This window comes from Lates calcarifer, linkage group LG15, assembly GCF_001640805.2.
Source record: "Lates calcarifer isolate ASB-BC8 linkage group LG15, TLL_Latcal_v3, whole genome shotgun sequence".
Classification (NCBI taxonomy): domain Eukaryota; kingdom Metazoa; phylum Chordata; class Actinopteri; family Centropomidae; genus Lates; species Lates calcarifer.
In genome coordinates, this window is record NC_066847.1 from 21212778 (window position 1) to 21269160 (window position 56383).

Here is a 56383-nt window from a genome sequence, read left to right on the forward strand (position 1 = left end):
GTGCTGGTTTCCCAGAAGAAGGCCAATCTTGAAACACTGCCACAAAATTTCCATGCCCAACATGAACACAAACGGACACAGGCACAGACAGACACAGTGTTTGCACAAGCAAAACATACTCACTGACACTCATGCCGAACAGACACACACTCCACCTTTTGCCACGGAGTTTCCAAGTTTAGAAACCTCACACTGAGCCCATCCTGGGAGGGGATGGGCCAATACAAAAATTGCCTCAACACTGAAAAATCTGTCAGTCTAGAGAGTGAGGAGTTAGAAGAAACACATGGGCTTGAGAGGCAGACACTTTTTCCAGAGGTACCCAGAAGGACAGTTACTTTGATGACTATTATTTGGTTCCATCTGCCTTGAATCTGGACATATTACTCAGTTATATTTTACTGCAGCTGTCTTGCACTGACAGAAAACCTGGTGGAGTGTTTTGTTCTGTCAAAACCACAGGAGATATCCTCACTGTTTGTGTCAGACAGTGGTCACGTCAGCTGAAAGACTGAGCGACATGTCAAAGGAGGTGAAGCCAGAGAGCGTGTCGCTGTGTCCTCTAGACACAGCAGCTGCCCCCGTGCCAGAGCTGCTGTGTATCTTTGGGACAGGGGACTTAGGGCGCTCTCTGGGCCAGCGTCTGCTCCAGAGTGGCTACAGGGTGGTATATGGCAGCCGCAGACCTCACAGCTGTGGCCCCTTGCCTCAGGGAACTCAGGTACAACACATTGCATGACATCTTCTCAAACTCTGGAATTCAACTTGTTTTTATTTGGCCAATTGTTGCCTTTGTAATCAACAGAATGCGTGTTGCCTCATGGCTCTGAACCAATTAAATTGTCTGTATTGATAGAAGTTAAAAGTGCATAGTTAATGCTGGGAAAAAAGAAACAGTTCTTATCAGACTTTGAAAGTTGACTGAGCTAAACAAGGTCAGAGATAATGTGTGTGTGCATGTGTGTCTGCAGATGTTGCCGCGCTTTGTTTGTGTGCTACATTCTGGCGCGTTTTGTTTTCATCTTTCATGCAATATGTGCTTAACTAGTGAACTAGTGTCTCTGAACATGCTGAGCCAGTTATTATTGAGTGTGTTGCTGTGTGTAATGGCCAGGCATGATAGTAGTTGTTGTGTTTGTGTGTGTTGTGCAGGTGATGAGCCATGCGGCAGCAGCCCAGTCTGCCAGTCTGGTCTTCATTTGTATTCACAGAGAACACTATGACGTCCTCGAGACACTGGCACCGGAACTCAAGGGGAAGGTACCTTGTTGCACAGTCAGATGCCTTTGTGTAACATACCAGTTGGTTCATTTCTAACCTTTCATCCACTTCGCTGATTTCATTGATTGGAAGGTGCTGGTGGACGTCAGCAACAATCTCAAGAAGAATCTATACCCAGAGGCCAACGCCGAGTATCTGCAGAGGTAAGAGGAAATTAGGCAATAATTTGATTACCTAAAACATGTTATGGACCATGTGGTTTGAATCATCAACTACTGGTGGGACATGAAGCAAAGGTTGGTTGTTTGTTGTCCAGGCTGGTCCCAGGAGCTCATGTGGTGAAAGCTTTCAACACTTTATCAGCCTGGGCCCTGCAGAATGGACCATCGGATGCCAATAGACAGGTACTGAAAGATTCTGTTTCTGATGTTTCGTTTCCAAACTGTTTACACATTAAGAATCAGATTTGTCTATTTTTAAAATGTATTTGACACTACTAAAATTTCAGATGTACCAAATTGGGTCTGCTTTTGCTATTCATGAATGCATCTTTTTTGTTCTGATGGTGACATATCTCATTTTGAAATTAAACCAGCCACTACTATTTGTCAGATTCTTCCTCCACTGCAGAACTACAAACATCTGACAGTTCTCCAATGTGTTCACACAGTGGGGTGTTGACCAACAAGTTAAAAATAATAGACTCTTTTGGAAAGGGAAACATTTCAGTCCAAATGATATTATTAACTCATTTTGAAGTTTTGATCAAACCAAATCCAAGTAAAAGAAGCCAAGTCTGAGGAGCCTTATGTCTTTTATGGATGCCACCTCTGATGTATCCTTGAATCAATTAACTCCACAATCTCCCTCTCTGAAGCTTCCCTTCACATGCTTTGCTCTCCCACTCTGCACTGCAAAGCTGCAGCATGTGTGGGTTTTTTCCTGTTTCATTTTGATCTGGTTGTACAATCCCAGAGGACAGTAAAACCACACAGAAGAGTGTGTTTGTGTGTTGTGGAGGGACTATGTTTACGTATGTATTGGGGTGTGTTAGTGTATTTGGAGCACCATCAGCGACATCACATAGGTGTTGACTGCGTGTTGTTGTTAGTTTTTACCTGCTTCCTTTGACTAAATTTAGTATTTCATACAGGAAGCCACAGTATCTCTAGGTACTTTTATGTTCAATCCTCTAGAGTCAAAACCATCCTTTCATCATAGTGTGTTCAAATGCATAAACATAAATACATAAATATAAACGAATGAAGACATATACTCCTCATGCATTTTGCTATGGATGTTGTCATGCTCCAGGTGTACCTGTGTGGTAACAGTGCTGATGCAAAGCAGACAGTGACAGAGATAGCCACCAAACTGGGCTTCACTGCTCTGGACAGAGGGTCTCTGTCTGCAGCCAGAGAACTGGAGGACTTCCCCCTGCAGCTGTTCCCAGAGTGGAGGCTGCCACTGCGCCTGGCCCTCGGTCTTACCATCACCTTCTATGTCTATGAGGTTGTTAGAGATGTCGTCTACGGGTATGTTCACCAGGGGAAAGACATCTCCTTCAGAATGATGGTGTCCCTGCCTAACAAGGTAAAGACTGTTTAGTGTCTTGCACATCATCAGTCTGTTCCTCTATGAAAGGCAGCCTCCAGATGTGTTCTCTAGAGATCATTTAACTCTGCACGTTATCCTCACTATAATCTCTTCTGTGTTTGTTCTTGCTCTTTCAGGTGTTTCCCACTGTGTCGCTCATCATGTTGACTCTGTGTTACCTGCCTGGTGTCATAGCTGCCTTCCTCCAGCTCTACAGAGGAACCAAATACAAGTCAGACATCAAAACAGGATGAGTTGATATTTAGCGCCTGCACACAGGTGCACAGCTTACTAATATAATTTAAATATCATAGAAGTCAATCAAAGTATATGTTTGTTGCAGGCGTTTCCCTGACTGGCTAGATCGCTGGATGCTGTGCAGGAAACAGCTGGGACTGCTAGCACTTGGCTTTGCCTCTCTACATGTGCTCTACACCCTCATTATCCCCATAAGGTTTGTAACAGGTGCACACATCCTCATACTTCATTCAGTTTATCTCGAATGTCTTGTTAAAGTTTTGTTGTTAATTTTGTTGTTAACTACTGTCATTTGCCACTTTATCAGGTCCTAGCTAAAACTTATATTGTCTAACACTATCCCTGTAATAAATCCTATCTTAATTAAGGTTTTAATGTTTCATTGGTGTTACTAGGGTTGCAGGGCTGTTGTAGTAGACTGCATTATGGCTCGGGAGGTCGCTTCATCTTTTATTTTCTATTCTCCTCTGTTTTTATGTGTATTTTATATGTCTGTAAAAAAGCACTATACAAATAAATTTTACTTACATTAGTTCAGCTTAAGTATTCAGCATAATTATAAAGCAAACTAGGTAGGGTTTTTTTTTATTTCAGAGCTTTTAACTGCATCTCACAGTCCTCCTCAGCAGATAGAGGTTATTCAGTTGTCATTGAGATAACTCAGTTGTCACGTGACCAAAGTGAGAACAGTCACATGCTAACAGGATGTTCACAGTGGTTGCAAGCTGCTAGGACATTACTTGGTGGTTACTGTGATGTTGGGAGGAACCACTGAGGTGGTTGCTATGGTGATTCAGAGTGGAAACTAGATATTGCAGGGTTGGTAGGGTGATATGAGTGTTTGAAGCTGTCTCAAAGGTAGGGCTATCAGAATTTTCCTGATGATTCTTCTCTAAATAATGTTGTCATTTTCATCCCCAGATATTATGTGAAATTCAGGATTGCTGATAGTACTGTCTCACAGGTAAGGCAGCCACTCAGCTAGAAATTAAGTCTGTTTGATAAATTCAAAGCTTTGTTTTTGCATTAAAATATGTGTTTAGTCAAATGTAATCATTAAGTCATCAAGATAATTTTGTAAATAGTTATCTGTTTCTATGAATGCAAAAACTGTTAATTAACATCTTTCTGCTTTGTTTACTGTCACTTTAGGGCAAGCTGAACAAAACGTTAGAGTTTGACACCACAATGGCTTGGCGTACTGACTCTTATTATGCAATGGGGATTCTGGGATATGCCGTGTATCTCCTGTTGGGAATAACCTCTCTCCCCTCCGTCAGCAACGCTCTCAGTTGGAGAGAGTTCAGCTTCATACAGGTAGATATTGGCATGTGTGTCTGAATCATATGATTTGTGGGTATCTGGATGTGTGAGCTTCAGTGTATCAGCACATTGTGACCAAGAGACACATTATGGACACAGTATTTGGCTGAATCCCTGCATCCTGTTTACTTGTACGTGGTGAAAAACTGGCGCTCGCAACTGTACGAACAAGTGTGGAATTTTTTTTATTACAGTTTCCAGTGGTGTGGGCCTTATGTTGTTCCAAGCAATCTGTCCAACAGATTTTCCCTTAAGCACATGTTGCTGTCTGTGCTTGTGTGCGTTTTTACAGGAACGATTAAATGACAGATTGTGTAGTTATTACATTTCAGTTGGCTTTCCAAGAAACCAAAAATGACAAAGGTTCATTTGAACGCTTATCAGATCAGACCACAAATTAAGAGGGTACATGTGTTTTTACACTATTTAGATTTGCACTTAAATGTTACACTCACTTTACAAAATGACAGACAGAAAAGGCTTCATGCCTTTTGTGGCCAACAGATTTGGCACTCTCAGCCACAAAAAGGAAAGTGAGTGGCAGACAAGCACATCGCTGGTTATTTGAGTGCCATTTATATGATATTTCATGAGCTAGCTTCTGATGAAATTAATACAAACAAGCTCACTGGGAAATTTAATTTGGGGCAGCTGATTATCTCACCTCTTCATTGCGGCCTTGAAAAGCTGCAAATGACAACCAGAAATTTTCTGTGTACTTCCACTGTTACTCCTGTTTATGCTCCAGGCTGAAGTTCAGGTAGTGTGGAAACTTACAGAGAGGCTACTGGACCTTTACGGATGTGGATACTGGCAGAAAAGCTGTTTGCTACGATCCTCACATCATGTCCATTGGCCAGGCTTCAAGCTATGACTGATGAGAATGAGCCTGTGCTTCAGCCCAGATGGAAAATAGTCACATGGGCCAAACAGCAGTTTACAGCTTCCTGTTGGAAGTAATCTGTTGATTTCTACCATTCCCTTGCTAAACTGTCCACTGTGATTGTTTTAACTTGGGCAGACACAAATGTTTACTTTTTTCCTACTTAAACCAATCAAAAATGGAATCAGATTTACTATGGGGAACAAACTCATTCATAAATGTAACTGGGTCATGTCAAGCTCATTTTCTCATTCCACACCCCTCCCCTTTACTCCAGCCCAAATTAGAGCTGTGCTTTAAATGTTAAGTTATTCATCAAATGTAATTTGGGGTGCATACATTATCCTTAGCCACAGTCTTTAGGTTCTGTTCATTTGTATGGAATAGATCTATGGGCCTGTAAATGCATAAGTCTCTATGTGTACATGCACATTCCCTATCTACAGTAGTTGAATTACCTCTGTGCACAGAAGGTAGATGAATGTGTTGGAATATGTGTGTGCATGTGAAGGTCAAAAACTTTTCTCTGTAAAGGCCAGTCTATCACATTTCAGCTTACTGAGCCTTTCACACAGTTATTAGATCTGTGCTTTCAGTGGAAGTATGGAAATCTGTGAATGCACACATACTCAATGAGTGAATAGTTACGTATCTTACTTTATTTTTCTCTCTTCCAGTCCAAGCTTGGCTACCTCACACTGTTCCTCTGTACCTTTCACACCTACCTATACGGCTGGAACAAATTCCTTATTCCCTACTACTACAAATGGTACACTCTTCCGACCTACATGCTCAGTCTGGTGTTGCCTTCTGTAGTGATGGTGCTCAGGCTCCTGCTCCTCTTGCCCTGCGTGGACCGCACCCTTACTCGCATTCGACAGGGCTGGGAGAGGACAGATCCAGAAGATGACAGCAAGAAGTCACTGCTAACATAGGGTTACTACAATTACAGACATTTACAACATTGGTATGCACAGAAAAGTAATCACAAAGACACCACAGAAATTTATCTTCCAAGCATCCCATCTTGTTGTATTATGTCATAGATCGAAGACTGTACAATTACACCAATTGTTCTGCTCTATATTATTAATAAAGTCAACAGAGAAAACAGTCAGTCTTTCTTTATGTAATCACTTTGGAATTTGTAAATATTACGATAGTATATGATACAGTAGCACTGTATAGGTTTTCATGAGTTATACAGAATCACAGGCATATGTTAAAACAGCCATGCTGCATTTTAAGCACAGCCACTCCTTGCTCTTATAAGCTCATGACTTTTTCTCAACTAGAGTTTAATGACTGCAATGTACCCATTCACATTCAATATCGTTACTGATTCAAACTCACAGACATCTCTTCTCCTTAGTATTAGCAGCAACAGTTTGACCACTGCTCATTTTTATATCTTTGAGTATTTATCAAAAACCCTCAGCTACAGTATATGGTGGTTCATGTTTATTAAATTAACTTCATATTTAGATATGGTGCTCGCGACAGTATTACCACTGTGAAGTGCTCTTCAAAATAAACTTCAGTGTGACTGAACAGCATTGTCTTGCCTCTTTTTCTCCCTGCCATATATATCTCATCCTGTCTGGAAGCTCAGTCAAACTCACAGAGTTTTTCCCTGCTGAGTTGAGTGTGCTCTGTCTAGTCGTCTCGGTCTGATCCCTCTCCAGGGTTCATCCCTCCGGCTGATCTGATGCCGTTCTCCAGGAAACATTCGCTCTGAGCTGCAGGCTTCTCCCCAGTCACTACTGGATCTCATCACATCAGTAGAGAGAGGAGCGTGTAGACTCTTTTATCACAGAAGTCCTCAGCAGAGAGGATATAATATTTGGTTGTGACAGCACAGATAGGCCTCTGATGTTGTGCGGCAGCAAGTCATTTTTGCCTGTCGTGAAGAGAATGAAGAAAGCATAGAGCTTAGATAACTGGGAGTCGTTAGTGACACATGACCAAGCAGTAATCTGTAAACACTGACATGGAGGCACACACACACATGTACGGTACGTTGCCACATGCATGGATACATTCAAAACACAGGTCATGCAGACACAAACACAAACCTGTAAGCAAGGAAGAAGGAAGGAGGAAAAGAAGGAGAAAAAGGAAAGGAAAAATGAGTAATACAGTGATCTGAAATATTAATAATGATTGTGCTACATTTGATAAATCAGAGAACAGAGAACCAGCTGCTTAAGTGTGAAATGTTAAACTGGAAAGGCTTATGAATAAACAAACAATAATATAAAGTATACTATGGGATTGATGACAAGTCTTAGATTTGTTGGCTAGGGTTAGATATAGGAAGGGATTCGTGGTCAGATGGTCGTGATGTGAGGATAACAGGTATGACTTATAACACACAATAATACACTGATATGCATACATAGGCACAAAGAAAAAGTTGAAAAACTCAAAATTTCAAGGCAACAAAAATTTTGAATTGGGTTTAGGCTTTTAGCAAATACAACTTAGAATTTTTACCTCTTATTCCAAGTCAATTAAAGTCAATTAAAAGCATTATTTTATATCATAATGACTCATATTTTTACTTGACTTTACTAATTCACACGATTTTTTTCATGACAGCGATATATGTAACAGCAACAACATTCCAACAACTCAAAGATTCAAGTGTTTCACACAATAATGGTGCAGGAGGTGCATCTTCATGTTTTGTATTGTTTTCATTCATCAGAGAGAAGACCCCCTGACTCCTCTGAAACACACAACAGCCCCAAACTTTCTTTATATGAGGAAAAAGAAGGTTTCAGGAGAATTTGAACCTTAACACACGGCAAGTTGGGAAGTGTATGCAAAATAGACAACAATTCTTTTTTAAATAACTTAAGTAAACGATCCATTGGACATTTTGGCAAATGAACTTTAGATTATTAGCTCTGAAAATGATAACTAAGCAATTTGAACTTGAAACTGACAAATGCATTAAATTACACTGAGTTGAGAATAACAATTAAAGTTCAACATAATTTATTGCGATTTATTGCATGCGTGGATTGAAAAATGGTTTTCCTGCAACCCCAAACTAAAGAACTGGCGCTATATATACTAAATCACATATTAAAATAATTAGCACTCATTTGATTTTTTTTAAAGTTACAATGTCTTACTTCAAATGCTGATAATTTAGGTTTAAGACAATTTATAATTGTTGTTTATGCCAAAGAATATCAGTAAACGTTTTTACAGTCTTTGTCATAATTTCATGTCCAGTGTAAAGGATATCTTTTACTCATGTCAACATTATGGTCTAAATTATTTCTTATAAAGCTGGTAAAGTGGTAAACCCTCTGTTCTGTTTTACATTTGAGCTTCTTTCTAGCATCTTTTCTAACTCTAATAATAGTTGTTGGAGCATTTAGGGGGAAATCCACTGGTACTTTTTGCTGACCACTGAGAGATGAAGTTCTCATTTGGATGATGTGTATGTTCAGCACACCCTGACATTATTGTTACAGTTGGTGTGGTAACACATGCAACACAGCATACTTAGGACAGTTTTCAATCAGCAATTTTAGGCCAAAATGAGTGCTAATACTGCATTCCGCTGGTGCTTATCTGAATAAATACAATCTCAGCTGCACCAAGTTTGCCAGGAAAACACCAACCAAGCTCAAGTGCAAAGACTACCATCCAAATTAAAATGTATCGTGACTGCATTTTTTCTACACCACTGACTTTGCACACACACACACACAAAAGATCCATAATGTCTTAAAGTGGGAGAACAGGTACGAAAAAATGGCTTGCCTGATAGGAGTGTTGAGAGCCTGCTTGATGACTGATGTCTTTGGCTGTAATTGGATATAATGTAGCTGTATGACAAAAACAAGAAGTGCAGAACTCACATGGATAAGAGTGTGAGATCCTGCAGTTAACCACATACATTTGCGACACAGGACAAGGACTATTTCAACATGACAATGGATCTGTTGATTCAACAGAAAGCACTGTGATGTAAAAAGGCATAAGACCGTTTTTAAGTTACAAGGATCTAAAGAAAGGAAGAAAACGCAGAGCTACAGACAGAAATAAGGAAGCAGTGAGAATACAAAGCTCAGTCCTATTCACTGCCACACACAAAATCCCAGCACAGATTTTAAGGTAAGATCTACACATGCAAAACTGCAACATATAAGAATTTAAAGTAATTGGATTTACTGGATTAAATGTTTTCCTTGGTGTCTTTCTTTAAATCAGATGATGTTTTTGCTTGTGCTGATAATGCTGACAGCATGTGCTGCAAGTCCTCAAGGTAAAAAAAGATATTCTTCAATCAACAGAGAGAAAACCAAAAGAAAACAGCACATGTTAAGCTGCATATGAGCCAGTTTCTTGAGAATTTGTCAGTTTTTGGTATTTACATTCAAATGTACTTTACTCATATGTCGTGCAATACTCTTCTAAGTTTTCTCATAAATCTTGAATGATGTTGTGGCCACATGGTGAGCAGTGCTTACATGTGTGCCAACAAAAAATCAGTGGTTCATAGATTTGACTGGGAATTACCTTCATTTGAAATATATAGGAAATTCATCACGTGTCAAGGTGGCTACTATAGTGTAATATCACTGCTACTGGTACTCCTATTATTACTACTAAGAATAATATCAACTTGGGCAAAAATAATAATTTATGATTTAAAAAAATCTGCATCAGTCATCAATCAAATCAAATGTTAATATAAAATGTTTTTCTCCCTCTCTCTTTTCAGATCTGTCAGGTAAAATGTTCACCTTCCCACAAGAAACCAACAGAGCTCATGTGAGGCTGAATACAACAATGCAGGATTTCAGTGCTGTAACCGTCTGTCACAGGTAGCACTGACTGTGCAAAAGAATCCAATGTATTCCTGACTGTGAAAAATATGATACATAATAATGTCTTTGTGATACCTACAGGTCCTTTACAGACCTCCGTAGAAGCCATGGCCTTTTCTCTTTGGCCACACCCTCTAGTAACAATGAGTTCCTGATTTTCTGGAGTGAAGCAAATAAGGAAATGCAGCCACATATCAAGGAGGGAAAGGTAGGATATGGAGGGTGGGACTACAAGCCAAACATGTGGCACTCTATTTGTACCACATGGGACTCTGCTTCTGGACTGGTGCAGCTGTGGTTTGATGGACAACCTTCGATTAGGAAATTCATCACCTCTGGATCAAACATCAGAGGATCGCTGATAATTATTTTAGGACAGGTACCATTTTATTTATAAGCATCAGAGTTAATGGTCTTTCAACAATGATTTATTTGCTAATGTGCAATTTATTGTGTGTTTATGCTTTAATTTATGTATTTCAAACTTTTGTGATCTCTACAGGAGCAGGATTCCCATGGCGGTGGGTTTGACATTAAGCAGTCTTTCGTTGGCATGATGACTGATGTCCATATGTGGGACTACATCTTCTCCCCCTGTGAGATCCACAACTATGTGGATGAACTAAACTTCACTCCAGGGAATGTGCTCAACTGGAGGGCACTGGACTTCCAGATTGTAGACAGGGTGCTAATAGAGGATAAATTCAAGACATGTCACTGAAAATTTAAAACAAGACCATCACAAACCTCAGAAAATTATTTCATATTTTCTATGCTATGTACAATTCCTGTAGTACAAATTACCCATTCTATATTAAATCACTGTTTAGTAAAGAATAGGTTCTGATTTTTTCAACTCTATCTTAATAAAATAATCCCATGAAAGTTATTTTGGTCACTTTGATTATTTTACCTGTCCTTACTATGAAGAAATCACTTCCTAATATGACTGTGCTGTAAAAGATGTTAAGAAGTTAAAGCTATAATAAGGGTTCAGTAGTCTTGAGTTAACCAAAGTTGTTCTGAGAAGGTGCCAGTCACAGGCAAGCAAAAGTCTAAATGGCAGGAGGTAGTTGACAGACCAGCAACAGCACTATGAAAGTAAAAAAAAAAAAAAGTTATGATAAGCTACCTTGTTTGTATTAAGACTATTTAAAAAAAATACAGATATTTTAACCTATTACAAGGAATGTTTCCCTTAAGTGGTTATCTTAGATGATTCATGGCTTTGGCTGTATTGTAGCTTTACAATAAAAATAAGAAGTGTGGAACTGATGTGGATAAGAGAGTTGAGATCCTGCAGTTAACCACATACATTTGCGACACAGGACAAGGACTATTTCAACATGAGGATGATTCTGTTGATTCAACAGAAAGCACTGTGTATGGAAAAAACACCTTTTCACATTACATAGATCTGAAGCTGAAAAAATATGGAAGTAGATAAAGGAAGGAAATGCACAGAGGCAGACAGAAATAGGGAAGCAATGAGAATACAAAGCTCAGTCCTATTCGCTGCCACGCACAAAATCCCAGCGCAGATTTTAAGGTAAGATCTACACATGCAAAACTGCAACATATAGGAATTTAAAGTAATTGTATTATATCCGAACATTCCAGCTGTATTGTGGAAGTCCAAATCAAAAGTATTGAATTCACTGAATCAAATGTAAATATTTTCCTTGTTGTCTTTTTTTATATACCAGATGATGTTTTTGCTTGTGCTGATAATGCTGACAGCATGTGCTGCAAGTCCTCAAGGTAAAAAAAGAGATACTCTTCATTTAACAGAAAACCAAAAGAAAATGGTACATGTTAAGCTGCATATGAGCCAGTTTCTAGAGAATTTGTTGCCTTTTGGTATTTACATTTAAATGTTCTTTACTCATATGTCGTACAATACTCTTATAAATCTTGAATGATGCTGTGCCACATGGTGAGCAGTGCTTACATGTGTGCCAACAAAAAGTCAGTGGTTTATGTGATACTGTTTGTACCATATTTTGACTGAGAATGACTGTCATTCAAAATATATAGTAAATTCATCATGTGTCAAGGTGGCTACTATAGCGTAATATCACTGCTACTGGTACTCCTATTACTACTACTAGTGATAATAAGTATAGTAAAAATAATAATAATAATCTATGGTAAGACATTCAAATACACCGTCAAATATTTTTTCTCCCTCTCTCTTTTCAGATCTGTCAAATAAAATGTTCACCTTTCCACAGCAAACCAACAGAGCTCATGTGAGGCTGAATACAACAATGCAGGATTTCAGTGCTGTAACCGTCTGTCACAGGTAGCACTGACTGTGCAAAAGAATCCAATATATTCCTGACTGTGAAAAGTATGATGCATAATAATGTCTTATAATGTAATACCTACAGGTCCTTTACAGACCTCAAAAGAGACCACGGCCTTTTCTCTTTGGCCACACCCTCTAATCAAAATGAATTCCTGATTTTCTGGGATGATACACATAAGGAGATGGAGCCCCATATTAGGAACGGAAAGGCAGAATATGGTGGATGGGACTACAAGCCAAACATGTGGCACTCTATTTGTACCACATGGGACTCTGCTTCTGGACTGGTGCAGCTGTGGTTTGATGGACAACCTTCGATTAGGAAATTCATCACCTCTGGATCAAACATCAGAGGATCGCTGATAATTATTTTAGGACAGGTACCATTTTATTTATAAGCATCAGAGTTAATGGTCTTTCAACAATGATTTATTTGCTAATGTGCAATTTATTGTGTGTTTATGCTTTAATTTATGTATTTCAAACTTTTGTGATCTCCATAGGAGCAGGATTCCCATGGCGGTGGGTTTGACATTAAGCAGTCTTTTGTTGGCATGATGACTGATGTCCATATGTGGGACTACGTCCTCTCCCCCTGTGAGATCCACAACTATGTGGATGAACTAAACTTCACTCCAGGGAATGTGCTCAACTGGAGGGCACTGGACTTCCAGATTGTAGACAGGGTGCTAATAGAGGATAAATTCAAGACATGTCACTGAAAATTTAAAACAAGACCATCACAAACCTCAGAAAATTATTTCATATTTTCTATGCTGTTACGTAAAATTTATATAGTATAAATTACCAATTCTATGTTAATCATTGTTTAGTAAAGAATAGGTTTAGATTTTTTCAACTCTATCATAATAAAATAATCACAGTTAGAGAGTTATTTTTCATCACTTTGATTATTTTACCTGTTCTTTCTGTAAAGAGATCACTTCCTAATATGACTGTGCTGTAAAAGATGGGGATGTCTCAAAGGTATTGGGATACATCATTTCAGTTAAAGCTATAATAGGGGTTCAGTAGTCCTGAGTTAGCCAAATTAAATAGATTTTTACAATAAAGTTGTTCTGAGAAGGTGCCACTTGACAGCTAGTATGGAGAGGAGGAATGATTATGATGACTCTCAACATACGTGCAAGTTGTAATGGCTCAAATGCAGAACTTACAGGCAGTGAAAGTAGACTGAAAGCTTAGTTTACTATGTTGTTGATCACAAAAATGTTAAGTCACAGACAGGCAAAAGTCTAAATGGCCGGAAGCTGGTTGACAGACTGGCAACAGCACTAAAAGTGTAGAAAAGTTATAATTAGCTGACTTGCTTGTAAAAAAAATCCATATTTTTCAGTTCATTGCAAGACAAAATTTCTTTACGTGTTATGCAATTGTTTATGATCACTAACATTACGTCCTGATCTGGTTTCATTTTTTAGTCAATCAATAAAAAGGTGAAGAAAAAAATAAAAACACTGAATTGAAGGACCACATGTGATGTGAAAAGGAGTTGTCTGTTGTTATTATCCTTCAGAGAGCTATCACTCTGCATGTCTAACAAGATATCAAACCGTGCCTAACACACACTTTGTTTTGTCCACAGTATATTTTCTATATGGATGAGTCTCACTTCCCTTTTTCCAGACTTAAGCAAAAAAAACTGGTAATGTTGCTCCACACCTACTGAATGTGTGTTAGCCAACTCCTCTATGGAGCAATAATATCAGAGCTGTGAATCTATTTTGAAGGTCCTTTGCCCCCTACTGGTGTAGTATAATTTCTCAACAGATGTTTACATTGTATATTTGCAAATCGATGGAACTCAAAGCCTAAACAAACAGGGACAATGACCACAAGGTACAAAATTCACAGTCTTATTCACCATCACAAACATTATCCTGCCACAGGACTCAAGGTAAGATTAACTTAAGTAACCCCAAATTGTTTTCCAATTTTTTTGTAGTCAGTCACACACTGGTAAAACTATTAGCAAGACCAAAGTATTCGATTTATTTCATTGTGCATGGTGTGTATTTGTCTTTGTATTAGATGGCGCCATTTCTCCTACTGGTGATGGTGACAGTATGTGCTGCTGTTCCTCAAGGTAAAAAATAATTCTTTACTTAACAGAGGGAAAATCAAACTGACATCAAAATAACGATGCATACAAATGCACTGGGCTCACAAGAGTTTATCTTTTGATGTTTGTTACCTTTGTGCTCACTCTTTTAAATATGCACATTTTCTTGCTAATTCAACAGTATGAGCTTTATATTAATAGTAACAATTAGGAAAATCTGTCAAACGTATGACTAAGTTACAGATCTATTAAATTTTTGTAATTCATTTTTTTAATTAAAAAATTACAGTATAATCTTGAATATTAATTCAAACAAATAAATCAATTCAATTTGTTGTCTTACACTCAGCTACGAGAGGCGGTCAAAAGTAAACAAGTCCAAGGTGCAAATGAAGGGGTAAAGTCCATAAACCAACAAAGAAGCAACCAAACTATGGCAGATACCTGAGCTGGATGGCTTTTTCAGCTTCAGTTCATTTCTATGGGAGGTGGCAAACACCCTGCAAGAAACACAACAGGGCAGTAAGCAGTTATGGGCAGGTAGGGCAAAGTTCAGCTGTAAACTGGAGGCGTGGAAAACAATGACATGGTAACTGATAAAATTTGACAAACATCATAAATTTATTGTGAACATATGTATTTTACAGTTGAATATTAACTGCGCTAGTGGTGCGTCTTGGCAGGTATACAGAAAGTTCACCATGTTTCAAGGTTGTTACCACAACTGATCCTTCACAAAGTCCTGCCCCTCAAAAACAGACTGGCCAATCACAGCATAGCAATGCCCAGCTCCCACCAGTGTCTGACAACTATGCTTCATAGACTCTCCAGCAATTGTTTCAGAGTTTTGTTATTTTCAGGCTGAATTTGTGGATTTTGAGCTAGTCATGATTAAACATTGTGCCTGGTTACAGACACAGGGATGGATCAGATGGCCCCAAACACCTGTGGAGCCAACATGAGTAGAGTACAGCACATCATTAACCAGCACTGTGTTCTGTGTTACACTATCTAATGATGTTATACTGAATGTATACACAGTCTTCTATCATTTTTTAATGATGTTAACAGTGAATAATACTCCTGTGAACTGTAGGCTTTAGCTCCTACCTTGACATTTTTTGCCATTGAGTCTAGATATATATGCCTCAAACACATAAACAGCTTCTATCTCAAACAGCTTTTTCACTTTCACTTTCCAAAAGTTGAATGCTTCTTCAGTAAGTGCAGTTTGTGACAGTGTTGTCATTACAGGTGTACTCAAAAAATAAGAATATCACAAGTGAGTTCATTTATGCGCATAAATTAAATCAAAAAGGTAAACTGTCATATATCTTATATTCATCACACATAAAGTGACTTATTTCAAGCATTTTTTTGTTTGTTTTAATTCATCAGTATGGCTAAAAGGTCATGAAAATCAGAAATCCAATCCTCAAATTATAAGAATACTTCATAAGATCAAACAGAAAAGGATGTACAATGTAGAAATGTCCAGCTTCTGACAAGTATGTTCATTTATACACTCAGTACTTGTGTGGCATGGAAGCTATCAGCTTGTTGCACTGATGAGATATTATCGAAGCCAAGTTTGGTTTGATAGTGGCCTTCAGCTCGTCTGTATTGCTGGGTTGAGTGTTTCTCATCTGTTTCTCTATGGGGTTCAGGTCCAGAGAGGTGGCTGGTCAATCAAGAATAGTAATATCATGGTCAGCAAACCATTTGGTAGTAGTTTTGGCACCGTGGGCAGGTGCTAAGTCCTCCTGGAAAAGAAAATTAAGATCTCCATAAAACTTGACCTTCTGTGGCTTACCCCTGGAGGGTGTCAACTGTCAAATCAATCTTACTCATGGTTGTGGTTGTGTGTGATGAACTAGACCAAGCGATATTTATACCGTATTATTACTGTTTGAATAGAAATTTACTCAGACTTGAAATGAAATTCTAATAATTTAAAATACTGGATTTCTGATTTTCATGAGCTACAAGCCATAATGATCAGATTTTTTTTAAAGGCTTGACATGTCACATTATGTTTAACAAATATAAAATATATGACAGTTTACCTTTTTGAATTCAATTATGAACAAAAATGAACTTTTTCATAACATTCTAATTTTTTGAGATGCACCTGTATGTTAGCTCAACAGCTTGACAGCTTAAAATGGGAGCTAAGCAAGGGGTCAATGGATTCATTTAGTGATTTGACTTTTAGCTTCGGCTTATGTCTTCTCAAAAACATCATTTTATAAACATATTTTCTGGATCCAGACTAAGTGAATATATTTTCCTGCTATTATATATTAAATGTGTCTATGACATAATTTTAATCAGATACTGACTGTACTTTTTTCCCCAGATCTGTCAGGTAAAGTGTTCACCTTCCCACAAGAAACCAACACAGCTTATGTGAGGCTGACTACATCAAGACAGGATTTCAGTGCTGTAACCGTCTGTCACAGGTAGTACTGAAAGTGCAAAATGCATTAAAAAATCCACCATATTCCTGACTGTGAAAAGTATCATGTTTAATAATGCCTTTGTAATACCTACAGGTCCTTTACAGACCTCAAAAGAGACCATGCCCTTTTCTCTTTGGCCACACCCTCTCATCAAAACGACATTATGATATACTGGGAAGAAACTAATAAGCAAATGCAGCCACATATCAGGAATGCAAAGGTAGGATATGGTGGATGGGACTACAAGCCATACACATGGCACTCTGTTTGTACCACATGGGACTCTGCATCTGGACTGGTGCAGCTGTGGTTTGATGGACAACCTTCAACTCGGAGATTCATCAGCTCTGGATCAAACATTGGAGGATCTCCTATAATTATTTTAGGACAGGTACAGTTTTGTTGACAAGCGTCATAGTTAATGGTCTTACAACAAATGATTTGTGTAATAGTTATTGTGCGTCTCTGGTGTATAGATGTCAGAGCAATGGTTGTAAAATAATGCTATACTGTATTTAAAACCTCTGTAATCTCTACAGGACCAAGATACCCATGGAGGTGGATTTGACAGCAAACAGTCTTTCATTGGCATGATGACTGATGTCCACATGTGGGACTATGTCCTTTCTCCCTGTGAGATCCACAACTATGTGGATGAACTAAACTTCAGTCCAGGGAATGTGCTCAACTGGAGAGCACTGGACTTCCAGATTACAGAAAGAGTGCTGGTAGAAGAGAAACAAAAAATCTGTTATTAAAATCTAGAAAAAAGAAGATCAATGTCCTGTAAATTCAAAATAGAAAAATTAAAAGCTGAATAAAAATAGAGTTAAATTTGATAATTTGACAAATTTTTGATTTGTCTACGCTTTTCTTTTTACTTTTGTTGTTTATGAGATCATTGCAATTATTTTTTTCTTAAAACTTTTCCAGCGAGTGTTATACTCTCTAACCTTATGGCCACATGTTGCCCAGAATTAGCTTATTATCCTCACTTGTATTCATAATGTTAACAGACATTAATCCAGTCAAAGCAAATGTTGCTAAGTGAATTCATCATTTGTCATTGCAAAGAAGTTTGTGAAACTGAAACAGGCTGAAGATGAAAAAAAAGTTAAGAATTATTACACCAGTGTTGTTTGTAACGTTTCCAAAGATATTACTTTATAGATATCACAAATTCTGTAATCTTTATAACTTTCTACTTAAAGCCTCCTTTGGGAATTATATAATTGTTAAATTCCTGTTTCCAGCGATGTAAGCTCAGGTGTGTCTTTGCTCCCATCTGTAGCAGAGAGGCTGTGACTGTGGGATGCAATTTGGGGAGGAGCGTGTTGCTCACTGCTTTTACTTTTGCTTGTTACCCCGCTGCTTACTTAATTTCCCTGAGGGAGTCATCCCAAGGGATCAATAAAGTCTAGTCTAAGTCTAAGTCTAAGTCTGCAAAGCAATGTCCTTTCTAACCTCCACTGCACCCACAAGAACTTCGACTTCTGTGTCAGAAATTTTTTTTAAAAATATATTTTTTTAGTTATTCTCAGTAGTGGCTGTGATTTACCATGAAAAACCATGAAAAACCATTAATCAGTGGCTCATTTATATGCATCAACATTCATGAGGTGCTTTGCATTGACCATTTATGGTTAAATGTGGGTGTGTAGAGGGCAGGACAGGAGGCTGATCCATGTGCACACATTTAATTTATAAAGAAAATACTGCCTGCAGAATTGCATGCGCACAGTTTTATAAATCAGATTTTTTTGTGGTGTACACCATTTTCAGCTTTTTAGCGTACATACACTTTTAGTGTGGTTGCTACACACTGTTTTATAAATGAGACCCCAGATGATTAGAACTGGTAAAATCACAGAAAAAAGCAATTTTGCGTTACAAAAAAATGTGTTTTTCCGATGCAGTTAAGCAGACACAGGATGTCTCAGAGGGGCTGCAAGCCAAGCTGCCAGTAAGGTCTGCCCAGCTTGCTTCTCTGATAACTGAAATTCCAGACATCTGATAACTAAAATCTTTAATCCGTTGAAAATATAGTTAAAAACCAAGATCTAAAAGTCCACAGTCATGCACTTATTATATCTGTTAATATTATTACTTGGTCAATTTGAAGCTTTACATTTAGCAACAAGTAGACAGTCAGGATAAGTAAACAAGTCCAAGGTGCAAATCACACACACTCCCACATGGACTTTTGATTGTTTGATTGTGCTGACAGATGCTGCCAATCAGTAAAACTAGTAGGTCAATGCGAAGGAAAACACTGGTCTCTAAGGCTGCTGATAAACAAATGCCCAATAGCTGAATGGCCCCAGTGCCTTGAGCAGTGGGTCCCCAGCTCAACCCCCAATCTGGCTGGACTTTGGCCAGCTGGATCTTCACTATCCTATCTAATAAAATACATATACTACATATTACACATTCAGTGTGATTTGTCCAGAAGCTCTTCAATATCTGAATCCTAAGAGTAGTAGCTTGTAAGTTTGCTTTTTATGACTACTGTACACTTTCTGTATTAGTCCTCTCAGTTAATCGCCAATGGTCTCATTTTTGACTGCTTTTAGTAGGTATAAGGCAACTTTAAACTTTCTTTTTTCTGCCCAACATTTAAGTTGTGTTGTGTTTAATAATGTATGTACCTCAACAATGAAATTCTGTAAGGAAATTGTAAATAACAAATTGGATACTGTGTAAATTCTTCTCTTGATCCTCTTTGAAGGTCATCTGCCCCCTACTAGCCAGAAATGGATAAATGCAGCTTTAACTTAGTTTTGACATTTACATGTAGAGGTCTGATCTCAGCCTGTTATTTTTTTAGACACTGAAATAAACAATATCTTCATTCAATGTAGCTACTCCCCTATATGTGACCGGGTCTGTACTTAAGAATATTGGCAGAGGGCTTAAGTTTCTCCATGTTTCATCACTTCTCCCAGTTCTTTCATAATAAATCATAAACACTCCAACATGGATTTTTGATTGTTCATGTAATTCATTCTGTGCTGACAAATGCTGCCAGTATAGTCAACCAATTTTGTCCATTGGCATGCACTTATTATGTCTGTTAAAATTATTACTTGGTCAGTTTGAAGCCTTAGGTTTAGCAATAAGTAGACAGTCAATATAAGTAAACAAGTCCAAGGTGCAAAGGCAGAGGCAAACCAGTGTTTTGATAGTAAATCACACACACGCCCACATGGACTTTTGATTTGATTGTGCTGACAGATGCTGCCAATCTCTCAATCAGCTCGTAATGAGAAGGACAACACTGGTCTCTATGGCTGCTGATAAACAAACCCACCTTTGTGGTACATGTCACTGAATATAAAAATGACCTTGCATTTTGTCTTTGAAGAAGCTACCAGTTCATGAAGGTCCAACTGTAGAAACCCATTGTGTGTTGGAAGTATGGCTGTCATGAGAAGACAACAACCAACAGTGACTAAGTCTCTTTGAATATCTCCAAACCGCAGAAAAAAAATCAGGTGGAACAACAAGAACTTAAGTCACTCTTCTCTCAAGGAATAGGGTAACATTTCCTCAGACTGTGGCACTAGTGATGCTGCAGACAACTTACAAACCTGCTGGAACTTCCACAATAAATAAGCTGCAAAATAGCAGCTGTAGCAGCAACACATCTCTTTTGATATTTCTGTTGAGAACTAAAAAGAGCCTCTTGTGTTAAGCTAGCAGATTCCTGATGTAATGCAGGGCAGCATGAGTTTGCAGCCTTAAGTGGAAGAGTTTCTCTAAAACGTTATCAATAATCTAGCCATCTAATTTGGCAGATACATACAGTCCTTATATCATTGCACAGCAGTATATCATGGCAGTGCGTCCTATATTGGTTGATATATTTCAGTCTGGGCCAAAGTAGAGGACAAAACAACTGATATTACATCCTTACAGACATGGCACCAGCATGGTTAAAAATATACCTATGCTAAATTGTTATGCAGGAGATTTTTGTCTTTTTTCATATTTATTTTACCTACTTTATTCATTGTAACTGTTTAATTAACTGACTAAGTAGCTTCAAGTGTATGTTTTTAAACACAGACTTGTTGACAGAGTCGTAAAAGCCCTCAGGTAACAGTGTATATAGATCACTGAAATTCAAAGCCATAAATTGCATATAAATAGATATATGGGGAGGAAACAAATAGAAGTAATGACCCCAATAAGGAAGCAGGCAAGGTACAAAACTCTCAGTCTTTTGCTGTCACACACAACATCCTGACACAGGATTTAAGGTAAGATCAAGGTGTGAGATACTCTGGGAAATAGAGGAATTTAACATGACTGTATTATATGCAAACATTTGTCATCTTTTCTTCCTGTATTGTATATTGCAGCCAGCCAATATGAGGAACACCAAATTTTTTTGTAGTCAATTATGCACTGGTAAAACCAATAGCAACACCAAAGTATTTGATTTATCCCAATTGTGCATGGTGTGTATTTGTCTTTGTATTAGATGGCGTTCTTGCTTCTACTGGGGATGCTGACAGCATGTGCTGCTGTTCCACAAGGTAAAAAACTCATTTATTTAACAGAGGGAAAATCAAAATGATATCACAATAAGGATGTGTACAAGTGCACCAGGCTCAGACCAGTTTGTCATCTTTTAATGTCAGTTACCTTTGCGGTCACTCTTTTTTTAACTATGCACATTTTTCCACTGATCTGTTTCATTCATTTTTGGAATTTTGAAATTACAATATAAGATAATCTTAAATATTAATTCAGACAATCAACTCAATTTGCTAGCTGACGCTCAGCAACAAGAAGCAGAAGTAAACATGTCCAAGGTGCAAAGGAAGGGGTAAAGTCCATAAACAGAGGTAACCAAACTATGGCAGACATCTAAACAAAAAACAAAGGCTAAAACGCACTAAATGCAGTGAGTTGGGTGGAGTTTTCAGCTTCAGTTAATTTCTATGGGAGGTGGCAAATCTCTCGTAAGGAACACAGTGGGACAGGAAGCATCTATGAGCACGTAGATCAAAGTTCAACTGATACACTCTTTTGCATGGGAGGTCAACTAATGAGAGCTGCCAAAATGTACAATTAAGATGTGTACACAGTTATAAACTTCAGTAGTAGTGCAGAGAGATCAAGTTAGCCTTTTGGATAGCTTTGCTGTTATTGTGAACTTTAACTCCCATGTGTCACACTTAGCCTATAGCCTTAACTGTAGCCCTTTTTAACCACCACATTAATTACACCACTGTTAAACATGAATAAATGTAAGAACACAAAGATTCAATGCAATAATAGAAACGGGAAATACTGTATGTACTCACTGTTCCATGGAGACGGCAGAAAGCTGCTAGTAACAATCAGTTCAAATCCTGTCCACCGGTTAGCTCAGCAATGGGAAAAAAAAAAAACGTCCAGAGGCTAGGTCCACGTGCTAAAAACAGATTTCTCTGGCAACGGCATGCCCTGAGCACCTGCACCTGCAGCAGCATGTGTGCCAGTGTCCGATATTCTTCCTGTTTGTTAACCACAAATGTCCATATTATTACAGTTTTCAGGATCCACACTTGTCTTCCGGTCGAGCGAAGGCGACGGCTGGTTAGCTAGAAACAGTCGATGTTTGTGCTAATTTAGCAACATGTCTGACCGCTCAAATTCAGTTAATTTTCCCGTTTTGGTAGGGTACACACTCTTATAAAACTATAGACTCTGAACTTGAAATATAGTGATTTAACAGAGTTAAATGAACTTCCAAACAGCAGCTCACATCGTTTCCTTTTCACCCATGTCGTTTTGGTAGGGTATGTTACTCGAGCTGAGTTCCACCATTTTGAGAACTCGGAAGGGTCCAATATTCGTCCCAAATTGGCACTGATTGGCTGATAATGACTGATAGACACCTGGCTGCCCAATACGCAAACAGAAAACGGGCCTGAGAAGTTCAAGATCGACTTAAATCAGAGGAAATTTCAACATCTTACCGAAAATATACATTTCTCCATACTAATGCCAAAAATTACTTCAGACTAGCAATAACTCATATTTCAAGATACACAGTATAAGAGCTCAACTGAAATACATATGAAAGACAATATGTTAACAAAATAAGTAGGATACTGCAGATTAATTTGGTGAGGTTTAGGTTCAGCTCTCAACTTTTTTGTTTCAGACAACTTGTCAATACATATTTTGAATTAAATACTTAATTTGTTTTTTTACATAATTTACATTTCATTGTCTGATTTTGATTTTCTTTCCTTTTCTTAGATCTGTCAGGTAAAACGTTCACCTTCCCACAGCAAACCAGCACAGCTCACGTGAGGCTGACTACATCAAAACAGGATTTCAGTGCTGTTACCGTCTGTCTCAGGTGGTGCTGACTATGCAAAATGAATGAAATAACACACTGTATCTCTGACAATAAAAATCATCATGCATGATGACGTTTTTTTAATGTCTACAGGTTCTTTACAGACCTCCGAAGAGACCACTCCCTTTTCTCTTTGGCCACACCTTCTAATGACAATGACTTCCTCATTTTCAAGAGTGGTGCAAATGATGAGATTGATCTCTATATCAGGGGCAATCATGCAAGATTTGGGGGGCAAGAGTACAAGCTGAATATGTGGCAGTCTATTTGTTCTACATGGAACTCTGCATCTGGAGTGGCACAGCTGTGGCTGGATGGAAAACCCTCAAGTAGGAAATTCTTCAGCTCTGGATCAAACATCAGAGGACCCATCATAATGGTTTTAGGACAGGTACAGTTTTTAATGATCACACATGAAAGAATGGTTTGACATTATGGGAAGTACACTGATTTACTTTTTCACTGAGGTAAATATGTTGCTTGACTCGGACACAAGTTAGTTGAGTTTAGCTATCCTTGCCACATGATATAGTTTTTTACTCCAACTCTTAGCAGGACTATCCCTTGAATAGTCTTAGTGCGTAATAGTGCTGTCATTGCTACTTTATTTTTTTTATGTCTTCAGAAAATGTATTTCATTTTTTTAAAAAAAACGCACAATACAATATGGCTATTAACTAATATTTCTGCGAATTCTCAGGAGCAAGATTCCCATGGTGGGGCATTTGACATCAACCAGTCCTTGGTTGGCATGACGTCTGATGTCCACATGTGGGACTACATTCTTTCTCCCTGTGAGATCCACAACTATGTGGATGAACTAAACTTCACTCCAGGGAATGTGCTCAACTGGAGGATGCTGGACTTCCAGATTGTAGGAAGAGTGCTGATAGAAGATAAACAAAAAATCTGTTACTAATAGCCTGGAAAAAAAATCAATGCCTTGCAAAATCAATGTTGCTAATGTTGCTAAGTAAGTTCATGATTTGCTGTTGCACTAAAGTTTGTGAAACTGAAATTGGCTGAAGATGAAAATAAAGTTGAGATTGCACTGAGAGTACCAGTGCTATATGTGACTTTGCCAATGATATTACTTTATAGTTTTTACACATTCAGTATGATTTGTTCAGACTCTTCAATGCCTGGATCCTAAGCGTAGTAGCTTGTGAGCTTACTTTTTGTGACAGCTACAAACTTTCTATATTCTATATTGCAAGACTGTTTCTTGGCACAGTCATTTCTCTTCATATAACTCTTGGCAAGAAGGCAAAATAAGTGCGTTTCCCAAAATGTCTGACTATTCCTTTAAAGTGAAAGCAAAGTGCAGAACTGACATGAAACTATCGTACATGAGCAGTTGATAGGCTTTTCTATACACAGCCCAATTTATAATCAGTCTGCAGTCTGTATGCAGAAAAAAGAAACACTGAATCAAATTACATGAATTTCATGTTTCTTTCCTGCTTGTGTTTGTTGATTTGCATATATTTGTATTGTAAGCTGCTGTGCATTGAGCTTTCTCGCCACCATAGAATTTAAACGTTTGCTCCCTAGGGATAAAAGCTACTTGCAAACCTGCACAGGGACATCCACAATAAATTAGGTTATAAGAATCAGTAACACATCGTGTGCTGCATAAGAACTCAAGCCTCTTGCGTTAAGCTAGCTGGTTCCAGGTGTAATGCAGGGCAACTAGGAGTTTACAATTGACTTGATTTCTCTGCAGTAGTTGTTTGAATCTGTTCAGTCTCCATGTCATTGGCAGTTAGCTGCACGTGTTTCTGATAAAGTTGGACTTTGTGTTGTTGGATGGATATAGTAGATTATGTATTATTATTATTATTGTTTACATGCCTGCCTGTTTGGTCAGTCAGTGATAGTTCTTCTCATTTGACCCAGAAAAAAGTGTATTAATATTATTATTATTATTATTAATATTATTAATAGTAATATTTTTGGATGCTGTCTTTTTTCAGAATAACAACCTAAACATGTACCTGAGCTTCACATGAATATCTCCATCACTCAATAATTCATAAACTTCAGTATATCTGTTATATCAAACATTTTTGTATTCTTGTCAAGATTGTGTACACAACCTTTGATTTTTCTGAACTAACTTTAGTTCCCAGAGATAAAAGCAAAGGATTATTGATAATTATGCAAACATGTTAGTGCATATTTCTATACTACACTTCTCTTGGCACTATTCAACTTCCAAGTGTATATTTCACACATGGATCCTGGGAGAGCTCTTCATTAAATGTTGTCTATGATCTGTGTTCTTACCCACAATTTCAGCTGCTTATTTATGCTCATATTGAGTCAACCTTCACGGCTGGACACATATAATCTTATTATGGGTTTCAAGGTTGCCTAGGTGTGTGAAATTAAACATAAGTGGAAATGATCAATGTAAGCTAGCTTGTTTCACAGTTTTTCTGTATGTTGAAATTCTTACCCTGGGCAATATTGGGATACTCTATCTCATTTATACATCAGTGCACACATAGACACACACATGCACTAAAAATCAAGCCACTAAAATCAACAGCGGCTCTTTAGTAATGGGAGAATAACACAGTGGGAGAGATTGTGTGTGCAGATAATGTTGTTAGTTGCTAGATAAGAGGATGTCTCTGACTAAATGTTGTGCTCTAGGCAAAAAAAGGTGCTGCATATTTCTCTTGAAGCACCAGCCTCTCCAAAATCTGCATGCACACTTTGTGTGCTATGTAAAATATGTAGGCTTGTGTGTAGCTCAACAACACATTAATTATATCTGTGCTTTTCCTGGAGTTCGAGTTAATCACATGTGTGTGAATGCACTGTGTCTTATTTTTCTCTTTTCTTGTCTATGGTCCTCTACCTACCCTACCTAGGTAGCTCACTGGCTAAGCTGCTGCCCCACCTGTGAGAATAACAGCACCCTTACACGTGTAAACACACATTCACAGAAACAAAGATGCTGTGTAAAAATGCAGAAATTGTTATGTAAGTATACTGTAGAACAGCATTTTTTAAAATCAGACATAAAAACCTATTTAAATCTTTAAGTGTAACAACTTGTTAATGATCTTTAAAATAAACTTTAGTGTGATTGAAGATTTTTCTCTTTTTTCTCTTCCTGTCTTGCCCACCAACTACATCTCATCCTGTCTGGAAGCTCAGTCAAACTCACAGAGTTTTTCCCTGCTGAGTTGAGTGTGCTCTGTCTAGTCGTCTCGGTCTGATCCCTCTCCAGGGTTCATCCCTTCGGCTGATCTGATGCCGTTCTCCAGGAAACATTCGCTCTGAGCTGCAGGCTTCTCCCCAGTCACTACTGGATCTCATCACATCAGTAGAGAGAGGAGCGTGCAGACTCTTCCATCACTAAGTCCTCTGCAGAGAGGACATAATATTTGGTCACATCACATATAGGTCACTGATGTTGTGCTGCAGCAAATTATTTTAGATATTCAAGAGCACAGAACATCTCCGTAAACTGAGTTCTTAATGACACGTGATCAGCATACATACACACACAAAATTTGGAGAAGAGGCAAGAAAGAAAGAAAGAAATACAGTGTATCAAATTTTTAATAGTAACCAATCAAAATATTAATAATCAACCAAAAACAATGGTGTCTGTCCATACTATACATGACATGATTATTTATATTTTTCTTTTTCAAAAAATGCTCAATGCATCAAACTAAATAAAAAAATACACTTTCTACAGTGCAAAGGTTTGATAATGTCTGATGCTTGTTGTTGTCCTGAAAGCTCAACTGGATGATCCACTGCTGCCCTTCACTATTCTGCCTTGAGTGCACTGTACTAATCTTTAAAAGGCCAGGCAAGTGGTAACACAATGTACTGTTTGTTGTTTCAGTATACAGCAGGCTCATCAGTTTCGTACTGTGAAATACTATGACCTTTTTGGCTGTTAACAGGTATTATGTTGCAAATATGCGGTGTACACCCCAGACAGTTCACCAGTCTATCACAGGGCATATGGAGACAAACAACTATTCACATTCTCGTTTGTCACCACCACAGCAAAAGGAATGAGGAAACAACAAGGATATAAAACTCACACTCCTATTCTCTGTTGTGCACAACTTCTTCACACAGACTTAAAGGTAAGACCATGAATGATATCCAATGGAAAATAGAGCAAATTAAGTTGACAGCTATTTTGTTTCCATCTGTATTTTACATTCATTTGATTTGATTACACTGATAGTTAGTTAACAGCATTTGATTTGTTGTTTATTTGTCTTTGTATCAGATGGCATTTTTGCTGCTTATGGTGATGTTGACAGCATGTGCTGCAAGTCCTCGAGGTAAAAAGAAGTATATTCTTTATTTAACAAAGGGAATACAAAAGGGAATTACACAATTAAGATACAAGCTGCAAGTGTACATACTTTGAAATGAATGACCCTTTTGCAATAGATTATTCACACACCCCAACATTATAAGTGAATTTCATTCAACTCCTTTTTTGAACAAATAATTTAAAAGAGAAGACCCAGTTGAATCACTTATAAAAACAAGTTTGTTTCATGCTCAGGGTACATAGATTTGTGTGTGTGTGTGAGAGAGAGAGTGTGTGTTTGTTAGAGGCTGGGGCAATATCTCTGCTAAATATTGGGGCATTGTAAAAATGTGTTTGTTCACTGTGCAACTTACATGAACATCTAGCATTTTGATTTATTTTTCTGTCTTTGTCTTTTTTTCTTAATTGTAGATCTGTCAGGTAAAATGTTCACCTTCCCACAGCAAACCAACACAGCTCACGTGAGGCTGACTACATCAAGACAGGATTTCAGTGCTGTAACTGTCTGTCACAGGTAGCACTGAAAATGCAAAATACATAAAAGAATCCACTGTATTCCTGACTGTGAAAAATAACATGCTTAATAATGTCTTTGTGATACCTACAGGTCCTTCACAGACCTCAAAAGAGACCATGCCCTTTTCTCTTTGGCCACACCCTCTAATCAAAATGAGTTCCTGATTTTCTGGAGTGAAACAAATAAGGAGATTCATCCTCATATCAGACAGGGAAAGACAGAATATGGAGGGTGGGACTACAAGCCAAACACGTGGCACTCTATTTGTACCACATGGGACTCTGCATCTGGACTGGTGCAGCTGTGGTTTGATGGACAACCTTCAACTCGGAGATTCATCAGCTCTGGATCCAACATCACAGGATCTCCTGTAATTGTTTTAGGACAGGTACAGTTTCTTGCGTGTGTCTCTGGTGTATAGATTTCAGAACAATGATAATGAATAATGCTTTTATTTACTGTATTTCAAACCTCTGTAATCTCTATAGGAGCAGGATTCCCTTGGAGGTGGGTTTGACATTAAGCAGTCTTTCGTTGGCATGATGACTGATGTCCACATGTGGAACTATGTCCTTTCTTCCTGTGAGATCCACAACTATGTGGATGAACTAAACTTCACCCCAGGGAATGTGCTCAACTGGAGAGCACTGGACTTCAAAATCACAGGAAAAGTGCTGGTAGAAGATCAACTAATAGTTTGTCACTCTTGAACAAGATTTTAAGTGATAGTCCACACAAGGTCTTTTCTTTTGAGTATAAAACAGTCACACCATTTAACCGTACACAGTGACATCAATAAAAGTTTATCGCACAGTCTTTGGGATGGGAAAGGGGCTTTAATCAGCTTGAATTAAAAAAAAACATTTTGCAGAATTTTATTTGTTTTATTAGATAGATATCATAGGATAGCCACATTTGTTGCTTTTTATGTAATGTTCTTCTTGACAAATAGTTAAAAATGACAAATTTTCTGCTGTAATTCAGTCTCATGCTCTTTGTTCATGTTCCTGATCTTTTATGGCCATTATTCTGACTTTAAACACTAGAAATTTAGTGCCTCCTGATTACAAGGGAAACATACAGAATTTACATTATCCTTCATCAAAACATCATTGCATCATGTTACAGGAAATAGTCACTACATACCACATCTGCAGGTCGGTAAACATAAACTGGATACTTCCTTCTCAGAAATGAAAAAGTGAAAAAACCAGTCTTTCTTCATTTTTTTGATGTTTTCTTCCCTGAAGGAAATGTCTTGTCATTTACGGCAAACAAACAATATAAACTTTAACAACACTCAACATCTTTGGCATGTTTCTGATGCCTGATCCGGCTCTCAGCCCACTTATGGCGTTCCTGTTCACAGGTGTTATAAAAGCTCCACTTAGTGAATTACATCTGCTGGTATGTGATTAAATTTAGTCCATGAAGGCACCAGCACCACTTGGGTTCCTGCTTCAGTGTAAGTGAAGTCCTGTTTACTTGTTTTCTGTAAAAGTGCACAACTCCTGCTGGGAACAACAGAGAACAAAATCTGAAGTAATCATACTTTAAAAACTGTTGTAGGGTAGACAGACAGTGTCAGAGTCGAAAACACATTTCATTTCCACTTACATTCCTAGTAAACTAGAATAGAAAACCAATAGAGCTCTAAGATCCTTTGCCCTAAAGAAAGGGATATTGGAAAAAGATCAATGTAAAATTTCTCTCTCTCTCTCTCGTCATAACTATTTGTGCATTCAATGTACAGTGTAAGGTTTTGACAGTATTCACTTGGATGACGACCATTAATCCAACTGGTGCTTCATAATTTTATGGTTTATGTCAGCCTCAGTGTGACTTGGGAGGTTCAATGCCTGGATCTTAAGAGTAGTGGCTTGTGACTACTGTATATTTCTCCTCTTTTAATGGCTTCTTCATTCTGCCTTTTATGATTCCAGATAATTCTTTCTCCAAAGCCTTTTTTTAAATAGTAATATGTCTTAGTGGTCTCATTCATGAATGTTCAGGAGTACTTGTATTTTAAACAAGCAAGACCACAAACCTTAATAACTTCTGCAGATGACCAACTACAATTCTTAGCAAGCCTCAGCAATAAAGATATAGGATATGTAATGTAAATAATAAATCAGAAAAAGTAAGTGCAGCGACTGCAAACTCTTAACACTTTAAAAAAAGACCCACTTATTGCAAATGCTATAAAATGATAATATAAAATTGTCCTCATACAAAAGACCTAGTGGATTATACACTGATCTTTATGATTGCATGTGGGGTCTTCATGATTTTGTGAAGTTTATGAGTCAATGCTTCATAAATGTTTAGTAATCTGAACCTTTTTTTTTTGTCATTAATACCTTTAGAATGAATGAGGGAAACACAGAGGTCACAATCATCAAACCCTTACAGTCAGCAGCATGCTAGTAGTTATGTACCAAATCTCCAGGTCTGTAAAGAATAAATGGTGCCTTATCAGTCAATGATAGGTGTGGTGGACTGTTTGATTCATTAGAAGTTTTCTTCTCTAAAGGAATTGTAACATTTGTTAAAAGTATATGGCACTAGTCATGCTGTACGCCACTCGCAAACCTCCAGGGACCTCTGAAATAAATTAGGCTTCACCTGAAGCTGTAACTCTGCTCACCCTAAATACCTCTCTTTTGACATTCCTGCTGAATCAATTAAGCATTATGTGCTCCGTGAGAACTCAGAAAAAGCCCTTTGTGGTACGCTGGCTGCTTCCTGATGTAATGGAGGGCAACTTTTACCTCAACAGACTGGGAGATTGAGAGTTTGAGCATATTGTAAAGGTCTAATCCACCGAACAATGAGGAACACTGTTGCTTGGGATGCCATTTGCCTCTTTGGTGTCCAAAGCCATGGTGCATGTACCCCATGCTGTGCTGAGTTACACACTCTTAAATACAAACCTGAGGCGCTGTAGAGCTGTGCTTTCTGATCTGTGTGAAAAAACTGTGTGTCAAGATTTACCATATGGGGAAAGACTTTAATTTATTTCAGGCAACAAGTCTAATTTTTCTTTGAACCTGCAGTGGTCAGAGTTCACAGAAACCATAAAAATGAATTTAGAAATTAATTTAACAATAGATTAAATCGATTTAGGGAAATAGCATTTTTTTTGGAGTAAAAACTGATTCTTCCTTGAAAATAGTTTGCAAGGAACTTATTTTGTGGATGCTGCCTGCACAGCCTTGAATTTCTTAGAAAGAAACCACTATTAAGACAAAACAAAACATTATAACAAAATCAAATCTAGTTGATTCTAGTTTCTATGGAGATATGTTATCAGCTGTGTTTGACAGAAGAATGTTGTATAGTAACTTATTATACTAGCATACTGACAATGTGCATAAGGGATACAAAAATTTCATACAATTGAAGGATGGACATAATTTACACATTTATTTATTAGAGTTTTGTTTTTACATCACTAAAGCAAAAATAGATTTTCTCACAACTATCAGTGTTATTATATACAATTCTTTCAGCATCCAAATGCACATTTCACAGATGAACCAAGGATTAACTCTTCATTAAATGTATTCTGCTATCTGTGTCTTTACCCACAATTTCAGCTGCTTATTTATGCTCATACTGAGTCAAGCCTTCATGGCTGGACACATATAATCTTATTATGGGTTTCAAGGTTGTCTAGGTGTGTGAAATTAAACATGAGTGGAAATGATGAATGTAAGCTAGTTTGTTTCACAGTTTTTCTGTATGTTGCTACATCTTAATTCTGGCAATACTGGGCAATATTGTGATACTCTATCTCATTTATACATCAGTGCACACACACTGAGAGAGAGACAGAGAGAGAGAGAGAGAGAACCAAAACACCCCAGCAGCAGGAAATAGGCTAAAATCAACAGCAGCTCTTTGGTAATAGGAGAATAATACAATGGGAGAGGGTGTGAGGGATTGCAGATTGTGTGTGCAGATAATATTGTTAAATGCTAGATAACAGGATGTCTCTGACAAAATCTTCTGCTTTGGGCTATAAAAAAAAAAAGAAGCCGCTGCATATTTCTTCTGTAGCACAAGACTCTGTCATGGCAACAGCTGCTCCATCCCACTCTCCTCCCTCAACTGCCTCTGGATCATTTGATTAGTGTTGTACATACTAACCTCTCCAGTTGTTCCACACCTGTCCACCAGCCGTCAGTATTGAGTTTTCTGCCTCTGCTCATCACCTGATCAAATCTCCTGCCAACCCAGCGGCGACTGATCTGCTATCAGTGTTTGCTGAGGCCACCTCTTAGTCAGTCTTTGCCAAACTGTCTGTGGTGCCTTCGTTATACAGTATATTCTGTCTCCCTTCTTGTAAGTGCTCTGATGACTATTATCTACGTGCTTAAGGCTTTGCCAGCTGTAACCCTGTTTTAAATCTAGTTTAGACTGTTTTTTATCACACAATGCTCTGCCTCCAGAGTCTGCTTTTGGCTACCGAATGTGTTATCTACTGTTACACACTCTGGCTTTGGCACTTGTGTGTGCGCATCTGTGTGTGCACATGTGTGTTGACTCTGTATGTGATAGTATAATTAGCTTAACCTTACTCTCTTTTCCGTGCATATGTAACTGTGTGTGTAAATGTGCACATTTGCACGCCCTTGAGAGGGAGGCAGGTTTGGGCAACAAGGTATTTGTGTTAGAAAACAGGGAGATCAATAACATCCTGAAAAGAGAGCAACCTCAGGGATACAATCGCAACACTTGAAGGGAGAGGAGAGAGGAGAATGGAAACTATTGCCTATGTTTATCAAAACAATGGATTTCAGCAGGGGATATCAATCTATTTTTCACCACATTCTGTGAAAAAGATACAGCACAAATATGAAATCTGTTTTGTTTTTTTTTTTCCAAAGCTCAAATGAAATAGACATTAAAAACATTCATATCCATAGAGACGTGTCCATTTGGCTGAAATAAACTATCAGACCCCCCCTTGTTTTGTTTGGCTATTGCACAATTGAGAATAGGCAGTGCTGACTGATCAGAAGACACAATCACACACCATTTGAGCATGGACAAAATTATCTTTGGATTGTTTTTTTCTTAACTATTACTTATTCTATGTACCAATGTCAATATAAAGAGGTTTGTTTGTTTTTCTGCAAAATCAGAACATGAAATATTGTTAATAATTTTGTCTACTTAATAATGGTATTTTAAATTACTAATATAACTTACTAATATAAATATTACATAACTGATAGTAATTTAAAAAAGTATTATTTTCTATTTTTGTATTGTATTCATGGAATATATTGTCATGTTATAGTTTTAAGTTTATTTCCCTCAATATAATGAAAGAATGAAACCCTCAATGATCAGCAGTCCTGATCAATGACTTTAGAGGTCAGAGTTCACAGGTTGGTGGCCTTGCTCTCACCCATCTCCCCCATTGGCTGGGTCCTCTCCCAGCCTTGGCGAATGCGGGTAAGGGTGCGGTCCACGCAAGGAAGGAGGAGCAGCAGTTTGAGCACCAGGACCACAGACGGCACAATCAGACACAGCATGTAGCCCGGTGGAGTGTACCATTTGTAGGTAGAGGGACGAAGAAATTTGTTCCAGCCATAAATGTAACCGTGCGCCGTACAAATGAACAGGGTCAAGTGGCCCAGCTTAGACTGAGGGGGAAAAAATACACAACATTTAAAGAAGACAGTGAAAGAATAGTAGCACTGGCTTTTTTTGCATTCTTGCCAGCAGATGGTTAGCTTAGCTTAGCATAAAGACGAAAAGATGGAAACAGCAAGTTTTACTTCAAAATGTAAGATTAATTGACACATATCTATTTACAAATAACACATACTGCATGATTAAAATCTCCCATGTTGTAATTAGTGAATCTCAGCTTCTCTCAAAGGATAATACTGAACACACTAAACCCAACTTTTCTGTGGTATGTAACTGATAAATGTAAAGCTGAATATTTTCTGTGCTTCATTCATTCTGTGCTCCTCAAGCATTACAATAACCTAAAAATACCAATTGTTTCCCAGCTGTTCCAGAGTAATTGGTTTTGTAGCACTAGTAGCCTTTGAGGCTTGGTTATTGTTAATTACTTGGATAATGTGCTTTCATTTACATTTTTAGCATTTGGCTGCTGATGTTCTCATCCACAGCGACTTACCATAGTGTAAACAGCACAATAAGAAAACATTCATATTAATGTGGTGCAGTAATGAACTGTGCCCCTATAATGATAATCAGGGATCATATTAAACAATTTAGAACAGCAAACCCTTCTGCTATGCTGCTGAATTAACACGTTGACAACCCTGATCATGCCTGCAACAACAAAAAACTGTTTATGTAAATTGATACCTGTTATTTTATATATTGTTATTCTTTCACTGCTCTTCTCACCAGATCATAAGGATAATCTTGACCTAGACCTCTATCTCTGAGTCTCATTCCCCATCTGAGGTCTACCAATGGATCTGACCTTTACACAAATGGACCTGTGACCTGTTTTAACAATCTTCTCGCTGGGGATTATACCTGATATCATAATTCTATTTAATGAATAACTTAACATTTAAAATCCTGGGCTAGAGTCACCCAGGCTTTCACTCTGTGCGCCTGTGTTAGGCAGTTGGTTAACTAGGCTCCTGGGAAATGAGTGGCAATGACATATTGTTTCTACAACAGTTTTATAACTCTGATGAAAACTTAGAAGGTCCAAATATAGATTATCACAAAAACAGATTATCAAAACACTGATAGTAAGCATGTGACTGATAACGTCTGTAGGCCTGAAGGTGAAGCACACCCACTCACACTCACACATGCACATTAAGTACTTCCAACTGCGCTCTGACCTGAATGAAGCTGAACTCTCTCCAGCTGAGTGAGCCTCCCACAGAGGGCAGGGATGTTAGTCCTAGCAGGACATAAAGAAAGAAACCCAGGATTCCCAGTACATAGAAAGAGTCTGTGCCCCACGCCTCTGTATTATCAAAGTAAAACGGGGTGGTTTTATTGTTCTTCATCTAAGACAGAGAGAGAGAGACATAGAGAGAACAGGTGAATTTCCTTCTCTGTGGTAGTTCCTCTATGTACAGGATTGCAGAAATACTGAGGAGGTTTGAACCAGCCTGCTGTACCTCATCCACCACATGCGAGATGAGTTTGTGTCTGACAGCATAGCGAATAGGAATGATGAATGTGTAGATGGCATGGAGAAAAGCAAAGCCCAGTGCAGTCAGACCCATCTGCTTCCTGCACAGCATCCAGCGGTCCAGCCAATCGGGGAAGCGCCTGGAACATGAAAAAGTGAGCCTGGCACTTGATACAGCTTTTACAACAACTTGCACAGTTAGTGAACATTTTTGTCCCAGTCTGATGTGTGACCTGTACTTGGTTCCTCTGTAGAGCTGAAGGAAGGCAGCTATGACACCAGGCAGGTAACACAGAGACAACATGATGAGCGACACAATGGGAAACACCTGAAAGATGTGAGAAGGTGAATATAATAATAAACACAGAACACATGTTTTGAGGGGAATTCAAAATAGCAGTCTACAGGACACTAAACAAGAGGGGTAGGGGACAAATCTTTACCTTGTTTGCCAGGGACACCATGATTCTGAAGGAGATGTCTTTCCCCTGTTCAACATATGCATAGATGACATCTCTAATGAGCAGATAGAAGAAGAAGAAGGCAGTGAGGCCGACGGCCACTCGTAGTGGCAGCCTCCACTCTGGGAACAGCTGCAAGGGGAAGTCTTCCAGTTCCCTGGCTGCAGACAGAGACCCTCTGTCCAGAACAGTGAGACCCAGCTTGGTGGCTATCTCTGCCACTGCCTGCTTTGCTTCTGCACTGTTCCCACACAGGTACACCTGGAGCACGGAGGGGTGGGTTATTTTTAAAATGGGCTGCAGTGTAGTCATAAGTTGCTAAAAGGACAAGGCTGGAGATATGTATTTAGGTTATTGTTAATGAGACAAAGAAAAGAATAAAGGTGAAAATGAACATTTTTAAAAACAGGTCATAAATTTATACTTTCATTCCTTAAAGAGCTGGGCATTGAAGGTTTTGGAAAACATTACTGAAACAGGAGTAAATAGCACATTTGCTGGAGCCTATTTTCAGCCACCTGCTGAGTATTATGGCAGCAGGACGATGTATGTGGGATTGCCTCAAAATAAACTACAATGCGCATGTTGATCTCTCTGAAGGAAAAATGTCACCCAGTGCAACAGTGTAGCTCTGATGTGTATTTGATGTTTTTTTCTTCCTTCCTTTCTTTTTTTTACAAACATGAAAATCTCTGGCTCAGAGGAATAAGATACAAAGACAATACTTGTTATTGAGATAAGCTCATTGTTTGGTTTTAGTTTTTCATAAGATTTGTTGACAAGGAGACGACTTATCTTTATCAATGGCAAACAGTACCATAATTAATGATTCATAATAAAGATCCTAATAGCTTGTCATGTAGGTGAATATTTGTTCAGTTTTAGTCACAGTGGAAGTGCTGTTTTAAAAATATCTTCATCTGTAATCATGTAGTCTATCACTCAGCAATTTCAAAAACCAAATGCACCTTCAGAAATGAAGAAATATTTTTTTCTGGTGCATTCTAATAAGCTTTTGTTTTTCAGTCACTAATAATTACACTAAGATGATTGTTAGATGACTCACCATGTTTGGTATATCTAGTGCATGACTGCACCGTGTACACCTACAGTGTCTGTCTACAAAATTACCCCTGTTTTGTTGATCTCCCCAGTGCTGTTTCAGTAATTTGGAGATGAAACCCCTGGAGATGTACGACTATGTAAAAACACATGCATACTATATATACATATACTTCTGAATATGTAATCCTATTTCTAGATCTCACCATGCTGAAGCTTATTACCACACTCACAGCTCTGTGATAAGACGATTAAGTTGTTTGTAAAAGGGGGGAAAAAATGGAATCATATAAAGTGAGAGGGATAGAGAAAGCTAGAGAGTGTAGGGGGGAGAGAGAGAGAGAGAGTAGTTTGACAGGCATATAGAGGAGTCAGTAGGATTGAGCGGTTTTCCCCCAGGTGTGTGTATAAGTGGACCGGGCAGCCAGCCATGTCTCCCTACATTACTGCACCAGTAACAGCAGGGGACGGCCGACAGACTAAATCTCCATCTGAATGTAAATGTGACAGAGCCACAGCCCCGCTGTGGATCTAATCAAATTGCTGGCTGGGGAATAGCACACACTTACAAGCATGTGCGTGTGGATATATAGTGTACCTACACATGCACAGATAAAGACACACACAGATGAACACACCACTCCTGCTCTCTCACAGCTACCTGTTTTCAAAGAAAATAGAGCACTGCAGTGGTGTGTGTGTGTGTGTGTGTGTGTGTGTGTGTGTGTGTATGTATGTATTTGGGGGGGGTGGGGGTGTAGTGTTGAAGAGGATTCGAGGCAGATTCAGGTTTAGTCTCCAGAGGTTCCAGCATGTTTGTGTTTCTCTTTGTAGCTGTGAAACGGAAGCTGCAATAAACATTGGTCTTTTGACTTTGTAACATCATAAAGTGCATTTGTTTGTTTGTGTGTTTATACAAGCACTGTCCTCATTTTCTTTTGCATTGCTATGGGAAGGCAAAAAAATCAATAATCTGCAGCAAGACAAATGAAATCAGTTGATTTCCTAAATTTTGCCCAGTGTACAGTGAAGCGATCAGCTCCTATTATTAACATGTCTGAGAGACACTTTTCCCATTGTACTCCAGGAAAGGATGAAAGCAATTATTGTTGCCTGATTTGAAGTCAAACATGTCTCATCATGAAAAGATCAAGTTGGTAATCCAGCCTCCTGTTACTGCTCAGTCTTTCTATCTTTACTCTGTTTAATCAAAGCATTTCCTTAAGGCTCGGAAGCTTTCTGGCTCTGTTTCACCTTGATCCTGCTGCCATCTTTTCACAGATTCCTCACTTCCACTCGTCTCTCACCTGTTTTCCTGCCAGGAGTCCGTTCTGAAGGGCCCAGGCAGACAGTGTGTTAAGGCCTTTCACCACAGCAGCTCCAGGGACCAGTCTGGAGAACACACAGCAAGGACTTTAGTTGCTATTGTTTCTGTCTACACATACACAGACGGGGGAAGGAGGGGTCTCAGAATGGTGAGAATCAATGTTTCCACTTCAACTGAATAGATACACAGCAGGCCGTCCTGCCAAGGGAGCTGCAACCCCCGCAAATTTTTTCATTTCTTTTGGATTCAGTGGAGAGTTTTCATGTCTCATGCTCTAAGTGGTGTTTAGGAGCACTTTCCCAGAAATGTGTTATTCTCACAGATAAGACATCCAGCATTCAAAGAAAGTGGCAACAACTATTGCAAAATGAGGGAATCATTTACACACACAATATATTTATGAATGAGACACTCTATGTTTCTTCTCCACGCTTTCACAGGAGTCCGTTACCTTTGCAGATAGGCAGCATTGGCTTCTGGGTATATGTCTTTCTTCAGGTTGTTACTGAGGTCCACCAGCACCTTGCAATCACAAGTTAATCTTGAAATGATTTACAGGATAGGAAAGACGACAAAACAAATCTCCACTCCACAAAATAATGATAACCTCCCCTGGCCTCTAAAAAATATACAAATTAAACAATCTGAGTGGGAATTATCAGTCTTTTGTGGAACCTCTCACAAGTGAATTACAAGTAGACAACATAGACTGCTGTCTTTCTTGATACCCATGTATCAGGTAGAAGCATGTCACCAGTCACCACTTCATTATACTGTGTACAGATTAGCTGCTATTTTGCATCCCCTCAAGTGATGGAGTGCATCTCTGAGTTATTTCAAACCAGTCATCATTTTTACTCCATTACTATCTTACATTTACTTCAATTTTGAAACTACTTTACATAAGATGGCAAAAAACTGTATATGATATGCACACTGTAACGCAGTACTGGTTAACTACAATATTTCTAGAGGTCATTTATCATCTAAGTCAGAGTTTATTGGAAATAATATGTTGATTGTCAATATATAAGTATTCAGATCTTTTATCAAGCAAAAGTACTAATACACTGCACTACACTGTGAAAGTATTCCGCCACAAGTAAAAGTCCTGCATACAGAACCTTACTAAAGTAAAAGTACTCACGCAGGAAAATGGTCACTGTGTTTTACTATCATATGTGATGTATTTGGATTAATATTACTGCAACATTGATGTGTATGTGGCATTTTACCACAGCAGATATTTGAGGTTGAGCTCATTTGAACTACTTTCTATACAGTTGGGTTGTTGTATCTAAAACATTGCATCATATTCTATAAGATCATCGTATGTTTGTCTTGTGAGAACCACATATCTCTAAAAAGTCACCTTCCCATAAGCTCAGAAAAGCAGCCCTGTTGACAGCTTTGTGACTGTATATTTTCCAGTTAATCCATGAGGGTTTTTAAATTGTTTATTTAGCTCAAAGAAGTAGGGGAATTTTCTCAGCCCATAAAAGAACACTTAATCCTTCAGTTTATCACAAACATTCAAAATCAAGACATATTTCATAGTTTTCACTGGACAGAAAGGGTATGTAAAATTGTTATCTGAACAATAATTTGTAACTAAAGCTGTTGGACAAATATAATGGAGTGGAAAGTAAAATATTTGCCTGTGATATGTAATATGGAGTACAAGTATAAAGTTGCATAAAATAGAAATACTCAAGTAAAGCACAAGAACCTTGCATCTGTAGATTCACAGATGTGGAGCAGCTTAAAAAATAGACACTAGTTTGTTAATGTAATGTCTAGCACTCAGGTCATTTATACTATATTCTTCAATTCAGAGTCAAGAAGTACCTTCACTTGTCAGGGAATATTAAATATTTGTTGTTAGTTCCTGATTTGTGCCTCGGTAACTACTCAGAATTTTGCGAGCTAAATGTTACAGATTCTAACATCAATCTTTGGCTCACCTTTCCTTCTAGATGCAGTGCCATTGTCTCAAGGAATTCATAGTGTTCTCTGTGAACACAAATAAAGATCAGACTAGCAGACTGGGCTGCTATTGCGTGGCTCATCACCTGCACAACACACATATTGAGGACAACATGAACATGTTTGGGCTGCCCACATAGAATTTTGTAAATTTTGTCCCCATCCCAAGTGCTATGTCATGTCATGTGTGTTGTACCTGAGCTCCCTGAGGCAAGGGGCTGCAGCTGTGAGGTCTGCGGCTGCCATACACCACCCTGTAGCCGGACTGCAGCAGACGCAGGCCCAGAGAGCGCCCCAAGTCCCCCGTCCCAAAGATACACAGCAGCTCTGGCTTAGGGGCAGCTGCTGTGTCCAGTGGATGCAACGACACAATCTCTGGCTTCATCTCCTCTGACAAGCCACTAGACACTGTCATGTTCTTACGCTGTGTTTTGATGGTCAGCATTCCCTGCTGTGTAGTTATATTGCTGTGGAATCTGACCTATACACTGCCTCTCCCTCTTTGTCTTTTAGTGTTCACATCAATGTGTGATTTTTTTTTAACCCTTTTCTGCCTACTGTCATAATAAGTGTGTGTGTGTGTGTGTGTGTGGGAGGAGGTATTTGTTCAATACACCATGTAGAAGAGTGTGCAAGAATGCATTATGTCATATGATTTTGCACTTATCACCATGAGTCATCACGCCACCTAACAATTTGAGGGTATCATTTTTTTATTGATTTATTTCTTTTTTATTATGGCTTGTACTTTAATACTGCAGGACTTTGTACTGTAAATCAGTTGTATGGGGTACCAACTATGCTATAACATTAACCTCAGATTCACATTTAAAAAAAAAAAACATTTTACCACTTCTTAGAAACACAGACTGCTTTAAAGCCTGTATCTAGTTCAGCCAGAATTTGACTTTTACATCTGACAGAAAAAGAAAAAAAAATCTTATGCTTTTGCTTTCCAGGGTTGCCTTATTCTATTTCTTCTGTTTCCACACTAGACATGGTGCCATGTGGGAGATCCTGGCCCACAGATTCATTATCATTTCAAAACCCACTGTTCCAAACCAAACGACTGGGAAGAGAATTTGTGCAAATTTAGTGTTCATGTCCCCATGGCTAAAACATCGGCAAAGTTGTGACACGAACAGACTCAGCAGAGCAGAAATGAAGCTTGGCACATATGTAAGTGTTTTTGTGTGTGGCAGCCCTGCTTTGTATGAATGCGTGTCTTTGCTTGCAAGTGTTCGTTGGCATATGTGTGTGTGTGTGCGCCCATGCGTGCCAGTGTGCGCGCGTGCATTGAAATGGGTCAGGATGATCAGAAGCCGAATATGTGAGTCTCAGCTGTGATCTGCAGCACCTGGGGAGTTGGCTCTGCGGACAGGGTGACTACCTGGCTGTAGAAATGACACATAGCATCACATCAACTTTACTGACTATTTGCACAAAAAATACTCTCCTCACCATAAACGCAGCCTCATTGAAATCACAATGTGCATATACATAGCCAGCAATATTTATGGCAGACAGGCAACACGTCACCTCAGGAGCTTTTACAGTCAAGTCCATAACTAAAGCATTAATGTCTACCTGGGGGGTATATTGCAGCAAAATGAGAAGTCATTTTATGCCTAACCTTTAAGGCATCCATTCACTTGTAGCATTGTTAGAATAGACCTGATAGCAGATCCACTCTGATGACTCATTTACTAGGTCTGCCTCCAGGACATCTCTTTTCTCTCACTCTCTCTCTCTGTCTCTCTTTTGGTTCTCTCACCATTCTCCTCCTGTGTCTGCCTTTCTTTATTTCCTTTTCTCTCTTTACTCTCTTTGTCCCTCTCTTCTCCCACCTCTCTTTTCCAATCTCTCTCTAAATTAACAACTCATGAATTCACTGAGTAAATTCAACTGAAGCTGGCTGCAGTGATGTCATCATTAGCCACGTCCTCTGCTTGTCTATTTAATAAAGAAAGCTGGGGAAACTAAAACAATAGTTTGCTCCCAAGGTTATCAGGCCATCCTCTCTTTAACACATACTATACACTGAGCAATTTTATGGACACTTATTCCTTTCTGGCAGCTTGTTCCGAATAATTCTTGAGATCTCAGTTGTGGTCGATTTGGCAACATCTGTGACAAGAAGTTAGTTTTAATAATAAAGGACATGAAATGAGACATGTATCAACCACTGGGGGCAGTAAACACAAGTCAAACTTCCAATCTGGGTTGAACGGATTCACCAGGCCACACTGATTTTATTAAAAAGAGACCACAGAGGACAGTCAACGACGTCTTAAGACACTGGCTTTTGTCTTCTGCATCACGTCCAGTCTGTGAGTGCACCGTTTCCTCGAATCCCTTTTACAGAGAGCGGATATGCTGAATGACTATTGCAGAAAAAAATGAAGGCCATAAATATTATCAAAACTTGGTTTCATATCATGAATTTTTAAAACCTACATTAATTGATTTTTCGGCCACTTAGCAGCACTACAACAAGCTGTAAAGAGTACATTTACATATTATTACCTTGTAAAGTTATCATGGAGGATGTGTTAGGAAAAAGTGGCTTATTTACACATTGTGCTGGCACAGAGCAGCATTAGCACTTATTTGAAGTTGTTTTTGTGTCTACCTGATATATGCAAGTCCAATACTCACTCTCTCTTTAGCTTTGCCCTCAACCTATTCCTTAGGAAAGTGTGAAAAGTTGCTGCAGTGCTCTCTGTAGTTGAGGGACACTGCAGAGTCAGGTGATAATGCTCTGTTAACCGCTTTTGCATTACATATAGTTGTTTGATCTGTTATTAATGGAAAAATATTAATGCAGCTTTAAGGATTAGAACTTCAACTGTCACCAACATATGTCGAACCTTCAATGTATCCAAAAACTTAACCTGTATCCTAAAACAAAAACAAAGTTATTTTTGACAGGTGGAGCTTGTTGAGAGCAATGCACTGTCTGAGGGGCTGAATTCAGCTCGTGTGTAGTCCAAAACGTGTCTCCAAATGTAGCATGACAAACACAAACACACACAGACACACCTCTGAAAGGTTCCTCAAGGGCTGAGTCCTCGAAGCTTTCAACAGAGAGTCCAGAGAGGATTTGAAACCATGTGAGTATTTTGTGCTTATCTGAAAACATCTTGCGACATTTAACAGCGATGCTCTCTGGGACATGTTTACATCAAAAACATGCTGAACCACCATTTTATAAATGTCAGGGTGGAATTGGAGTTTGCAGCTTGTATGAGAAATCAAGCTCAAATTTAGTCAGTGTTGTGTTGTATCAGCCTGCAGTGCATTTCCAAGGATCATGTGTGCAGTAGCAAACATGAAACATTTATTCTGCCAGCTTAATGGACAAAAATGTAGAATTCTCATTTGCGACTCTTGCTGACAAGGCTGCACTGCATGCACTGCAAGCAAGAGTGAACTGCTGTGGTGCTGAGGCTCAATCCCCGAGTGGAATTATTTGGGAGTTTCCAGCTGTTTTCAGCTGTCAGAAGGCACACAGAATGATATTAGGCGTGGATATTAAAGACAGTTTTGAGTTACAGCATGCATATTGTACATAGTTCCATGCTGCTTCAATGTACAAAGAAAATCCTGCAGCACAGATGAGTTCTGAGAGATTTCTATGATGACTACTACTGTAATGCATTAGGTATGAGGTTCAGGTTGAGGTTCTGACTGAGCCCAGGTTTTGAGGTTGTTGAAAACCAGACAGAAAGAAAGGTAGGGAGGCACAAAGAAAGATACTGTATATGCAATGATACACAAAGACAGAAACTAGAGAATAACAGAGAGACTGGGACATTGAAAGAGAGACAGAAAGAGAGATGCAACTTAGGAAAGCAGAAATTGTGCCTCGGTACAACAAAGACTCTTGTTATAACCAGAGTTTCCCACAAGTATTCCCAGAATTATTCTATAAATATTCCATTACCAGCTTCCCAGACAGACACGCTTGGGATGTTCATTATGAAGCACTTAGAATAGGTTTAAGGAGAATCAGACGCAGTTTGGATGAAAGTGTAACCTATTTCTGCAGATGTTTGTCTTTGACGAAATTGCTGCTTTAGGGCTGATGAGATAAGCCAATAGTTCACATGCCTGTGTGCACATGCATCTCTGAATGTTCTGGTATTGGTTGTTTGTGTGAATTCACATGCATGTCATTTGTGCGTATGTGTGGTGTGAAAGAAGTTGTTCGCATGTGTGTAAGTTTAAACTCAGTGTCACATTATCACCATCTCCACAGCAGGGTTACATACCATATAGAAGCATCTCTGAACTGAGAGAGCCTCATCCTCTATCTCTGCTTTAACAGGATGAGCATTGACTGCATGTTTGAAGTTCAGAATCTTATCTGGCAAGCCAAGCGGCAGAAATCAGAGGCAGGGAGGAGCTGCATGAAACTGCAGATTTAGAAATCTCCCTCTTTCGTCCGTCACACATCGCTGCTGAATTATATGGCCTTGCTTATTTCAGAATCCAGCCTTTTCAGAGGGGGTGCTTTGAAAATATCTCCACAAAGACAATGCTTACATGGGATTGTCTCATCCTCTCCTTGGAAAGCAGGCTTTGATTATCTTTTTGCCTCATCTAACTTCTTCCCTTCCCCTTCCACCTCAAATCACTCATTGTATGATCAGATGAAGACAGATGAAACTGAACGGAAACATTTTGGTTGCCATGCTGCGAGAGTTGAGATTAAAATCTCTGATGTTTCGGTGTCATTCTATATAATCATATCTTTGACAAACAGCTGTGGTCTGCAAATAGCATGCATCCACACAGCTCCTGCTTGGTGGCTGCAGGGAAATCGGCAACCCCATTATAATGCTGGAATAGGCCTGAAGAATTTTTCGCCTCATCTCCTCAGCCATACCTCCAGTCGAGTGAAAGAGCTGACAAGGTAGGAAAAAGCTGACACAGAAGTCTAATTCTATAAGGATGAAAACCTCATACTCATCAGAGGTGCAATTTCTCTGCTCTGTATTTTTACTGCAGCAAGGCTGGGGGAAGAAGAGTGCAGGCCTGGCAGCATGCAATTTGCACAAATTTAATGAGCAGTATGGTGATTAATGATGATTAGGTAAATTGTTGTTTCTATATACATTTTCACACTAAATCTATAGTTAACAAGGTGGAAAAAATTCTGTTAACAAGCACTTCAAACTACTGCCTTCTAGGGTACAATGCCCAACTGAAGCTACTCACACTGACCAATGATTGGAGAAAAAATAATTATGAGCCAGGAGGCTTATTAGATGAGCAGCATGGTTGCCATGCTTTAACCGAGGCCTTGTCTGTCATGTCAGTCTAGTTGAATAACTGCCATCCTTTCTATATCTCTCTGTATCTCATCATTTTTGCTGAAACTGCAATGGCCTAGTTTGTAGTCTGCAGTTACAAATGAAACTAATAGAATGTTTTACAGGCAGTCTGTGGAGATGTAAATGTGAATAAGAGCTAGCTTAAAAAAACAGTACAAGAAAAAACACCACCACCTCAGGTAACAAAGAGCCCTCTAGCAGCCATGGCAATTATGACTCTTGTCTGTTGAAAATAAAGGAAGGTGACGTCACTATAGAGCCACAAAGTCTTCATGGGGATGGTTCAAGAAAACCTCAGACTATTCATGGAAGACAAATGTTCTTTTTATTTATTTATTTATTTTTTATTCTTTTAATTTTAACCCAAACAATATGGGCATCATGAATGCTTTAAAGTTACCTACGTTACTGATCTATGAAGCACTATTAAAGGTTTTTTAGTTATAAACTTTTGTAAGAAAGCAGTTTCAGGCAGCTTTGGCAAATCTTAACCCAGTGCCTGTAACTGTAGCAAGGAATTACGACTTTGCCTGGAATTGCCTTTTCTGCAATTTTCCTCTGGTTTTAAGAATACATGAGGTAATATTAACGTATGAAATATGTATGCGAACATCACTGACTGACTGTGGGTTGTTTTAGATGAGTAACTGTCACTTCGATGTTGATATTGTCAGAGCAGAGCAGACTCTCCTCACACCCATAAAACTATGTTTTGTGGTGGTTTCAAACAAACCACCATGAAGTTAGCCCGAACGGTGTGGTTGCAACCAATATTTTCTGCTCGTGGTGCGGTTATCTGGTGTCACTCCAGTTTGAATATAAACCATACCAAGAGTAAACCCCACAGAATTTAACTAAACCAGCTGTTGGCTGATGTGTCTTTCTCTCTACTTAAAGAACATGTCTGTCTATTGAGTGTCACTCTTGTTTGTTAGTTCTGTGTGTTTGACCATTCATCTATCTCTGTGTTGCAAGTAGATGTGGTAATTCAGAGACAAACACGATTTCCAGGGATTAGCTTTGAACTAAAGTGTATTGTGATGTTAGTGTAAGAGCTTTATTTCTTACATTTTTCCATAATTGCAAAATAAATAAATAAATCAAAGTCATTCAGAACCATCCGGTGTTTCCATGTCTCTTTCTCCCCTGGAGAAAATACAACCATACATACTGTCAGCACTGATAAGACACACCAGATTCTCGTGTATTCTGCTCTCTCATGTATCTTTTTAATAGAGAAAGAGAATTATTCATTGTCTTCTACGCTAATCTGTACGTCTGTAAAGCTGTACTTCTGTTTCCATTCTATGTGATTCTATTATGTTCTATTGTGCTGAACATTCCTACGCTTTCATTCAACATTGTGTTTCCAAAGAGCAGATGGCTTGCTAGCAGCGATAAGAAACAGACATTTAGCAGATAAATGAATAAATAAAAATGATGATTGGGTGTAATATATAATATTCATATACTGCCAGGCTGCTATAAAAACACAACTGTCCTAGCTTCGCTCTCTTTTTCTTTCTGTATGTATGTTTGTGTGGGTAAGGGGGTTGACTAAGGTTCTTCCATTCTGAAGCAGTTAAGCTGCAGTACATACATACTGTACTGCATCACATGGATTCCTTTAAAAAGTCTTTAAAATGCAAAACAGTGTCTTATAGAGGGATAGCAATCTGTAAAATTACCATACTTCTTATAATTATAACAATTATAACATTTATTTAACCAGCAGAAAAATGTTGTAGAGTTGTCCTTCATTGTTGTGTGTGTGATCTGTGTGAGCATGAAGATGTGTAGATCTGCAAGTGTGAGGCAGAGAGAAAGACTATGCTAGTGTACGTCCTTGTCAGACAGGAAAATATATTTTGAAGGAAGCACAAATAATTAATGACTTGCGGCAATCACTTGTTAAAGAATTCAAGCATGAACGATGTGTGTCGATGTGCATGTGTGTTTATGCGTGCAAGTGTGTGCATATGAAGGTTTGTGTGTCACGGCAGCCGGCGTCCTTGCTCGGAAGCTGGGTGAAAAATGCAGTGCATGCAAACCTGAAATGGCAGGTGTCGGCAAGAACAGGTGAAAATCACACACTGGATGATGCATTGTGCCTCTGTGTGTATGTGTGAATGAGTGTATAGGATACAGGGAATATATATTTGTGGGTTTGTTTGGCATGAAACTCGCAAACTGTACACACTAGTTTACATTCAATTCTATTCCCTACTTCTGTTCACTTCAATGTGGAAATGACTGACCCCATTTAGAAGGGCACAGATGGAAAAGGAGTGGTGAGAGAGACGTGCAGCTTAAATTTGCATCAGCTGCAACTGCATATGTGCATGAATATGTGTGTGTGTGTGTGTGTGTGTGTGTGTAAGAAATAGAGCGAGAGAGAGAGAGAGAGAGGGTAAGGAAGAGAGATGCTTCACAGAGTATGTGTAGGTTAATTGCTGTGTGACCATGCTGAGAGCAGTGAACTCTGACCTGTCAAGGGTCAGGCATGGTCTTTTCTGATTGGCTTGCATGAGAGAAAATGTATAATTACACTGAACGCCCTTGATGATGACCTTTATATTCAGCAGAGCACATTCCAACTGCACAGATATGGACAGAGGCACAAACACGCACAGTGTCACTGGGGCCACAGTCTAGTGTTGCAGATTTCTCACTTTTGATCAGTTGTTTTTGAAACCAAGTAACATGATAGTGTTAACTCAAGTCTGCTTTCCTTTTCTAGAGATGTTTTTAATCTAGCTCCTTACTTTTGTGAACAAGGGCAGAAACAAACACTCAAAGAACAACTAAACCTCCAACTCTAAAATTGTCAAGTGAGCACATGATATATGGGTGTTCATACACACTATCATGGCCTCTATAGCAGAGAGCAACAAAACAAAAGGTAGCCCAACATATCATAAAGTGTATGCCATATAGGTGTGTGAAAGAGATCACCAGAACTTGCAGTTCTCCATGAGTGTGTTTGTCAGTGTGTGTGTGTGTGTGTGTGTTACTGAGGACACTAATCCCTCTGGCTTTGTCCAGGTCACGTATCCTGTCAGGTAGCCGTGGAGATTCAAAGGAAGGGCCTATGGAACGTCTTTGCGTCAGCAGAGGAGTGTAATTAGTCCCTGACTTCCTGAGCTACAGATTGACATTTAAGTGTCATTCGCACTCCTCTGTCTTTGTGTGTGTGTGTGTGTGTGTCTGTGTGTGTGTGTGTGTTCCTGCACAAATGTGTGTGTGTGTTTGTGTGTGTGTGTGTGTGAGTTATGTTTGTGTCAGGATTCAGAACAACCAGTTGTATTGTTTTTGCCTGTAATGTAAGAACACACATGGACATACAAACACACACACTGTACCAAAGCCTGAGGATGTGATTCCCCCTCTCTATGTCTATGTCCATCTCTATGTATGAAGCTGGTCATAATGTTACTTGACAAGTTATGACAGAGACTATGACATGATATCATATCATCATTGCTGGCAGACCCCTAACAGAGATAGCTCGACTGCACTCGATACCAAATGGATGGGGAAATATGCATTATGCAGTGCATCTTATTGTGTGGTGATGTTTTGTATTGAGCAGAGTTGTATTGTGCCGTGTCACATCGTATTGTATGGTAATGGTTTGTATTGTGTGTGGTAATGCACTGTGTTTTTTGGAAGATCGTTTTGTATTGTGCTGGATTTCATTGTGTCTGTCCTGAGGCCAATTTGCCCGAGTGCGGCTGACATGTCCTGAGGACTGTCTGTAAATGTTAACGTTAAAGAGGCACAATACTCCTTTATGCAGGTGTGTGCTTTCTCTTATAATGTGCCTTATTGTGTGTAAATGTGTGTGTGTGTGTGTGTGTGTGTGTGTGTGCCCCTCGCTCAGCGTTAATGCCACGGAGGAATGTGTGAAAGCTGTCAGAGAACATCGGGTTCCTAAAATAGACAATCCCCATGGGAAAAAAAGAAAGAGAGAGAGAGAGAAAGATAGTAGAGTAGGGATTCACATTTGCGAGACAAAAAGCCCAGATTCTGGGACAGTGACAATGATTAATTATAGATTAGAGATTACGGTAAACAGGAAAGCGCAAATATGCACACAAACACACATTTACTCCAACACAAAGAGATATACTCACACACCAACAAGCTCAATGCCTTGTGGAGTTTCTGAAAAGCCTCTTGTCATGTTTATAGTAGACAAAGGCCAAATGCCAAACATACAGCAGGTCCTTATCACCGTCTGAATAAGACATAAATGAGACTTTATAAAGCAGTGTAACATTGAACACTGGGTGAGGGGCGAGGTAAAAAATGAATAAATAAAAAAACTTGTATTTTTTTTTATATATTTACAAACCTCTGCCTAAGTCATATAAAACAGTATTCACAGTGTCAGAGTTTGAATGTACACAGGATTTAAAGTAAAAAAAGAAAAAGAAAAAAAGATACTGACATTGAATTCTTTTTAAAACATTATCTGTAGGACTTAAGGGAAGATTGCATTTTAACCAGCCAATTGTAAGTGGTAGATTTCGCTCTCTGAATTGCATCTTATCCATATCTGTAAAACATTAAAATCAATTAAATCTAATGATAAGAATTTGAAGTTTCTGAAATACAGAAGCTGATGGGTTTCAAGGGTTTGAAAGGGTCGTGATTCTAAACAAATTTTATGCTAGATTTCACTATATATTGGCATCAGGTTGGGTGCATTTACTTGAAGGAATAGATGTTTTTGCATTTTGTTTTTAGCTCCTTAAGTAAAAATCATGCACACATTACATTTTTTGATGACATTTTTTTCCAAATGCATGTATGTACACTTTTACAATTTTGAATCTATTTTTCTATCCAGGAAATAATTAACCTGCTTTCGGGCACTAGAGCTAATATGTACTTTGGGCCCCCATTAACAACCTCCTCCTCTGGTTCTGCCCAACCTATTTTGTCACTGAAATTATGTGGCATGTGTCGGTTGGTGGGTGAAAATTTGATTGTGAGCAAATTTGTTTTAAATAATATTCATCATTCCCAGCAGATGTTGGTTTCTACTCTATGACAATACCAATTAGCAGACTCTTGAAACTTGCCTGAGATGTGTAATCCATCACTGTGAACTCCCGTTCAACACTTGACAAAGTTATCATTGTTGATAAAACCTTTCAGACCTTTCAAATTTTATCTGCACATAAATTGCAAAATCAAACAATGATAAAGTGACTTTGATAAAAAATTCATGTTCACTGTGATGGATTAGACAACTCAAGGAAGTTTTATGTGTCTGCATATTGATTTTCATCATTTTCATATCATGCAGAAATGAATAGAAAAAAAAAGTTCCCCTAAAATAGGAGGAAAAATACAGCCAAAAATCTCAAATCAGAATCAGAATGGTTCACAAAATGGTTAGCTGCGACTAAAAGTACACATTATCTATAAATAAAAAACACTGGTATGATCTGCTTCAGCAGACTTTACCAAGGCATATCCTCTGTTTTTTACATGAGCACAGTGAACAAGCTGCAGTCGTTCATAGGTCAAGGTAAATACCAAGCCATTGAGAGTGATTCATGGCATGGTGACACATTTCATAATGCCTTCCTTCAATGTATCCTTGTAACAGAGATTCAGTTGTCTATAGATTGCATTTTGAAGGTGCATTCAACATTCCTCAAGTGTCTTTTTTTTAACCCTATGCTGGTGTATTCCTGTAGTCTCCCACTAGACTATGATTGTCTCCCTGTGAGGGAAAAAAAAAGCATGTCAAAGTTGTCTCAGTTGAATCTCCTACAGTATGTAGTATGCAGATGAGTGATTGTGCATGCATAGGTATAGGAGGTGGAGAGGAGGCAAGGGTTTAAGAGACTCTTTCAAGAAGACAAAGAGAGATGAATCATCTATTGCAATAGTAGACACAAGAAAGATAGTGTGTGTGAGAGAGGGAGTGGGTGCGGGTGGGGTGGAGGGGGGCGGGGGTGGGGGGGACTCAATCATCAAATCATCATATACTTACAGCAGACAGTTGATGAGCGAACGTAAGCCCCTGCTATCTCTGCCTTTCCACACAACCCTCTGCTTTCCATACAGGAGTGGTGGATAATTAAAAGATAGAGTGATAGCACGGGAGAGCAAGAGGACCACTGAGACCTCATCTCTGTTCTCCCTACTCTGACATAATTAAAATAGAGCCTTTATGAAATCATTCACCGGATTCATCCAACTGCATTTCTTATTCTCTTTTCAACCGTACTTCATCAACAAATATCATTCCCAGAAGTAATGACTCTGCTTAACAACACAGAAAAGAGGACCTGTTAAAGACACAGGATATTTTATGGGCGCAATCATGGGAGCCGTTTAATTGCTTCAGGATGAGTATTAAGAGGTTCACTGTGTTATCGTGGTCTCAATATAACCAAAGCAAGCTCCTCAGGGGAGTAGTTTCTCTAGTTATTTATTGTACTGCTGTAATTATGGCCACTGTAATTTGTATTTCTGTTACTCCTGAGCAGAAGCTGTGCCTGTTTGCATGTTACTATGGAAAAGTGTGATTCTTTGGAGTTATGTCTAATAACAGGAAGGCATAAAATTGTGTAAATAATGTTATGGTCTGTTTTATGCATGGTATGACTGGGTTGCTATGGGGCAGTTTTGTGTGCTGTGCTGTCATGGTGTATTGAGTTTTTCTCAGGTTGAGGTTTTTCTCTAAGATCTTTCATAAAAGCCTCTGCCTCTTCGTGTTTGTGCCTCTGCATTTCAAAGCATCTTGAGGACTGAGAAATACCACTACTATGAAGAGTAATAGAAAACATCACTCATCATTTGAACATGTTATTGTTCAGTATGCCAGTGATACTTGAACTTGAAAGTTTTAGATACACTCAGATGGAGATTGTCCTCACCAGACCTCAAATTTGTAAAGTAGTCTATGTTTATTTTTTTTAAGTGACCTCTTGTGATTGTTCAAATAATGACTTATGTTTCTGAGAAGCAAAAGCAGAGGGAGTGTAGTCAAGTTGTTGTCATGTCAGTTTTATCTACACTATATGCCCAAAATCATAAATCCCACATTTGTACAGCATAAGACAAACTCTATTCTTGGATGCTCAATTCATAAATGGAAAACTTTGCCCAAAAATCCCTTTAATAGGGGAAAAAAGGAAGAATCCTCAGGAGGAGCAACAGAGCAAGGAACTCTCCTCCTGGATGGACAGATATGCAACAGATGTTTTATGTACAGAAAACACAGAAGTAACAATTGTAAAATTACATTATGGAGAAACAGTTCTAGAGTTCTATGCGGAAAACAGATTGCAAACATATATGAAGAATATGAATCCTCAGGAGGCTGTCAAGCAACTTCCAACAACTTCTACAAGTGTACATACAATGGGTGTATGAATGTTGCAAAACCAACTTTAACAACTTTAAACTTAACCAAGTTCAACCAAAAAAAAGTCTATATGCTGATGTTGAGCGTATGATGTGACTGAAAGCTCCAGAAGGTGAGATATATGAGCTTTGCAACATTTACAGTGAGTCAACAAGGGTAAGAAGTCTCAATCTCCTGATGAAGGTCCTGTGATATGATCAAAAGTTCCAGAACAGCTACTAAATGGACATCAAGGTGAGATTGCTTTGTCAACACAACAAAATAGTTTTAGCTGTCTTAGCTCAAAAATTCTTGTCATTTTGGAAGGCACTGACAAACATTTTCTTTCATTGTTTAGATTCCAGGACTCATTTAGATTCACAGCATTTTACAATGAAACAGAAGAAAATAAATGAAAAGTTAAAACATTCATGTGTTTGGGGGAAATGTGTAGCTGCATCAGCTCCACCATGGGAACAGAGTTAGTTCTCTATTGCTGTTTTTCTTTTCTTGGTCTCACTCTTTCATCCTCTAAACCCAATGACCACCCCTGGTCACCTCGTCCGCCTCTCTTCAGCCTCAGAGATAGACAGATCAATTTTGTCTGAAACTCAGCTCTCCCCGTGTCTTTTTGAGTACCTTCATAGCTCCTCTTCCCCTTCCTGTCATCCAGCTACCATTCCCAGCGTACCCTGTTGTAATCCCTCTCTGTCTCTCTGACTCTCATTCGCTAACTCTGCTTATTTTTCACTCTCTTTCTCTCTCTTTCAGTGTACAGCCTCTTCTAGCCTTGGGGTGTGTGAGTGTGTGTGTGTGTGTGTGTGTGTGTGTGTGTGTGTGTGTGTGAGAGAGAGAGAGAGAGAGAGAGAGAGAGAGAGAGAGAGCCCTGCTAGAGCTTTTCTAAATCCCAGGTAAGAGCAGAGCTTTTCTGTGGGAGAATTTCATTTCAACACCTCTCATCTTGCACAGAGAGCAGGAGGATAGGAGTCTCCCAGTTATGAATCCAATAACCATTGTGTATGTGTGTGTATGTGTGCGCATGTGTGTGTGTGTGTGTGTGTGGGCCAGACAGTGGCCTGTTTATAGGATTGGAGGTTACTCCCATAAACTCAAACTGAAGGTCAAAGAGAAAAAGAAAGAGACAGAAACACAGACGGGTGTGGAGACAAAAAGAGTGGGGGAAGTGTGCATGCGCGTGCATATGTGTGTGTGTGTGTGTGTGTGTGGATGCGGGGTTCAAACAGTGAGTGATCAGGGGTGCAACGTCAAGGTGGCATCATGGCACGCACACGTGTATACTCACTGTCTATATGTTAATAGGGTTGTATTGACATATACGCAAGCTTGCACTTACACACACATTTATACACACACATATATGCATGCTGCAGCTGAGTGAGAAAGAGTGTATTGAGTTAGAGAGCTGAGGTCAGCTCTAAATCATTACAGGTCACTGTGGCAGGCCTGGCTACCAGATTAGATTAAAGTCTAGCTGATAGACCCAGCCAAGCACATTAAAACACACACTAACACTAACACACACACACACACACACTTTTGTGCATGGAATAAACACAAAAGTGGATACCCCAGCACATTAATCACAGTGAGCCTGAATGTAATGTGCTGTGATGTAGCTTTGGTTTCTTGTTCAGAAAGCGAGGCAGCTTCCTGACCCCTAATCAGTAAACAGCCATACAACAGATAAAAGTAGCAACGGTCCCAGTGGAGCGGTCTGTTGGGAAACCATCCTATTAGGAAGTTGAAGAGACTGATTTGATTAAAGCGAGCTGAGACGGGTCACTGTGCTGGTCCTCTGGCTCCAGAAGCTCTCACCACCAGGAGGACACACACCAGGGGCTGAGCCATGGATACTCGCCTGCGCTTAATTCTCTGGGAAATACGACTCTTTTGTTGAGATTAAAAGGTGTGTGTGTTAGTGTGTGTTTGCGCAGTTGGATGGAAGAGAGGATGAAATGAATAGGGGAGCAGCTGCTGTTTATCTGCATGGCATCTCTGCTTTCAAGCACAAGCACAACAACAACACTATAAAGCTCTCCTGGTGGGCTATATGTTACTACGGGCAAAGATGGGGCCCTATATCCCCACTCTCCACGTCGCTCGCACTTCTCTCTCTGTTTTAAAGGAACAATAGAGTGAAAGATGAAAGATGTTTATCTTTGTCCTGCCCCCCTGTCTCCCCCTCTCCCCACTCTCTCTATCTCTTTCTGCCCCAACCGCACGCCTATCTCCCTCTGTTAGGTGATATATGTCTGACCTTCAGTGGTGAATTTGCCATTTGCTGCCAAGTGGATCTTTAACTGCTTCCATGATTCACATGACCTCACTTCCTCTGACCCTGCTAGGTGCTGCTCGGCATGGCTGGCAGCCAAGAGGCAGAAGGGCACCGAGCCAGGCCAGATAAGGGCTTCTCCAAATCAGCTTGGACCGCTATGATAGCTCTCCTCTCCTCTCCTCTCCTCTCCTCTCCTCTCCTCTCCTCTCCTCTCCTCACAAGTTATTGATGTACGGTGGTGGAGCCTCTGCTCTCTCTAACACCATATTTAATCTTAACTGTCATTGCTTTGAAGTACAATAACTGTAGATGAGAGGACTCTTGAGTGTGCTCCTGTGTTTGACTAAAATTGGTTGAGCACAGTATGTTTCCCATTGTCCTTCTGGGACAAACCAGAGACCCCATCAACAGACCTTATCTATTATTTACACAGCACTAGTGATATTCCAATAAATAAGCTAACTGCCTTTCCAAACAACTTTTTACTGTCACAAACAAGAGAATCATATTCATATGCTTTCTGGCACACAGACGCAGCGGTATCTTTTGATCCAGTGAAAAGCATTTTGAATGAGGTTTCACAATGCCAAACAAGTATGGGGTTGATCGAGATGGTAAAGGTTCATGGTGTACATGCAGTCGCTTACAAAACACAAATAACAGAGGGATACAAGTGCAAAAAACAGACCAAGGAACTGATGAACATGAGGCCAAGGACACAGACACACACAGAGAGACTTAATGACATCCATTCTGGACAGGATATTGTGTATCCCTGTATTGGTGCTAACTCTAAGGTCCATTACTTTCATCTGCAGCAGAATATATGCTAATTAGTTTCCAGGGAGCAAGTCGAAAGAGGGGAGAGGGCTACAGAGGGAACAGGGGGCAAATGAGGGAGGAGGAGGGGGAGAGAGGATTTTGAGATATGTGAAATGAATTGCTGTCAAAGTGCATTAAAACTAAGTCTTGAATATGTACCCCACTGGAATGTGGCACAGGGAGCCTGCATGCAAATACAGATACACAGAGAAACTAAAAAAGAAATACACACAAACTTGTAAGTACACACTTGCTCCATATATGTATGAGTGAGTTGCAGTCTCATTAATAGTGTTAGCACAGCAGCACACCTTAATGATCCCTATCTTTCTCGGTGCATCTGCTTCTGACACCATTTCACTTAAACTGTGGG

General features: G+C 39.0%; 7 protein-coding genes and 1 long non-coding RNA gene across 9 annotated transcripts; 6 read left to right on the plus strand and 2 right to left on the minus strand.

Annotated features, from left to right (window-relative positions):
* Positions 1–251: 251 nt before the first annotated feature.
* Positions 252–6394, plus strand: steap4 (STEAP family member 4). Its single transcript, XM_018689564.2, has 10 exons — positions 252–721; positions 1153–1260; positions 1354–1424; positions 1538–1625; positions 2536–2814; positions 2955–3049; positions 3161–3271; positions 3997–4039; positions 4228–4392; positions 5959–6394. The coding sequence occupies exons 1-10, from the start codon at positions 521–523 to the stop codon at positions 6214–6216; spliced, it is 1419 nt and encodes a 472-aa protein (XP_018545080.1). The 5' UTR covers positions 252–520; the 3' UTR covers positions 6217–6394.
* LOC127143358 (uncharacterized) lies at positions 6202–23216 on the minus strand. Its single transcript, XR_007814711.1, has 2 exons — positions 22306–23216; positions 6202–7181 (listed from the first exon to the last, which is right to left on the minus strand). It is a non-coding gene; the product is annotated as an uncharacterized LOC127143358 (long non-coding RNA).
* Positions 9200–11023, plus strand: LOC108892168 (C-reactive protein). Its single transcript, XM_018689593.2, has 5 exons — positions 9200–9418; positions 9515–9569; positions 10029–10131; positions 10216–10513; positions 10637–11023. The coding sequence occupies exons 2-5, from the start codon at positions 9515–9517 to the stop codon at positions 10853–10855; spliced, it is 675 nt and encodes a 224-aa protein (XP_018545109.1). The 5' UTR covers positions 9200–9418; the 3' UTR covers positions 10856–11023.
* LOC108892153 (C-reactive protein) lies at positions 11571–13941 on the plus strand. Its single transcript, XM_018689577.2, has 5 exons — positions 11571–11683; positions 11841–11895; positions 12337–12439; positions 12528–12825; positions 12949–13941. Exons 2-5 carry the CDS (start codon positions 11841–11843, stop codon positions 13165–13167), a joined length of 675 nt encoding a protein of 224 aa, XP_018545093.1. The 5' UTR covers positions 11571–11683; the 3' UTR covers positions 13168–13941.
* On the plus strand, positions 14251–18422 carry LOC108892133 (C-reactive protein). The gene is made up of 5 exons (XM_018689568.2): positions 14251–14363; positions 14498–14552; positions 16888–16990; positions 17084–17381; positions 17530–18422. The coding sequence occupies exons 1-5, from the start codon at positions 14295–14297 to the stop codon at positions 17746–17748; spliced, it is 744 nt and encodes a 247-aa protein (XP_018545084.1). The 5' UTR covers positions 14251–14294; the 3' UTR covers positions 17749–18422.
* LOC108892144 (C-reactive protein) lies at positions 21159–24427 on the plus strand. Its single transcript, XM_018689569.2, has 5 exons — positions 21159–21252; positions 21477–21531; positions 23249–23351; positions 23445–23742; positions 24052–24427. Exons 2-5 carry the CDS (start codon positions 21477–21479, stop codon positions 24268–24270), a joined length of 675 nt encoding a protein of 224 aa, XP_018545085.1. The 5' UTR covers positions 21159–21252; the 3' UTR covers positions 24271–24427.
* A 2939-nt stretch (positions 24428–27366) lies between these two features.
* On the plus strand, positions 27367–29171 carry LOC108892123 (C-reactive protein). The gene is made up of 5 exons (XM_018689567.2): positions 27367–27475; positions 27625–27679; positions 28087–28189; positions 28283–28580; positions 28681–29171. Exons 1-5 carry the CDS (start codon positions 27401–27403, stop codon positions 28900–28902), a joined length of 753 nt encoding a protein of 250 aa, XP_018545083.1. The 5' UTR covers positions 27367–27400; the 3' UTR covers positions 28903–29171.
* Positions 29045–40622, minus strand: LOC108892101 (metalloreductase STEAP4). 2 transcript variants are annotated; one of them, XM_018689546.2, is made up of 9 exons: positions 40378–40622; positions 40160–40267; positions 38647–38717; positions 38176–38260; positions 35789–36067; positions 35579–35673; positions 35332–35485; positions 35047–35217; positions 29045–33849 (listed from the first exon to the last, which is right to left on the minus strand). In XM_018689546.2, the coding sequence occupies exons 1-9, from the start codon at positions 40594–40596 to the stop codon at positions 33586–33588; spliced, it is 1446 nt and encodes a 481-aa protein (XP_018545062.1). In that variant the 5' UTR covers positions 40597–40622; the 3' UTR covers positions 29045–33585. The 2 variants fall into 2 exon arrangements, with proteins under 2 accessions (XP_018545062.1, XP_018545071.1); XM_018689555.2 differs by having other exon boundaries at positions 40160–40208; positions 40378–40559.
* Between the last annotated feature and the right edge of the window lie 15761 nt (positions 40623–56383).

What these genes read in the sequence shown, in the direction of transcription:
- LOC108892123 (XM_018689567.2), top strand. Translation starts at nt 27,401, where the DNA reads ATGAGGAAACAACAAGGATATAAAACTCACACTCCTATTCTCTGTTGT. An exon ending in ATGTGCTGCAAGTCCTCGAG is followed by an intron (nt 27,680 to 28,086) that starts GTAAAAAGAAGT and finishes TCTTAATTGTAG; the next exon opens with ATCTGTCAGGTAAAATGTTC. An exon ending in CTGTAATTGTTTTAGGACAG is followed by an intron (nt 28,581 to 28,680) that starts GTACAGTTTCTT and finishes TAATCTCTATAG; the next exon opens with GAGCAGGATTCCCTTGGAGG.
- LOC108892133 (XM_018689568.2), top strand. Translation starts at nt 14,295, where the DNA reads ATGACCACAAGGTACAAAATTCACAGTCTTATTCACCATCACAAACAT. An exon ending in ATCCTGCCACAGGACTCAAG is followed by an intron (nt 14,364 to 14,497) that starts GTAAGATTAACT and finishes TCTTTGTATTAG; the next exon opens with ATGGCGCCATTTCTCCTACT. An exon ending in GCTGTAACCGTCTGTCACAG is followed by an intron (nt 16,991 to 17,083) that starts GTAGTACTGAAA and finishes TAATACCTACAG; the next exon opens with GTCCTTTACAGACCTCAAAA.
- LOC108892153 (XM_018689577.2), top strand. Translation starts at nt 11,841, where the DNA reads ATGATGTTTTTGCTTGTGCTGATAATGCTGACAGCATGTGCTGCAAGT. An exon ending in GCTGTAACCGTCTGTCACAG is followed by an intron (nt 12,440 to 12,527) that starts GTAGCACTGACT and finishes TAATACCTACAG; the next exon opens with GTCCTTTACAGACCTCAAAA. An exon ending in TGATAATTATTTTAGGACAG is followed by an intron (nt 12,826 to 12,948) that starts GTACCATTTTAT and finishes TGATCTCCATAG; the next exon opens with GAGCAGGATTCCCATGGCGG.
- LOC108892101 (XM_018689546.2), bottom strand. Translation starts at nt 40,596, where the DNA reads ATGACAGTGTCTAGTGGCTTGTCAGAGGAGATGAAGCCAGAGATTGTG. An exon ending in GACTCCTGGCAGGAAAACAG is followed by an intron (nt 36,068 to 38,175) that starts GTGAGAGACGAG and finishes TCCGTGCTCCAG; the next exon opens with GTGTACCTGTGTGGGAACAG. An exon ending in TACAGAGGAACCAAGTACAG is followed by an intron (nt 35,486 to 35,578) that starts GTCACACATCAG and finishes TTCATGTTCCAG; the next exon opens with GCGCTTCCCCGATTGGCTGG.
- LOC108892168 (XM_018689593.2), top strand. Translation starts at nt 9,515, where the DNA reads ATGATGTTTTTGCTTGTGCTGATAATGCTGACAGCATGTGCTGCAAGT. An exon ending in ATGTGCTGCAAGTCCTCAAG is followed by an intron (nt 9,570 to 10,028) that starts GTAAAAAAAGAT and finishes CTCTCTTTTCAG; the next exon opens with ATCTGTCAGGTAAAATGTTC. An exon ending in GCTGTAACCGTCTGTCACAG is followed by an intron (nt 10,132 to 10,215) that starts GTAGCACTGACT and finishes TGATACCTACAG; the next exon opens with GTCCTTTACAGACCTCCGTA.
- LOC108892144 (XM_018689569.2), top strand. Translation starts at nt 21,477, where the DNA reads ATGGCGTTCTTGCTTCTACTGGGGATGCTGACAGCATGTGCTGCTGTT. An exon ending in ATGTGCTGCTGTTCCACAAG is followed by an intron (nt 21,532 to 23,248) that starts GTAAAAAACTCA and finishes TCCTTTTCTTAG; the next exon opens with ATCTGTCAGGTAAAACGTTC. An exon ending in TCATAATGGTTTTAGGACAG is followed by an intron (nt 23,743 to 24,051) that starts GTACAGTTTTTA and finishes GCGAATTCTCAG; the next exon opens with GAGCAAGATTCCCATGGTGG.
- steap4 (XM_018689564.2), top strand. Translation starts at nt 521, where the DNA reads ATGTCAAAGGAGGTGAAGCCAGAGAGCGTGTCGCTGTGTCCTCTAGAC. An exon ending in AACGCCGAGTATCTGCAGAG is followed by an intron (nt 1,425 to 1,537) that starts GTAAGAGGAAAT and finishes TTTGTTGTCCAG; the next exon opens with GCTGGTCCCAGGAGCTCATG. An exon ending in ACCCTCATTATCCCCATAAG is followed by an intron (nt 3,272 to 3,996) that starts GTTTGTAACAGG and finishes TTTCATCCCCAG; the next exon opens with ATATTATGTGAAATTCAGGA.